Raw genomic sequence first — 72,089 nt, 5'->3', positions numbered from 1 at the left:
CGCTACGCCCCTGCCTCTACTGGACATCATGTTAGGTACCTTGCCCCCGGCAACTGGGTGGATTTGGATTACACCCAAGTTTTACTTCATAGTAAATGGCTTCAGTTTTAATTATTGGAGTTGGTAGCAACATTGACACACTTGAAATCACATTAATTAGTATATAATTTACCATTACTAACAATAGGCCCTACTTAATTGTTTAATGTTGCTGGATATTAAGCCTGGTAGGTATTTATGTTTATTAATTTGTACAGAAACAAAAAAAGGATTCCCAAACAAAGTTTTATTTTTCAGAAATAAAGAAAATGATACAAATCAATAAAGAACAGTTTTCAAAATAATTTGTATAAAAGTAATTATTATAAAATAAGAATATAGCATTGCATAGATAAAAATAAAATACTTGACACAAACAATATGAGGGATATTTTTTATCAGAGAAGAGAAAAATATATGATGTAGTTTGAAAATAATAATGTACAGAATGTAGCTTTTTCAGATTAAAATGAAAATTCTCATGCCTATATAATTTATTGAGTAAATGAAGCAAGACCCAAAACAATAGGCTAAATAATATGCATGGGACAGGCATTGAAAACTACAAATTGCATATAGTGAAGGTTACCCTATTTATTGGCTATATCCACAGTAAAGATTTATGGCTTTATTACCTGCTTGTAAAATTGTTAAGGAAAAAGTAAAGTATTGTTAACTTTTTATGGCAGACCAACTACGGGCTTTGTTCTGGGAACATGTAATCTGTAAGGGGCATTGTTCTCGGCACATGTTGTCATTTTTTGTGTTCTCGGCACATGTTGCCATTTTGTGTGTTCTGGGAACATGTTGCCATTTTGTGTGTTCTGGGCACATAATGACATTTTGTGTGTTCTGGGAACATGTTGCCTGTTTGTGAGCTATGGAACATGTTGACATTATTTGGCTGTGTTCTGGGAACATGTTGCCATTTTGTGTGTTCTGGGAACATGTTGCTATTTGGTGAGTTCATGGAACATGTTGACATTATTTGGCTGTGTTCTGGGAACATGTTGTCATTTTGTGTGTTCTGGGAACATGTTGCCATTTTGTGTGTTCTGGGAACATGTTGACATTATGTGGCTGTGTTCTGGGAACATGTTGACATTATGTGGCTGTGTTCTGGGAACATGTTGACATTATGTGGCTGTGTTCTGGGAACATGTTGACATTATGTGGCTGTGTTCTGGGAACATGTTTGTTTCATTTTTAAATATTATAATAAAACATTTTTAGAAATTCTATATTAGGAATTGTGTATATATATAAATTTATATATTTAATAAGACAATTGGATGAATTATAATAAACAGCATAAATGATTCAAATAAGTTTAGAAGTATTTGGCTTGCTGTCCTAACAGTGAACTGTATTGCGAGCTTGTTTCCCTAGTGATAACCCATGTTTTTTGTGCGACCCTTCCAATCAAGTATCCAGCTTTTTCTTGGCCTGTATCAAAATGCTGGTCAGACTTGCTTGACTTGTGTATCACAATATGATTTTGAATGTTTTTCTGTAAATGAAATAAAGGCAAAATATTTTGATACTTTCTTTTGTGGAACTTGCAAGAAAAATAAATTACAAATTTATATTACTATCTCTAATATTTCTTTACTATAACTAATTACTTTGAAAAGATAAAGTACTGAACATGATGAATAACAAGAAACAAACATTATCAGCAAAGATTATAGATTTAAAATTGTGTTCATTCATATTGAAGATTAATGAAGTAGACTATCAATATTTACCCTCTTGATGGCTGATACTTTGATTTGATGTCTTTACTTTAAGCTTACACATCAGTCTCTGTGTGGTAAAATATGAAATAATATGCTTCAATAAAACTGTTTCAGTATATTAATTATATTAGATAAGTACATAGTATTGAGCTCTATAACAATATGTGTTTCAATTATCATTCAAATATAATACCCTCTATGTTGTACACTCACTGATTTATTAGAATTTAAAAAAAGACAATAATTAATAAAATATTTTGGATTAAAATCCATTATATTTATTATAACATACAATGCTATCTCTTGCTATAATAATTACTTTAAAAAATGGGTTATGCCTATAGTACAGTTACCTGAGGATGAAACTAGGCACAGTGTATAGTCCACGGAGACTGATTAATATCCCTTGTAATTGAAATCAGTTGTAGTTATGAAATCTGGATGGCCAAACACACACTCATAGTCCTGAAAAGCAATTTACACATAGATTAGCAAGAATATCTCACAAATTATTAAATTAAAGCTAACCCCTATTTAGTGCAATCCATCAAAGTAGTAGCATTTTTCGTTAAGTTGTAGACACAATACAAAGTAATGTTTGGTCTGTGATTTACATACTTTTATAAAATAGCAATCAAATTATATATATATATATATATATATATATATATATATATATATATATATATATATATATATATATATTCATTGTAAATTTTAGCTATGTCTTGCTATTAAATTTATTTACTCGACTGATCTAAACTCACTTTATTTAAACATAATATAGTGGATAAGTATAGTGATTTTATTATTCAGCAATAAATAGCAGCCCTAAAAAAATTTAAATAGTAACGTTTGCGAATGAACACATTAAATTCTATGTATTTCCATTTCTATGTCTTTCCCAACTTGATGCATATTACTAACCAAGCATTAAACTATAGTCCTAAACCTGACTCTAATTACCATTTATTGGACAACCTGAACCTTTGCGATACCATGTTATAATATATTATTTTAAAAAAGAGCTTACCACTAATTAGTAAAATCAATTTTTTTTAGTATTAACTGAGCCGCATACTATCTGCTGCTATTGTCATCACCAGAAATCCAGTATGTTGGCAAAGATTAGTCTCTAAGTTCCCTGCAACCTCTTTCCTCTCGAGTGCGGAAAACACTGAAATCATTAATCATTATTTCATTATGCCTAATAGTTTAAAGGTACTATTAAAGAAGTACTAAATAGTACGAGTCTAAGTTACTATAGGTCTAATGATAATTATTATTGTGTATGCTTACATGCTTTAAGTTTTATGCACAATATTGGTATATAATATATAGTCTATAGTATATAGCCTAAGCTATAGAGTATATAGGCCTATGAGCCTAAATATAACAGCAGCTTGAATAATGCTCATTAGCATGCATTCACTATAAACTATAAAGATAATCAAATATTTCAATTTAATTAAATTATAACTAATAGGCCTAATAGTAAATAGGCTTTTTTCTTGTGGCAACAAATTTAAAGTATAGGGCAGTACAGTTATAGTATAAGTATAGGCCTACTAGATTCTATATTTAAGTATGTGGGCTTTTCATTCCAATGCACCACAATAGATACCACACATGATCAAGCTGGAGCTCTGATCTAAAGATTTAATAATTGGGCCTAACAAACAGTGAAACTACAATAAAAATCATGTAAATTACTAATTTAACCTTCTTACCTCCGCTTCTCTATATTCCTATTCTATTTCCTTCAAACTTTCTTTTTATGCAGCCGTATGATTAGATTCTAGACTATATTCTAATAAACATGAAATAACTACTAACCAGAACACTAGATCTAAATTTCTATATTCTATGCAATATGTATTAAACCTATAGGCCTAATATTTATTTTAAATTCCTATGCGATGTGTCGTGAACTGTAGGTTTCATGTTATTTTTTTAATGGCGGAAATCAGTTTAAAATTTCGTTTCCTTCCTTTTGTTATTCTATTTATAGATTCAAACTGCTTAGAGACGGAGCAATTATCATTGAGTAAGTCGGCTGATCCACACAGGAAGTGCGGGTATATCTATTAGTTACTCAGTGATCTGATCATTGACAAAAACAGAGATAGCCATTCGCATGGGGTGCTCTCTCTCTCTCTCTCTCTCTCTCTCTCTCTCTCTCTTATGCACTTGTATGTAAATGTTGTTGTTGTAAAATTCTAAAATGTTACTACCGTCTTATGCTCTCACACACATGTTGATGATCTTTTGTTTAGTTGTATAAAAAAAATTAAAAGAAAAGAAACTTAAAAGAAAAAGTAAAGAACTAAAGAAAACAATCTTGAATAAAGTGGTTCCAAAAAAAAAAAAACAATGAAAAAGTTTCCTAGGATTGAGAGCGAAATAAATTCATAGTTTAATTACTTAAGGATCAAAGCCCAATCAATGTGTATAGTTAATGCATTTAAATAAAGCCGATCTCAGAAAAGTGTATTTTCCCTTTGTAAAAATGCCCTTTAATTTAAAAAAAAATTGTTTCACAGTGTTAAAAAGCAGACAAAAATGTTTAAAAAATTCCTGTATTAAGATGACATTTAAATCACGTTTGGATTTTTTGAATTAAAAAAAAAAACATTTTTAATGCGAATAGTTTCCAATTATTTCCTTGTTTTCTGTTCCTATTTAAGGAAAGGCTATTACAGCTAATCAAATGTTGTTCCTATTTGTTATCGAATTTAAAGCTAGAAATAAACTAGAAAAAAAAAACAATGGACGGAATTCTACAGTGGCTGCTAAAGAACAATTTTTTCCTTGCATTGACATTTTTTTCTCGCTTTAAAGTTTTGCTATTTAGAAAAAAATATTTTTTTTAAGTTCTCAAAAGAGGCCGACCAAGGAAGACCTGGAGACGTGACCTGGAAGAAGACACCAAGGGCAGATACACCTGGGGACTGTTGTAGAGACTAGCCCAGGACAGATGCTAGATACACCTGGGGACAGTTGTAGAGACTAGCCCAAGACAGAGATTCTAGATACACCTGGGGACTGTTGTAGAGACTAGCCGAGGTGTGAGAGGCTAGATACACCTGGGGAATGTTGTAGAGACTAGCCCAGGACAGATGCTAGATACACCTGGGGACAGTTGTAGAGACTAGCCCAAGACAGATGCTAGATACACCTGGGGACAGTTGTAGAGACTAGCCCAGGTGTGAGAGGCTAGATACACCTGGGGACTGTTGTAGAGACTAGCCCAGGACAGATGCTAGATACACCTGGGGACAGTTGTAGAGACTAGCCGAGGTCTGAGAGGCTAGATACACCTGGGGACTGTTGTAGAGACTAGCCCAGGACAGATGCTAGATACACCTGGGGACAGTTGTAGAGACTAGCCCAAGACAGATGCTAGATACACCTGGGGACAGTTGTAGAGACTAGCCCAAGACAGATGCTAGATACACCTGGGGACAGTTGTAGAGACTAGCCCAGGTGTGAGAGGCTAGATACACCTGGGGACTGTTGTAGAGACTAGCCGAGGTGTGAGAGGCTAGATACACCTGGGGACTGTTGTAGAGACTAGCCCAGGACAGATGCTAGATACACCTGGGGACAGTTGTAGAGACTAGCCGAGGTCTGAGAGGCTAGATACTAAATGGAGGAGAAGTGCATATTGATGTGGCTTTAACATTGGATGCAACAAAGTAAAGGTACAACAAACAAATATCTAAAAGGAGTTCATTCCAGCTTCACATAAAAACTATTGTCTAGTCTTGCTCTACAGGGGACACTGTCTATCCAAACTCTACGAGAAACAATGTCTAGACCAACTCTACAAGGAACATTGTCAAGACCCTCCCTACAAGGAACAATGTCTAGACCATCTCTACAAGGAACAATGTCTAGACCAACTCTACAAGGAACAATGTCTAGACCAACTCTACAAGGAACAATGTCTAGACCAACTCTACAAGGAACAATGTCTAGACCAACTCTACAAGGAACAATGTCTAGACCAACTCTACAAGGAACAATGTCTAGACCAACTCTACAAGGAACAATGTCTAGACCAACTCTACAAGGAACAATGTCTAGACCAACTCTACAAGGAACAATGTCTAACCCTTTTGTCCGGAGTCATAAATTTGGTGCCAAAAAGAATCATTTCGGTCGTTCAATGCTTGATCCAGCAGTCACTCTGTACACATTGAAGTTAAAAATTTTAAGATATCTCCAAATGTAGCCTGACATTATCCTACGCTAACTGTTTGTCTTAGGGTAAATCTTCACAAGAAGAATGTAGCTAAACATCTAAGAGTAGATTGTTTTCTTTAGCGGGTTTAAAAAATAAACATCAGTGAAAAGCCCCGCAAGCCAAAAATCATATATCACATTTTAAATTCTCAAATTAATCATGAATGCTATAAAAGTTCAGACATGAATGATATAAAAGTTAAGACATGCATGATATGAAAGTTCAGATACGAATGCGAGAAAAGTTCAGAAACAAATGAATGAAAAATTCTGCCACTTGCATCTGTGCAAGATCTGAAATCTGCTGATCCAACTGAAGTTTAATTTTTGCCATGTGGAAACTGGGCTCAGTTCTCATCAAGCTAATGGCAACTTGGATTTTTTTTTAAACTTTTCTTCTAAATTCCACTTCTTTTGTGCAGGCGTTTCTTTTTAGCTTTCCCTTTTTAAAAAGGAAAAATTAAACTCGGGAAATTATTATAATAATCAAACAATTTTTTTTAAAGAATAATCTATATTGTTTTCTGCATCACCCAGAAGCAAAAGCTGCCTTATATAACTAAACACAAACTCTATCGTCATTACTTTTTAATAAATGTTGATCCGGTAAATTAGTAACCTCACAATATTGAAATGGTAAAATGACAGCATATCAATAATCTCAGCCATCAAATCTGCGAACTGTTACATAACACAGCTCAAAATTATACTACGTACAACATTTATTACATTTTCTACACATAACACCGAAATAAATCATGTTCCATACGCTACAATACCTGAACAGAAAACACGTAATTTTGACATGGTAATTTCTTTTTAAAACTGCATAATTATAGGTACATACAGTTTGCTAATATGAAGATATAAGCTATTCTTACCTCTAACTAGATATGGCCACTCAAACGAGTAAAGTTTTTAAATCAAATAATTAATGTCATCCCCTGTATACAGTCCATGGTCAGTTATTTGACGGTTCTACTGTAAATATCCTGGGCTAGTAAACGATTACATTTACATTACATTTACATTACATTACAGTTAAACTCAGCCTCAAGTCACGTGCACTAAGTGGATTCATATATCTCACGTGACGTGGTTCTCTTTAATTAGCCGTGTCACTACAAAAAAGCGAACAGGGCATGTAGACATTGTGGCAGAACAACAGGGCAAGAATAGCGAGGTACCTGCTGAGCTCTAGGTCACGTGGGCAATAGGTGCAGAACACTGTTTGTGGGGGTTTGTGTGTGGGTGTGTGGGTGTTGTTGTAGAACAATACAGCTTTCATGGCAGTCCTAGTTAAGATTGTTGAGCAAGCTAATTACGTGTATATAAAACACATTAGGGTCTTGGTGTAACAAGTTCAGTGGTTGGTTCAAATCGATGAGGGTAAGGTTCATGTGGGGCAAATTAATTTAATTAAACATAGACTAAGGATCGTTAGGGCCACATCAATTTAAAAAGACACAGACTAAGGGTCACGTGTGACAAATTAATTTAATTAAACATAGATTTATAGTGACGTAGTACAAATTAATTTAATTAAACATAGACAAAGGCTGACGTGTGAGAAATTAATTTAATTAAACATAGGCTAAGGGTAACGTGGGGCAAATTAATTTAAACATGAGAAGGGTGCTTTCAGCCCCGGAACTCGTCTTCCGCCCTCTCCGCAGATGAAATAGAAATGTATATAGTTTATATAGTATTATATATACTTTAACCAAAGTCCCAATCCCCCTTTCCCCCCCCCCCCTTACCCCTGAAGGTTCTAATGCCATCCCTCACGGACGTTTCAAGTGCCCCCCCCCCCTCGAAAATGTTCAAGGTTATGACTGAATATATTGCTGAATTGAGTGGGTAAATAATTATTTAAACACCCCCTCCCCACCCCCGCCCCCCAATCAGCTCCTCGCCACAGAATAAATACATTCGTTTTCTAATTGATTTACTTTACATTTTTTACTGCGGTCTAGCAGGCGAATCGCCCGTGATTGGAACGAAAAAGGCGGAGCCTGATTTCAGCTGGTTGAACAATGATTTGAGGTTGAAGAAACCTCACATCTACATTCTACAATCGCTCTGCTCAACTGGAAAACTAGGTAGTCAGAAACATAGGCTGATGTTTGTGACAGAGCGTTAGTACAGTTAGGTTAGCTGGTCACAAGTGTGATGGGTTACCTTGATTTATGTGTGTGATGGGTTACCTTGATTTTGTGTGTGATGGGTGACCTTGATTTATGTGTGTGATGGGTTACCTTGATTTTGTGTGTGATGGGTTACCTTGATTTTGTGTGTGATGGGTGACCTTGACTTATGTGTGATGAGTTACCCTGATTCTGTGTGTGATGGGTGACCATGATTTGTGTGATAGGTTACCTTCACTTCTGTGTGATGGGTTACCTTGACCTATGCGTGATTATTTACTTTGACTTATGTGTGATGGGTTACTTTGACATGTGTGATGGGGTACCATAACTTATGTGTGATGGGTTACCATGACTTATTTTTGATGGGTTATCTTGATTTATGTGTGATGCGGCACACACTTGTGAAAATACAACACCATTTGAATTGTTTTTATCACCAGCTAGGTCTACTACTGACCCCGCTATCACGTCACATGCCTGAGAAACATGTCAACTCAATTTGCTTCATGTCAACTCAATTTGCTTCATGTCAACTCAATTTGCTTCATGTCAACTCAATTTGCTTCATGTCAACTCTATTTGCTTCAACTATATTTGCTTCATGTCAACTCAATTTGCTTCATGTCAACTCAATTTGCTTCATGTCAACTCTATTTGCTTCATGTCAACTCTATTTGCTTCATGTCAACTCTATTTGCTTCATGTCAACTTTATTTGTTTCATGTCAACTCAATTTGCTTCATGTCAACTCTATTTGCTTCATGTCAACTCAATTTGCTTCATGTCAACTCTATTTGCTTCATGTCAACTCAATTTGCTTCATGTCAACTCAATTTGCTTCATGTCAACTCAATTTGCTTCATGTCAACTCAATTTGCTTCATGTCAACTTTATTTGCTTCATGTCAACTCTATTTGCTTCATGTCAACTCAATTTGCTTCATGTCAACTCAATTTGCTTCATGTCAACTCTATTTGCTTCAACTATATTTGCTTCATGTCAACTCTATTTGCTTCATGTCAACTCTATTTGCTTCTTGTCAACTCTATTTGCTTCATGTCAACTCTATTTGCTTCATGTCAACTCTATTTGCTTCATGTCAACTCTATTTGCTTCATGTCAACTCTATTTGCTTCATGTCAACTCTATTTGCTTCATGTCAACTCTATTTGCTTCATGTCAACTCTATTTGCTTCATGTCAACTCTATTTGCTTCATGTCAACTCTGTTTGCTTCATGTCAACTCTGTTTGCTTCATGTCAACTCTGTTTGCTTCATGTCAACTCTATTTGCTTCATGTCAACTCTATTTGCTTCATGTCAACTCTATTTGCTTCATGTCAACTCTATTTGCTTCATGTCAACTCTGTTTGCTTCATGTCAACTCTGTTTGCTTCATGTCAACTCTGTTTGCTTCATGTCAACTCTATTTGCTTCATGGCAACTCTATTTGCTTCATGTCAACTCTATTTGCTTCATGTCAACTCTGTTTGCTTCATGTCAACTCTGTTTGCTTCATGTTGTAACGTCCCCTATCTATCAGCCAAATAGACGGTGAACGTCCCCGGATTCTTTTTTCGGGATCATATGCAAATGCCTTACGGCCTAAGTGGATGAACACTAACACAACGGCACACTAGGGCTCGAATTCTATGTCTAGGGTAAACTAGTGATACTATTGTAATTAACACTCATCCAATCTACATACAACTTTAATCAGCGAACACAGTTGTGGCAAAACACAAGGTTGAACTAGTTAAAATATTTAATGTATAAAATATCAAAACACAACTTACAAAATGTAGGAAAAACACTATCACAGATTTCTACACTGTCTAAATAACTACAGGCCACACAACACTGCTATAGCTTCTGGAATAACTCAGCGACGAGTAATATTATACTAGAAGCCTAAATCAACTTAAGAAAGCAAGGCACACACAGGACTTAATTTCTCTCACGTTCAAATGGTCAGAGTCTATAGCCGGACAATATGGACGGCCTGGTCTGATCAAGGTAAAATCGCCCTGTAGACTGCCTCGTGTTGCGAGTGTGCGGGGCAATTAAAGACTTCTGCAACAGGGGAGATTATCCTCAACCCATGTAGCCATTGGTTGGGATAGTCATCTGACCAGAATCATTCAATCAGATCTTAATGGAAAATTTCTATGTCTTAGACCCCTTAATAAGTCAGTGGAAATTTTCCGGTTGTTGCACAATCACTCCATATAAGGAATTATACAATGTTAAAATAAAAATAGAACCTGACTCGACCTAAGTAGGTCACATCCCCTCCCTTTTTGGAAGTGACAGATAGGTTCCACAAAAACATACATAAGGAACCAATCTGGCAATGAAATAAAAAAAATGTTTTACAAATGTAGGCAATCAAAATCATAATACCAGATGAAAATATCCCTGAACATAAAAGGGAAGTAACTCCAACTTTTACAATTGGTAAAAGGGAAGTAACCCTTCAAAAAGTAATTATACATAAAAATCCCTCAAAAAAGGGTATTACAATTTTTCCATGAGGATATTAAAAGTGGTAAACCCGCCAGGGTAAGACCTTTATTTCAATGACTAGCTACAATATCAATTGAGTCATAAGAGACCTATTATTATAAAAGATTACATAGAATCAAAAACCACCTTTAATTAAGGTTCACCTGGAAATAAACAAAATATTCAATAGAATTGGGATTTTGTAAAAAATCAAAAATCATACCACTCATTTCCATGTTAAAACACAACACTTGTGTGTGGTCTTAATGAACCACAAAACATGTCACATGATTAATGCGTGCAACAAGATTTTACATCCTTGACAAACAATCAGCCACAACATTATCACTACCCTTAATGTGTGAAATTTCCAGATTAAAATTTTGGAAATATAAGCACCACCTCAATATTCTTTGATTTGTCTGTCCTAACTTAGAGGTAAATTTCAGGGGATCATGGTCAGAAAACACTCTGACTGGATTGGTTGAAGAAGAGACATAGACTTCAAAATGTTGTAATGACAAAACCAAAGCTAAAGCCTCTTTTTCAATAGTAGAATAATTCTTTTGGTTTTCATTTAACTTCCTGGAAAAAAAGGCAATGGGATGGTCAATTCCCATGTTGTCTTCTTGAAATAGGACTGAGCCAATGGCTAAGTTGCTAGCATCAATGGCAAGTTTAAAGGGCTTGCTGAAATTTGGTGCAGCCATAACAGGAGCATTAGATAGGAATGACTTAATGGTAAAAAAAGCTTCTTGACATTTATCTGACCATTCAAACTCAACACCCTTTTTCAATAATGCAGTAAGAGGTTCAGCAATAGCTGAAAAGTTTTGACAGAACCGTCTATAGTAACCAGCCATCCCAAGGAACTTTTTGATTTCTTTACAATTTTTGGGAGGTGGTAACCTTACAATAGCATCTACTTTAGCTTCAATGGGCCGAACTTGGTTCGTTCCCACTTGGTAACCCAAATAGGTAATTGAAGCTTTACAGAAATCACTTTTATGTAAGTTTACAGTAAAATTCACTTCAGACAATTTTCTAAAAAGGTTAGTCAACTGAACAATATGTTCTTCAAAAGTATTAGAAAATACAACTATATCATCTATGTAGGCCTCACATTGGTCTATGTCAGCAATGACAGAGTTAATGACCCTCTGGAAAGTTTGACCAGCATTTCGCATACCAAAAGGCATACGTTTGTATCTATAAAAACCATTAGGGGTTACAAAAGCAGATATTTCTTTTGCACGGTCAGATAAGGGGATTTGCCAGTATCCTGAAAGTAAATCAATTTTGGAAATTATCTTAGCCTGACCAACTTTATCAATAACGTCCTCTATCCGAGGTAATGGATAGGAATCAGCTTTGGTGAGCGCATTCACCTTCCTAAAGTCGGTCACAAACCTGAAAGATCCACCGTTTTTCGGGACTAGGAGACATGGGGAACTCCAGTTGCTGAAACTGGGCTCAATGATATCATTCTTGAGCATATAATCAATTTCATCCTTTATCAAAGCAGCTTTTTCCGGGTTAACTCTATAGGGGTGTTGTTTAATGGGTTTTGCGTCACCTACGTCTACATCATGAGGTGGAACCTTCGCTTCTTTGGGGACATCCCCAAAAATAGAGGGAAATGTCTCAAATAACTGAGACAATCTCTGGTTTTTCTCTGTGGACAAGTGCATAAGGTGGACATTCAAATTATCTAAAAAGGAAGAATTTACCAATTTTGGGGGTTTCAATTTATCATGTATCACATCATCAGAAACATTTGAACATACAGGTAAAGTAATTTTAGCTGTGGAATGAAAATTGTTACAATTATCATAATACTTTTTCAGTGAGTTAACATGATACACTGTCTGTTTCTTTCTTCTGTCGGGCGTATTGACAACATAGTTCAAATCACTTAATTTTGAATGCACAGTAAAGGGTCCACAATATCTCAAGGATAACGCATTGTTCAGATTAGGCACTAGCACAAGAACTTTGTCGCCTGGATTGAATGTTCGTTTACAAGAACTCTTATCATACAGTCCTTTCATTCTCACTTGGGCCTTTCTTAAGCTCTTGTGAGCCATTTCGCACACGGCTTTCAGTCGAACGTGAAAATCGTCAAAGTTTTCCACTGGATGATCACTGGTACCTGTCCACCGTTCGTGTATCAGCTTCAGGGGACCACGGACAGAATGTCCAAACACAAGTTGAAAAGGCGAGTAACCTAAAGAGTCCTGGACACAGTCCCTCGCGGCGAAAATAATCCAAGGAACCGTCTCATCCCATTGGGTGTTACTGTTAGCGAACGTTCTTAGCATGGTTTTGAGGGTTTGGTGGAACCTCTCAAGTACGCCTTGAGACTGAGGGTGGTAGGCTGAGCTGGTGATGTGGGTAACGCCTAGCTTGGCTAGTGCTTCCTGAAAATGGTGACTGGTGAAGTTGCTGCCTTGATCTGTTTGCACGATTCTAGGTAATCCAAAGGTAGTGAAGAACCGGGTCATAGCTCTGACTACAGTCTTTGCCTTAATGTTCCGTAAGGGAATCGCCTCGGGAAAACGGGTACTTGAACACATAAAGGTAAGTAGGTACTCGTTGCCCGCCTTGGTTTTAGGCAAGGGACCTACACAGTCCATGACGATTTTTGAAAAGGGTTCTTCTAATACAGGAATCGGACTCAAAGGGGCCCTAGGAATTGTCTGGTTTGGCTTTCCGGCCAACTGACAGTTCGAGCAACTTCTGCAGTAACGCGACACATCTTTTCTCATTCTGGGCCAAAAGAACAGTTCTTTGATCTTCGCCGTCGTTTTAGTGACTCCTGGGTGCGCTGACATTGGATGGTCATGTGCCAGCTTAAGTATTTCATGCCGATAAGGTGGAGGGACCCACAGCTGGTTTCTACCCAACCATGGTTCGGCTGGTGAGGCAATCACTGGTATAGCGCGACGAAAGAAGAGGCCGTTCTCGGAGAAATATTCTCCATCGTCAGATGATAGAGATTTTTCGACCGTTGCTTTGAGTTCTGCGTCGACTTGTTGAGCTTTAATGATGTCTTCCTGAGATATCCTCAGGGGTAAGCCCAGACTTGTGTTTTCTGGAAGCATAGACTCCAATTTGGGAGTCGAATTTCTTGACGATGATGGCGGGTGTGGTTCAGACGTTATGTCAGCCAATTGTTTGGTTTGGCTTCTTGTCACCGCGCATGCAGGATACAGTTCATTATCATTATCTGGAACTGTTGACAAAGGGTCTGAAACCGTACAGGGGTATACTTTGCTTCCCGCAAGGTCATTCCCTAGAAGTAGGTGTACTCCTGGGACAGGAATACTATCTATCACACCTAAAATGACCTCACCTTCGACGAGATGATGTTTCAGGGCAAACTTGTGTAGAGGGACTACAGTAGATTTTGTCCCCACTCCCTGGATAATGGAAATCCTTCCGGTGTTCGTCTCAGGTGTAATGTCCATTGAACTTTTCAAAAGGAGTGATTGTGACGCTCCTGTGTCTCTTAGGACGGTGATATTCCGCTGAGACAACGGATCACCTGGTTTGCTAATGATGGCTTCGGCAATAAAAGATGAAAAGTCAACTTTTCTCGATCCCTCGAGATCGGTAGACTCGGAAGAAACTGGATGGTGGCGAGAACAGTCAAAATGTGACTGCACATAATGTGTGGAGACTTGACTACCTTCTTGAGGACACTTAGGGTTAGAGTCCTTTAGAATTCTAGAGTTCATAGTTGAACTGGCTGCTTGAGGGGATAGAGCATAGTGCGCGGAAGTACGCACCACCTCTCTGTTATATTGACGACGTTTGTAACAGTCCTTGACAAGATGACCAGGTCTTTTGCAGAACTGGCATACTGCTCGACGATTGAGAGTTGATCTTGGTTTCTCTCTGGACTGTAATGCCTTCACGTGTTGGCCAACAGGAGGATTGCTGCCAAAAAGGGGAAGCACAGGGTTGAGGCGGTTTCCTGACACTGGTGGTTTCTTATGCACCAACATATATGTGTCAGCCGACTCAGCAGCCTTCTGGATGTCAGTTATCTTGTTATCCAGTATGTGTAGTCGTATCTCTTCAGGCAGGGACGATAGGAATTCTTCCCTTAGGATAAGTGACCTGAGTTTCTCAAACTCAGAAACTTCCTCAGAGTGTAGCCACCTTGAGAATATTTTCTCCTTTTCAAAGAGAAATTCCACATATGATTGAGTGGGTGACTTGCGGAGTGTTCGGAATTTTGTCCGATAGGCCTCGGGCGTCAGTGCGTAGGCCTTCAAAATGGCAGTCTTGACCAAACTATAGTTATTTTGAACGTCGTGAGAGAGTGCCTGGTATGTTTTTGCAGCTTTCCGAGTAAGGACCGAACTCAATAAAGCAGTAATGGAAGTTTCGGGCCATTCACATGTCTTCGCTAAACTCTCAAATGAGTTAAAGAAAACGACCAAATCTGTTTCATCAAATTTAGGAACTAATTTCCCAAATTTGGCAATCACTTGCCCTACCGACAACTTTTTTGGATCTACCGGAGAAGTGACATCACTAACTTGACCAAACTCTAATTCCAACCTCCTCTTATCTAAAGCAATTTTAGCCTCTAACTCCTTTTCTTTTAATAAAAGCTCTCTCTCTTCTAGAGATTTCTCCTCGCGGAGTAATACATCCGCCAACAAACTTTCATCAAATACACCTTCATTAATGAAATGAACAACAATTTTATCTCTCAACACCTCTGACTTCTGCGTAACAGAATAATCCAATTTCAATTCCTTAACAACACTAACCAAAACTTTTCTACTCAACTTCTCTACATCTTCAACCGTGGGATTAGCCAAAAAAGATTCCATGACGCTAACTTTCAAAATCAAAACAAGCCTAGAGTCTCTAAATTAACACGGAGCGTTGGGCCGTGTACTTGACCTCCTATCGTGACACGTCTGGCTGTTGACCTAGATAACTCTATGCTTGCGCGCGCGTTGTAAGAACACTGCGCTACTGGATATAAAAACAACTAAATCCAACTAACCTTAGTATTTAACTGATATGACCAACAACTGGAACGACAGATTAAATCCCGGACGGGCCCCCACTTTGTAACGTCCCCTATCTATCAGCCAAATAGACGGTGAACGTCCCCGGATTCTTTTTTCGGGATCATATGCAAATGCCTTACGGCCTAAGTGGATGAACACTAACACAACGGCACACTAGGGCTCGAATTCTATGTCTAGGGTAAACTAGTGATACTATTGTAATTAACACTCATCCAATCTACATACAACTTTAATCAGCGAACACAGTTGTGGCAAAACACAAGGTTGAACTAGTTAAAATATTTAATGTATAAAATATCAAAACACAACTTACAAAATGTAGGAAAAACACTATCACAGATTTCTACACTGTCTAAATAACTACAGGCCACACAACACTGCTATAGCTTCTGGAATAACTCAGCGACGAGTAATATTATACTAGAAGCCTAAATCAACTTAAGAAAGCAAGGCACACACAGGACTTAATTTCTCTCACGTTCAAATGGTCAGAGTCTATAGCCGGACAATATGGACGGCCTGGTCTGATCAAGGTAAAATCGCCCTGTAGACTGCCTCGTGTTGCGAGTGTGCGGGGCAATTAAAGACTTCTGCAACAGGGGAGATTATCCTCAACCCATGTAGCCATTGGTTGGGATAGTCATCTGACCAGAATCATTCAATCAGATCTTAATGGAAAATTTCTATGTCTTAGACCCCTTAATAAGTCAGTGGAAATTTTCCGGTTGTTGCACAATCACTCCATATAAGGAATTATACAATGTTAAAATAAAAATAGAACCTGACTCGACCTAAGTAGGTCACAATGTCAACTCTGTTTGCTTCATGTCAACTCTATTTGCTTCATGTCAACTCTGTTTGCTTCATGTTAACTCTATTTGCTTCATGTCAACTCTGTTTGCTTCATGTCAACTCTATTTGCTTCATGTCAACTCTGTTTGCTTCATGTCAACTCTGTTTGCTTCATGTCAACTCTGTTTGCTTCATGTCAACTCTATTTGCTTCATGTCAACTCTGTTTGCTTCATGTCAACTCTGTTTGCTTCATGTCAACTCTGTTTGCTTCATGTCAACTCTATTTGCTTCATGTCAACTCTGTTTGCTTCATGTCAACTCTGTTTGCTTCATGTCAACTCTATTTGCTTCATGTCAACTCTATTTGCTTCATGTCAACTCTATTTGCTTCATGTCAACTCTGTTTGCTTCATGTCAACTCTGTTTGCTTCATGTCAACTCTATTTGCTTCATGTCAACTCTATTTGCTTCATGTCAACTCTGTTTGCTTCATGTTAACTCTGTTTGCTTTGGGTCTACAACAAATACACGAAAGACACTTGCCCGAATGCCGTTTGCCCGAAGGCTGATTGCCCGAATGGACAGTTGCCTAAATGGGAAAAATGCCTGAATGGACAAATGACCAAATGCAGTGGCGTCGCTAGGTCGGGTGTGGTCCGGTGAGGCACTTCTTAGTGTCACCCCCTCCCAAATAAACAAAGTAGGGCCTATATATATATATATATATATATATATATATATATATATATATATATATATATATATATATATATATATATATATATATATATATAACTTATAGGTGTGTGAGTGTATGTGTCGGCCTAAATAGGGCTTAATTTAAATATATGCCGCATACGCGTACATGTATGTGTATAAGCTTTAATCACTGCAAACTTAATAGTAACGATTGTATCTATAATCTGCCAACAATACAGTTTGATTTTGTACATTTTGCAATCTCTTGCCTTGGTGTCAACCCCCCCCCCCCTAAATGGTGTCACCCGGTACGGTCCGCACCCCCCGCCCTCGCTACGCCTCTGCACGAATAGACATATTTTGTTCAGCTGCGTGCATGTCTGGTTACTCATTAAATTTTAATTTTACTGTATACTTGTGTATTTTTTTTCAAGTCGGTCGTTAGCCTAGACTGGCTTGTGTAAGGAATAATACTACACGAAGAGTTTTTCCCATGTATGTTCATAAAAAGTGTCAATTTTTTTTTTCAAGAGATGGATTACGAATGTTATACCTCGCGATTGATTTATTGATTGATTGATTTTGTGATATAATAAATTATCAGGTCATCGAACTCACAGTTGGGCAGCCTGTTCGATATACATTTAAAAACAATCAAAACCAATTTCTATAAAATTATACGACAAAGGCCGATAATTTGAATACACTGTGAAGGGTTATGGGACGCGGAGAATTGGATAGGATTATTTAAATGCTCTTAGTGCTTAGTTTCTTCAGGGGTTTTCTCGATGTAGCAGGAAAATGTAAGACACAATGTGGGCGTTGGATCGTTTTGGTAGCGCTAGAAAAAAATTGTTTAAAAAACCAAGTAAATCTTGTCTTATATAAGAGTGTGGTAGATTCAGTTAGATTAACCATGGCTATTACATTGAAGACGTCTCGCAATAAATTGTAAGCAAAAGTAAGTGATATAAATGAAATTGATTTTGATAAAATAGAATACAGAAATAAGGATACAGTACAATTTTTATGAATTCAGGTTAAATGTTTAAACTGTCTGCTCACCACTGTGTTCCTGTATGTCAGTAGCACACTTGAATGAAAAGTTCCTGGTGATTGGTTAGGTCGGCGCCCTGAGACTAAAAGTCCCCTTAATGGTCTCTTGATGAATCAGCTGTAAAGTTAAATATCAAAATGTTTAAGTGTGTTTTTAAATGGTAGGGTAGAGTAGGGTAGGGTAGAGTGGGGTAGGGTAGGGTATGGCAGGGTGGGGTGGGGTGGGGTGGGGTGAGGTAGGGTAGGGTAGGGTAGGGTAGGGTAGGGTAGGGTAGGGTAGGGTAGGGTAGGGTGGGGTAGGGTAGGGTAGGATAGGGTAGGGTAGGCTAGGGTAGGCTAGGGTAGGGTAGGGTAGGGTAGGGTAGGGTAGGGTAGGGTAGGGTAGGGTGGGGTGGGGTAGGGTGGGGTTGGGTAGGGTTGGGTCCTACCAAGACCCTAGCACCATCCCCTCACTATACAAGCACACCTTCCTAACCCCGGCCTTAAAGCTACAGCACTACGAGGCATCACATTAAACTTTGCAGGCTGTACGTAAAGAACCTATGCTGATGTGGAAATTAAAAGGTAAAAAAAAAATGAATCGATCAGCGAAACGGTGCCAGGAAAAAGCAATTTAATATTTGTCCACACGGCCTACAAGCATGTGTCACGACTCGGTGTGTGTGTGTGTGTCAAGACTCAGTGTGCAAGTGTCAAGACTCGGTGTATGTGTGTGTCAAGATTCGGTGTGTTTGTGTGTGTCAAGTCTCGGTGTGTGTGTGTCAAGACTCGGTCTGCTACGTTAAGATAGGATTGAAACAAGTCGACATTATCTTTGGTAGGTTTTTATTTTATGCCGGCTGGTGCAGAGTCTGGTGATTTGAAGTGTATAGATTGGACAGGTCAATATATAGGATTGGGGGGGGGGGGGGGCTGGGTGGGTGGTGGTTGGCGGGGGCTGGGGGGGGTGGTTGGTGGGGGCTGTGTGAGTGATGTTTGCCTGGGGCTGTATTTATGATGTAATCTGTGATAACATAAGTCATCAAGTATATAATGGGGAAATAATACCATCGTATTTCTTTATCGTTCGTACCGCCGATCAATGCCGCAGAAGAAAAAAATGGTCGTCCTTGTAATCTGGTCTGTCCGTCAAAAAATGGTCGTTCTTGTAGCCTGGTCTGTTGGTCAAAAAATGGTCGTCCTTGTAGTCTGGTCTAACTGTCGGCCAGTCTAAAGTACACAGATGTTAATTCTTTCTATCTCAACCAGACTTGGCCAATTACATAGTATGGTATAAAAACTCGGTGTTGTATTCAGTAATGTTGCTCTCCAAGAACACAAAGTTAAGCAATGAACCTAGTAGATGCATCGATAGCAAAATATGACGCATATCATTACATTTAGAGAGAATTACTTGTAATATGTCTATTAATATAAAAATAAAATTAGAATGTATACGTTTAATTTTTTATTTTATTTTAATGACATCTTATGATAATCTGAATAAGATTTGATGAACCTATAAAAAAGGACTTTGATTAGAATAAATGTAAAATGTTGAGTAAACATACATGCTTTCTAGATTAATCTGATATATAAAGTAAGGTCTAATAATAAACTTTAATTAAATGTGTAAATTATTCTCCGACCGATAATCAAATTATTTCTAATAAAATTGCGAACCACTCTTTTTAATAGCATAAAAAATGTGTTACCCAAAATAGAATTAATGAAGCCTGATTATGATCAATAGCTAATATCAACGTAAGAAGGTCCTCGTTGTTTTGTTTCATGAACAACTTGTTACAGATTCTAAACAAACAGGACGGTGAGCTTATGACAATTTTAAAAAATTATTTTGACATTAATTTTTTGCTGTTTTTTTTCTATCGTTAATAGATATCAGAAATTGGGTTTGCGAATCTAGAACTTACTAAGACACGTGGCATTGTGGCTCAGTAAATCAGTGGCCCTATGGCTCAAGACATAACTGGCTCAATAGTCAAGACATATGTGGCCCTTTGACTCAATAGTCAAGACATATGTGGCCCTATGGCTCAATAGTCAAGACATATGTGGACCCATGGCTCAATAGTCAAGACATATGTGGCCCTATGGCTCAATAGTCAAGACATATGTGGTCCTATGGCTCAATAGTCAAGACATATGTAGCCCTATGGCTCAATAGTCAAGACATATGTGGTCCTATGGCTCAAGACATATGTGGCCCTATGGCTCAATAGTCAAGACATATGTGGCCCTATGGCTCAATAGTCAAGACATATGTGGCCCTATGGCTCAATAGTCAAGACATATGTGGTCCTATGGCTCAATAGTCAAGACATATGTAGCCCTATGGCTCAATAGTCAAGACATATGTGGTCCTATGGCTCAAGACATATGTGGCCCTATGGCTCAATAGTCAAGACATATGTGGCCCTATGGCTCAATAGTCAAGACATATGTGGTCCTATGGCTCAAGACATATGTGGCCCTATGGCTCAATAGTCAAGACATATGTGGTCCTATGGCTCAATAGTCAAGACATGACTCATGAAATTAGTGGCCCTATGGCTCAAGAAGTTTGCCCATGGCCAAGAAATCAGTGGTCCTATGGCCCAAGAAATTAGTAGCCCTATGGCCCAAGAAATTAGTAGCCCTATGGCCCAAGAAATTAGTAGCCCTATGGCCCAAGAAATCAGTGGCCCTATGGCCCAAGAAATCAGTAACCCTATGGCCCAAGAAATCAGTGGTCCTATGGCTCAAGAAATCAGAGGCTCTATGGCTCAAGAAATTTGCCCTATGGCCCAAGAAATTAGTAGCCCTATGGCCCAAGAAATCAGTGGCCCTATGGCTCAAGAAATTAGTGGCCCTATGGCTTAAGAAATTAGTGGCCCTATGGATCAAGAAATTTGCCCTATGGCCCAAGAAATCCGTGGCCATATGGCCCAAGAAGTTAGTGGCCCTGTGGCTCAAGAAATCCGTGGCCATATGGCCCAAGAAGTGGCCCCGTTGGTAAAACAGAGTTGATCTCAGGCCGGTATTTAGAGAACGAAAAATATCTGATCGATCACTCGTATGGGGGGGGGGGGGATGAGTGGAGAGGGGTAAAGTCCAACACACAGCTGTAAAAGACCGAGGGGTCAGTAACCTTGACATTGATCGATTGGCCGTGATCTTTAACGCCATAAACATAGCTAGAAAAAATTACACGGCTTGTTTTTTATGAGTATCTAAGCTGCTATTTTGGCAAAGAGTGGGGTAGATTATGTCCCTTGTTTGCCTTTTTTTTTCAAGGTTGTCTTTAAGTGAGCATTTTGTTCTGTAGTCAAACGCACTTTTGATTCCTTATTTTAGAGATATAATTTTACATTTAAAAAAAAAGCACGGGGACGCTTAAAATAGCAGGCTAGAGCGATGCTTAAAAGTTCCAGTGTAGGAACTACATTAGCATGCAAGCATGATGTGTTTGTAGGTTTGTATAAAGAGTTTGTTTGTGGGATTTTTTTTTTTAAACTCAAGATACTCAAAACCTTGCTTGTCTGTATTTTATGACGGGAAATCAACTCTGATTTTAAAACGAAAATACCATCGATGTTGCTGAAATAACAAAACAATGTTCAGCTAAATATTTTGCTCCAGAATACGAATCAGACGCTGAACATAAAACAACCTCGCCTTGGTATTGATTGCACAGCGAGTTTGATTGTTTCCCCTGTTAGCGCGGTTATTTCCCTTAGGTTCCTCCACTGCTATTAAATAGGCCTTCGCTTAGATTTCGGTGGTAATTACCAGATGTCCCCCGGCATAGTACATTGTCTGTAGCCGGATCCGGTTCCTGCGGTATCCGGCATGAAACCGGTCTATGTGTGAGAGCTTTATTGGTCGCACAGTACCAGTATGTAGTTTTAAGACTAAAATCACAGTGTAGCGAAGGATCAATTCTATTAAAAATCACCACTTCTCAATTAATTAAAGGCTCGAAGCGAATGTTTATAGCATATCTTATGAGATAATGTGAACCAGTTGACCCATGGTCATTTGTGTGCCATGGTCATTTGTGGTGACACATGGTAATTTGTGGTGACCCATGGTGATTTGTGGTGACCCATAGTCGTTTGTGGTGACCCATGGTAATTTGTGGTGACCCATGGTAATTTGTGGTGACCCATGGTGATTTGTGGTGACCCATAGTCGTTTGTGGTGACCCATGGTCTTTCGCAACCCATGGTCTCTAGTGAACTATGGTCGTTTGTGATCCATAGTCTTTAGTGACTCATGGTTATGTGTGAGCCATGATCTTTGAGACCCATAGTCATTTTTGGTGACTCATAGTCTTTAGCGACCCACAGTTACGCGTGGAACCGATGTGTGATAGGAATACTACGTACATCTCCCTTGTAGAAATGAGTTCACCTCGGGCCTGATTGGGTCATACAAGAGTCTTGATGTCTAGCTTAGATTCACTATCTGAGAGACAGACATAAATTGTTCCCTGAATCATACAGCAGATTGTAGTGGTGCCTACCTCCACCTAAAGTTATAGAAAAAACATTTGCAACAATTTAAAAAGTGTACTCGGAAAACCATTTTTTCTCCGTCATATTAACACAATAGTTGTTTTTTTTTTTGTTATATATATCTCAGAGAAGTTTAGAAAGTTTTTTTTTTGTTATCTATCTCTCATAGAAGTTTTGAAAGTGTTTTTGTTATCTATCTCTCATAGAAGTTTTGAAAGTGTTTTTGTTATCTATCTCTCAGAGAAGTTTTGTTTACCCAAAATAAAATAAAAAGACAAACCCTCACTGTTTTTGTTTCGTTGCCGATAATTTCCTTTTTAAAAAACTCCCACAGTCAACCCTACGTGAGGTTTTGTTATTGGCTATTTTAGTCCCTGGAGTGGTCACTGTTTACCTCTACAGCTGACACTAATTCACAGAGGAGATCTCACCACCGATGTCTGGACTGTTAGACCTTCGTGAGCAGTGTTTCTTCCAGACTTTTTTCTCCGGGGGCGGGGGGGCACTTGAAATTTTTCGGGGGGGGGGGGGGGCGTTAGACTTTCTTCGGGGGGGGGGGGGGCGGACACTGTTAAAAGTATATATTTTCTATATAAATTATATAAATTTCATTTCGTTCGGGGAGGCGGTTGAATTTTTTCTCGGGGGGGGGGGGGGGGGGGGGGGGGTGGGGGGCTAAGCCCACGCCCCCCCCCCCCCCCCCCCCCCCCCCCCCCCCCCCCCCGAAGTGATGCCTGGAAGACACTCTGTTCGGGAGTTACTCGAACTAACTCACAGACCGTGTGGTGTAATACCACAGTCACGTTTTAAACACAAGAATCTCGTCATTTAGAGAAAAAATGTTTAATTTAATTTAATACGTTAGTGTTCTAGACTTCTTGTATTAGGTTTGTAAAGCATTAAATAGAAACACCGTCTTAACGAGAAATCTTCAAAAGAGCTGTGTTTCGTTGATGTAATTAAAAATATAAAAACACATACTCGTCAGCAGTAAATACGTTGATGTACTTTAAAATTTTATTACCAACCTTTGTAATTTAATACTTGTGTTTTCTGTGATATAATCAGTGTAACTTGTCTCTTATACAATTTTGATAACTTCTGACAGGGTTAAGATGTATTTTCGGCAAGTTGTGGGAAGCTCCCGTGGGAAACTTTCAATTGAATGTTTAACTGAGTTCATTATATTATTCAGTCAAATCTTAATTCAAGAATTAGTTCATATTCAAGTCATCTTCCAACTATTATATAAATATAAGGGAGACTATCCGATTAGTTAAACCAGAGTATCTCATAATTCACGAGATAAAGGCTAAATCAAATGTTTTGCACCCAATTTGGACAACAAACGTAATGCTTTAAGTATTCGCAAACACATTATTTGTACCAAGCTTGGTCAACATATTTATTCATGATGTTTTTGTCTGTTCCTTTGAATTTAAAAAAAACCTAGTACACAATGTAATTTATAATACCAGTCTAGTTATTTATGTTATAATTCCTCCATACTTGTCTGATTTTGAGAAAGATGTTTCAGCAACAATTCAATATCTATCGAATAAAAAAAGTCGAAATAATTCAATTCAATAATAAAACAATGTCAATAACTCAAACTTCAAGAGCAAAGCTCTCGCGGTGTTTAAAGGAATAATATTGCCTCACATAACACAGTCATCATGCTGTTATTCAGAAAGTGTAAACACAAAATTAGGAGCAAGGAAAAGAAAAACACCTGCTGGAAAATTTGATGATAAACTTGAATTAAAATCTGAAGTGCAAGAACCTCAAACCCAAGGAGAGAAAGAACCCTTAGAATGATTTCCAGACAATATTAACCCAATTACTGGCAAAGTGGGAGGACCAAGAGGCCCTAACCCTACTAGATTCGGTGATTGGGAATGAAAGGGACGAGTTACAGACTTCTAATGATCTGTGTATGTATACTCAATCATATTATTTACTGATTGTATGTAGACTAATAAAATTTATACTTATTTAAAAAAAAAATATCGAATAAAAAAAGTCTATCAAATAACTTTTTATTGGACCATAACAAGACGCGTGTAATCAACAAAGTCAAGACTTAGTCACGAACTTAACACAGCTTTCTGGACACTGTGACGTCAGAACAGACTTGCCACCATGACCTAGACTAATCTAATTTTTAAAATACGGTTTCCAATGTTTTTAGCGCCAATTTTTGGAACAGATGTAGCAACTGTAGTATCGACCATTGCTAAGAATTGTATTGTGTTTCAGTGTTTCAATGAGCAGGGAGAAAAATTTTATAGTTTATCCTTTGAACCTTTTACCTAAACACTGGAGGTAAATCAGCCGCTTTTACAAGGAAAAATTACGGGCAGAGATTAATTTTATTATTAATTAATAAGACAATTCTTTTTAGAAATCTAATAAATTTTAAACTTTGGAGAAAAACATGTAACCCTAAGCAAATATGCTTTACTCAAATTAAATATTGTGTAAAAATACGTATAAATTTGGATTTTTTATTTCGATTAAGGGATGTTCTGCTGTTGGCATTATCGTAACAATGATTACGGCAGGCTAATGTTGGATACATACAACATCTACAGCTTGTGATGTTAATGTTAAATCAATACATCATCTACATCTTGTGATGTTTATGTTAAATCAATACATCATCTACAACTTGTGATATTAATGTTAAATCAATATATCATCTACATCTTGTGATAGTAATGTTAGATCAATACATCATCTACAGCGTGTGATGTTAATGTTAGATCAATACATCATCTACAGCTTGTGATGTTGATGTTAAATCAATACATCATCTACAGCTTGTGATGTTTGTAGCTGGTGTTAAATCGATACATCATCTACAGCTTGTGATGTTGATGTTAAATCAATACATCATCTACAGCTTGTGATGTTGATACTGGGGTCGGATCAATACATCATCTACAGCTTGTGATGTTAATGTTAAATCAATACATCATCTACAGCTTGTGATGTTAATGTTAAATCAATACATCATCTACAGCTTGTGATGTTGATGTTAAATCAATACATCATCTACAGCTTGTGATGTTGATACTGGGGTCGGATCAATACATCATCTACAGCTTGTGATGTTAATGTTAAATCAATACATCATCTACAGCTTGTGATGTTAATGTTAAATCAATACATCATCTACAGCTTGTGATGTTGATACTGGGGTCGGATCAATACATCATCTACAGCTTGTGATGTTGATGTTAAATCAATACATCATCTACAGCTTGTGATGTTGATGTTACTGTTAAATCAATACATCATCTACACCTTGTGATGTTGATGTTAAATCAATACATCATCTACAGCTTGTGATGTTTGTAGCTGGTGTTAAATCGATACATCATCTACAGCTTGTGATGTTGATTTTAAATCAATACATCATCTACAGCTTGTGATGTTGATACTGGTGTCGGATCAATACATCATCTACAGCGTGTGATGTTAATGTTAGATCAATACATCATCTACAGCTTGTGATGTTAATGTTAAATCAATACATCATCTACAGCTTGTGATGTTGATGCTAGTGTTGGATCAATACATCATCTACAGCTTGTGAGGCTACTTATCTTGTTGTCATCAATTATTTAGCATTTATCTCGTGTATCACGTGTATCAGGTGTTGTGTTTTAGGATTTAGTTCGGGTGAGCTAGGGATTAACGATTATACTTTTTCTTTCGTTTCGATGCAAGTATGATATGAGAATATGACGTCATCTTTTTCAAAGTTTGTGTAAATATATTTGGATAACTTAGTACGATATTCAAGTAACTAGAATCGAAGTCTATGCGAGCCAAGTTATTTTTGTTTTGTATACTAAAATTGAAATATTAGCAAATCATATATATCAATACATTTTATATAAAAAATTAATTTAAAAAATGAAATAGAAATTCAAGTTGAAGATGATCTCTGTTTAATTTAAAATTAGAAGTCGTCGTCCTTTTAAATCCTACCTTAATGCACCCTAGATGTTATGACGTGTATGTATTTTGAGACGTTCTTCTCGGCACATATTGAAAGCAACGCAACACGATGTTGTAGACAAGGGTGGTCTAGCTGTGAAGATGCAAGATGGTTGCTTGGCGATAGATAAATATACGATGGTGCATGCTAAGTGTTAGATGGATACTGTATTAATGCTGCGTGCGGGATAATTAACACTTGATGCTAAATATTGGAAGTTAACTGCTAATTGCTAGAAACTACAAGCTTGCAGCTGGAAAATACTTGATGATCGATAAGGGTTGCTGGATGCTGGATGCTAGACGTTCGTTGTCAGATGGCTGATAATTTCGAAAAAGTTTCGATTTCCAACCCTCTGGCAGATGAGGCTCGATCCCTTCCAACACTAAAAAGCTAGATGATAGAATTTGTTGCTGGATGATATAATTTGTTGCTGGATGATAGAATTTGTTGCTGGATGCTGAATGCTAGATGCTGATTGCTAGATGCTGGATTGTGCAGAACGGCATACCCTCCACATACCCACCAAGTGCCCTTGCTGTAATATGCCCAGCCTCAAGATGTCATCAGGACGAGATGCCCAGCCTCTACATGTCGTAAGGACGAGACACCGAGCGAGATTGTTTCATATCTCCAATACGTGAGCACTTAATACGTCGTTTGCTCAGTTTTTACTCCGCACAAACCGCTTCCACGCTGGGCACGAGAAAATTGGATTCTACGTACCCGACAAATCTGCCAGCCTGCAAAATAGGAAACGGCAGAAAGATAATAAACAATAGGAGCAAACGGTATCCGGATCATGGCGGTTGCCAAGATGTAAGCAGGCGGGGTCTCAGGTTATTCTAAAATTTAATGTTGATAAAAAAACAAAAACATAACAAAGCGATGTGTTAGCTCTCTCAGGATAGGCTTATGAGGGGAGTTATACGAGGTCCACAGAATTGTTGACGAGATTTTAATGGAGGGGAAGGGGTGGAGGTGGTCATGGGAGGGGGGGGTGGCAGATATTGATTGGGAAATACTTGGAATAGTTAATTAAAATTATTAGTCTGTGTCATGACTGTGACAGTTACATCTAATCAGTAACCTCAATTGCCATATTGCTTTGCTTGTATAACATAAACCCCTTTCAACAAACAAAACCAAAGACCTAGTTAAGTTTAATCATATTCATTTACATAACTCAAAGCGTGAATGATCAGCATTACAGCTAATCCAGTAGAATGTAACCTATTTAAATTGAACGTGATGTATTTGAGTTATCTGTAGCCACTTCTAAGTATAAAGTAAAATGTAGCTTAAATTGAGCTTAGAAAATAATCATGTAGTTAGTAAAGTTTACACCAGTAATTTGTGGTGTTGTATAGCTCGCTTAGCTTGGGAAATAAACACCATACTCCAATTCAAAACTCTTGAATTACTAGGAAAGATTCCTGTTTAAAAATAAATAAATGTATTCGATCGCGTATTTGGGGAAGGAGTACACTTTCTTTCTTTGAAATATGAAGCAAAGCATCGTAGAATATCTGCCACCTTCCTTTCTGTGTAAATATGGGCGGTGAAATATGGCATGACTCCCCCTGAAGGTAAAGCATTGTGTTTAGGTTCGGCTAATTTCTGATTCCGTACTTGACCTGTGGTGTAGAGCGTCACCGCTGGGGAGGGGGGGTGGTGTCTAATGGGGGGTGGGTTAAAGAGAGAATAACTCAGCCCCAGGTCAAGATCACCGAGTGTCTTGTGTTTTCTTGATCAGCCAGCCAGCCATTCGACAGCTAGTGCCCGGCGCTTTCGTTAAGCGGATTAAACCATTTGAGGGGTGGGGTGGGGTGGAGGGGGGGGGGGGGGTGATAAAAGCCTGGTATGTCACATGACTGGATGTCTGGTGAGGAAACTGATGACAACAAAAAGATAATGTTTTCGAGTTTGTTGATTCGTCTCATTTTTTTTTCTTGTTTACTATTTTTGTTTGTTCAGTTCTTCCGTTCCATGTCTAATAGGAACTAAGTCTGGAAGCTTAACGACCGACGTCACTTTAAACATATCGTGGTCATTTACCTAACAACTGGTGGTTCGTCAAAAATTAACCACCGGCCGTTCAACCACCAACCAGTGGCCCTTCAACCACCAACCAGTGGCCCTTCAACCACCAACCAGTCCCCCATCAACCACCAACCAGTCCCCCATCAACCACCAACCAGTCCCGCATCAACCACCAACCAGTCCCCCATAAACCACCAAGCAGTCACCCTTGAACAACCAACCATTCCCCCTTTAACCACCAACCAGTCCCCCTTCAACCACCAACCAGTCCCCCATCAACCACCAACCAGTCCCCCTTCAACCACCAACCAGTCCCCCTTCAACCATCAACCAGTCCCCCATCAACATCCTATCATATAAGTAATAAACACTCAGTCAGTACATATAAGTTACCAACGCAGTGTCAGTAGGTAATTCATTGAAAAACTGTCAAGCGTAAGCCTCAAAATTTCAATTTATTTTTTTAAACAAAATTAGATTATTAAAAAAAAAACTTCTTTTCATTTACGGAGAAAATAAACCATCAACGTCTGACTTTTTCTATGGCCAAGATTTGTCATACATCATGTGAAATTTTTATAGACGAAAGCTATCGTATACTTCAGACTTTCTAGATCCGATATAGATTTTATATTAGACTTTGTAGACACTAGAAACGCATTAAGTCGGGCTTTTTCTTGAACTACAAAAGTTTTAAATCGACTTGTTCTATACCCTAAACCAGAGTTTCTTCCAGGCATCTCTTCGAAAAAAATTTACCGCCCCCCCCCCCCCCCCGAACGAAATGAAATTTATATAATTTATATAGAAAATATATACTTTTAACAGTGTCCGCCCCCCGAAGAAAGTCTACCGCCCCCCCCCCCCCCCCGAAAATTTCAAGTCCCCCCCCCCCCCCCGGAGAAAAAAGTCTGGAAGAAACACTGCCCTAAACATACACTGTTATGTTCAGCAAGTTTATATGTTGCACCATCCCACAATCTTACTACTAGTTTTGACATTGCAGGTCTAGCCTTATTATGCAATCACAAGTTGTGACATTTGAGTACTATAAAAAGATGTGACATTTAAGTACTACAAAAAGCCGTGACAAAACGCACTACTACACATTGTGACATTACAGTACAACTACAAATTGTTACAATACAGTACTACCAGCAAGCGTGACATTACAGTACTATCACTAATTGTGACATTACACTTCTAACACAAATTGTGACGTTACAGTACTATCACAAATTGTGACATTACACTTCTAACACAAATTGTGACATTACAGTACTATCACAAATTATGACATTACAGCACTACCACAAATTGTGACATTACAGTTCTGCCACAAATTACAGTACGACCACAAATTATGACATTACAGTACTACCACAAATTGTGATACATAATTGTTTGCGACAACACATTATAACATTATCTAGCTATTACCACATTGTTTAAATTTTTACTCTCTTGTGTTATGTGCACGCATTATTTAAAAAAAAAATCTTCTAAACCACAGTCCCATTTTATGAATTACAAAAAAAAATATTCTAAAATAAAAACGAAACTATTTGAATACATATTTTAACGTGACTACAGTAAGGCCTAAGACACTCATGAAAGTTCTTGTATGAGAGACAGTCGTTTGACGTCATAGTTGAGAGGATCAGATTTTTTTTTCTTCTTTCTGACAACCAGTGACAGGCAAGATAAAAAGGCTGGTCAATATTTGTGTGAACAAAATGTGTCCATTTTTGTGGTTGTTAGGTTTTAAAACAAGCCGGATGTGAGACTGAAGAGCCTGGTCAGCTGCGTTCGTGTAGTGACCACTCATGCATACGTGCAACTGGACCGGTCAGTTATAGTCCGAAGAGTGGATGATCCTGGGCTGTCATGGAGAGGATTTAGAAATGGTCGTGGTTCCAACAGTACAGAGGGGAAAGGAGAGACAACTCTGGTAATAATGTATAGAATGTATCAAGGGCGGATAATAATGTCATAACATGTGAAAAGGTGAAGGTTACGTGGTCACAGTTTAGAAGGTGAAGGCCAGATAATCAGGTCATAAGATTTTAAATAGGGTTAAGGCCAGACAATCAGGTTGTAAAATTTGCGAAGCTGAATGGGAGATAACACTAATACATTTGAGAAGAACAAGGGCAGGCAAACACGCCATAACATTTTAGAAACTAAGGCCAGACAAACGTGATCAAAAATAATAAATCCTAAGTTTACAATCTGAAAAAAAAGGAAACCATAAATTCACATCACTTATGGGTGGAAAAGGCAGACTCACTGGCCATAAGGCAGACAAACCAATCATAAGGCAGACAATCCAGTCACAAAGCAGACAAACCTTTCATATCGTTACGGAAAACCAGAAAGCAGACAATTTTGTCCCAGCTCTACAAGGCACAAGACTTCTGAGCAACATTTTTAACATGTCCAAAATCAAGCTTTGTTAAGACATTCCTTTCGATATTCACGACACATCAGAATATAAAAACATCCCTTTCAAAAATGACGACACATCAGAATATAAAAACATCCCTTTCAAAAATGACCAGACATAAGATGTTCCCTGCTCAAAATTTTTTAACGAACAAAATATATGGAATAATTAATTAGTGTGGCTAATTGTTGGCTGTGAGGTGCTGATTAATGCGTGTGGGGGATGTAGAGATTGGAGAGGCGTCGGTATTATTCAGTAGTACCATTTAAAACCTGGTGGCCCAAAAGGCAGGTAAAGTAGATTTTACCTGTTTTTCTGTCCTTGATCTAAGAAGGTATAGTGTGGTCAGAGAAATTTTCAGTGGAAACGAATGCATCTTGGGAGAAGTGAACAATGTATTTTAGAAAAAAATTAAGCATGCAACTGTTAATGAAATTGAAGGATGTAACTGAGAGAAACATGTGAATATAACTGAGAGAGAAACATGTGAAGAATATAACTGAGATAGAAATGTGAAGAATATAACTAAGGGAGAAATGTGAAGAATATAACTGAGAGAGAAATGTGGTGAAGAATATAACTGAGAGAGAAATGTGGTGAAGAATATAACTGAGAGAGAAATGTGAAGAATATAAGTGAGAAATAAGGAACCCATAAGGGAGGAAACTGGTGAACTTTTTGATGAGTACTCACGTGTACTGGGGAACAGGGCATTACCCCCCCCCCCCCCCCCCCACCCCCATCCATCAATTACCCCCCCCCCCCCCGGACATTCCTTCCACCCCCGTTGTAATTACCCACTGTCAATTACCCCCGCCCAGTAGGACTTTACCCTTCCCCCCCTCCGGTCATAGCTTGTTTAAGGTTCAGCTAGCTTTAGATCTAGGGCTAGGGCTAGGGCTAGGGCTAGGGCTAGGGCTAGGGCTAGGGCTAGGGCTAGGGCTAGGGCTAGGGCTAGGGCTAGGGCTAGGGCTAGGGCTAGCGCTCGGGCTAGGGCTAGGGCTAGGGCTAGGGCTAGGGCTAGGGCTAGGGCTAGGGCTAGGGCTAAGGCGTTAGGGCGTTAGGGCGTTAGGGCGTTAGGGCGTTAGGGCGTTAGGGCGTTAGGGCGTTAGGGCGTTAGGGCGTTAGGGCGTTAGGGTTAGGGTTAGGGCGTTAGGGCGTTAGGGCGTTAGGGCGTTCGGGCGTTAGGGCGTTAGGGCTTTAGGGCGTTAGGGCGTTAGGGCGTTAGGGTTAGGGTTAGGGTTAGGGTTAGGGTTAGGGTTAGGGTTAGGGTTAGGGTTAGGGTTAGGCTTAAATCAATGTCTGCAGTTGGGTTTAGTTTTCGGGTTAATTTTAAGGTGAGGTGAATTCTTAGGTTTTTCGTCTTTGTCTAAAGGTTAGGATTAAGGTATAGAGTGAGTTAGAATAAGGATTCTATGTTGGTTGATGGGGGGGGGGTAATTCCCCAGGGGGGTAATTGACAGGGGGTAACTGACAGGGGAAAATTGACATGGGGTAATTGCTCCAGGGGGGAAATATGGGGGAAATATCCGGGGTGATGTTCCTCAGGGGTGAAGGGGATAATGTCCTTTAGCCCGTGTACTGGTACCTAGCTGGCTAAGTCTCAATGTTCTAGACACTACTTGAGTCACGTGTACTGATATCCACACCACCAAGGGTAAATTGTTGGAAAACAAATAAAGTTTTGTACCTTTTTCATTTCGAATATTTATTTATATATTCTAGGTACTTAAAAAAGTAGTTTTATGGCTAAATCGTTGATAGTTAAAGCAGACATTTATAGAACAAAATACATAGCTTTTTTTTTACACGTTACCTCTATGCTTTAGAGGGCCTACTCATGTTTCTCTCAAAATATAAAACTCTTTAATTAAAAAAAAGTTACCTTTTTTTATATTTCGATAATTGTACCTAAACTGCTGTAATATTTGAAGCTTTGGTTGGCAGTCCAAAATAGAATCTATAGAAAAAGTTAAACCTTCTGACACGAAAACACATCAATAAATTCTAATTTTACCGTATTTATCCTCATTAATGCCACTACAGTTTAGCAGAATATAAATGTCAAGATGTACTCGAAGTGAAATAAAACTAAATCCTAAACGCCTATGGAAAAAAGATTAAAGTACATCTGTCATTTATGTTGTCTTTTTACAACCATACAGCGAGAAAACAAAATCCTACACAAACATCCGATGTTTACAGTCATGATTTTATACGTACACAAAAACTTCTGGCACGTGATAACAATTTTTTTAAAATATCTACAAAAATTTGAAATATTGTATATAGAATCTGTTAATGTAAATAAAAATTTGATTACATTGCATCATGTCGACATATGTTGTACATGTAAAATATTTTAATTATGCTATGTCCGTGCATAGTACAGTTGGATAGTGTTTAAACCATAAAGTATTTGTGCTGATCAAATATTCAATTGATTCGTTTTTAAACTGTTCATGTTTAGCTTGAAAAGGTAGTGTCACTATTTATTACAGTTTAAAAACTTCAGTTTATATGTTCTAGCCCCGAACGATCATGTACGTTAAAACTATTAAAAAATTCTAGCTATTAACAGTTTAGCTGTGACGGTTTGCAATGTTTTAACTTTGATTCTGTACTGCTGTTAAAATTTTAATTGTGACAAGTTCCTTTTATGAAAGCTCCAGCTTCTAGCTATGTAATAGTCTAGCCAGAAAGCGCTCCAGCCAAAAGTACTTCTAGCTATAACATGTTTGAGCTAAAAAGAGCTACAGCTAAAACAAAACCAAATGTGAAATGCTCTTGTTATGCGTGTGAAATGTTATAACCATAAAAAGTTCTAGTTGGGAAAAATGCCTGTGTGAAATATTTTAGCCTTAAATCTTTCTAAATATAACATTTAGCTGTAAAAAGCCCTAGCTCTCAAATATTGTAAATTTAAAAAAACTCTAGCGGTAAAAATGTCTAGCTGTAAAACTCTAGCTGTAAAAACGTCTAGCTGCAAAATGGTATTAAGCCAACTATAACATGCTTGTTTTGCAAAGATACAGAGAAAAAAATATGGTTCAAGTTTTGTCGATCGTTAAACACATTTCAACCTCAAATAACATAATTAATGTATTTTTATATTAACATTTTAAACAAAAAAAACATTCAACATTAATGGCGGCCGTTTGTTTCTGTGCCGTGTGCAAAGATAAACGGCCCACAATTCATGCTGAAAAAGACGCTGATTTTTTTTTCAAGTTTGGGCGGGAAGGCGTGTTTTGGTGGGGAGGGAGGGGGGGGGGAGGGGGTGTCCAAATAGAAATAAATTTCAGGAGGAAATTGCAACGAAAACATAAAAACTTAAAACGAGGAAGAATAATATTGCATGTTTCGAATTACATTCTTCCCAAGCAGCATGAAATGTCCACAAGTGACTGGTTTTTATCTGTATGTAAATCGTGTTGTGTGTGATCAAGAAATTGTGAATAGAATAATTGCGAGTTTTTGTGTCTTCAGCTGTATCAACAAACAATGTTGTATGTTACTATAAAAGATGTATCACAGATTCTCAAGAAGAAATAGTTTAGTGTAAAGTTTTAGTTTAGTTAAATATTAAAGATCACTTTAAAATCTCGGTTTTTCCAACTTAAGGAAACACGGAAGAGCCCCAAGTTATGCCAGGTATCTGTTTCAGCTGGTTAGAATAAGCCCTGGGGTGTAGGTGAGAACGTCTTGATAAGACCAGAATAGTAAACCATTTCACAATATTCTAATTGAAAGCCAATCGTCATTGGATTGTGATGGGAAAGAAAGAAAAATAAATGATTGGATAATATTGTTTTAAAGGGAAAAACGTGATCGATTCGGTAAAGCTTATGGTTGCTAAACCGAGAAGTGTAGTTCGAACCCTTGGCAGATTAGGGTCGATAGGTGGGAACAGCAACTCTTCTAGGAGAGATAACTCCAAAATCAAACAGCTGCTTCCTTGTAGTTTGATATTGGTTGGAAAGAAGGCTATGGAAGCAAATCAGAAAGAAAAGCAGGCTGAAATCAGAGTCAACGGCCTAAGTAATGCACAACAAGTTGACACGTAATATTTTCTTGTGTTTGAGGGAATCCCTTCCAACACTAGAATCAAGAACGAAGACGAAGAAAGAAGAAGAAAGGGGAAACGTATGTTAATATGATGATCAAAATACATAAAATCAAAGAAAATGTATACATTAGAGTAGAAATGTTTAAATCGATTTAAATTAATAACAAACGTTCAGGTAATTTGAGCTTGTAGTCACAGTGGCAACAGTTACCTGCCTGATGTACTAGCATGACGTAATAACTAGAACAACTCAGCTGTCCTGTAGCGTGTACTCACTTGGCCCTAAGGTAAGCTGATCATACCTAGACTGACCACTTCGTTTTCTGTTTTAAAGAAAGACAATGTCAAACACGTCTTATATATCTGAATATGAAAATGAGAATTTTATGTAACGTTGATTGTGAGGATTTCAAAATAGCAGCAATTGTGAACACCTAAAGCTTTACATGTAAGATAATTAGAAATGAATATATATATATATATATATATATATATATATATATATATATATATATATATATATATATATATATATATATATATATATATATATATATATATATATATATATATATATATATATATATATATATATATATATATATATATATATATATATATATATATATATATATATATATATATATATATATATATATATATATATATATATGTATTTGCTGATGGAAAATAGAATGTATTTTTGCCAAAAAAGTTGAGTAGATAACCATGATATGTGAATCTCTAGTTTTGTATTTAGTTAGTTATTCACGTTGTTTCTTCCAGGCTGAGCTCACCTCCACCCCCCCCCCCCCCAACAAAGACTAACACCCGCCCCCCCTGAACGAGCTGGAATTTATATAGAATATATACCTTTTACCAGTGTTCACCCCCCCCCCCCCCCGCCCTGAAAATATCCAGTGCACCCCCGGAGAAAAAAGTCTGGGAGAAACACTGGTTATAGAACATCGAGAAAACGAGTTATTTTGTAAGGTGGACAGGTTGTAAATAGTTGGAACCAGGGGCGTAGCGAGGGGGGGGGGGCGGGGGGTGCGGACCGCACCGGGTGACACCATTTAGGGGGGTGACACCAAGGCAAAAAATAGCAAAATATATAGAGAAAAACTCGAGGGGGGGTGCAAATCGAAAGTTTGAGGGGGGGTGCAAATCGAAAATTTGAAAGTTTGTCCCTGGGAAGGGTCTCTATGCCTCTGGGGGGGGGGGGGGTGACACCATTAGGTGCCGCACCGGGTGACACCCGACCTCGCTACGCCACTGGTTGGAACTGACACTATACCAACACGGCTAATGTAATTATCCTGGGGCTTAGATACTCGGTTTCTATCACAAGGCCAATTTAGATCCAATATCAAATTATTATTTTAAAAAGTATTAATTTAATTTTTTGTCTCTAAGATTAATTTACATTTTTTAAAGTAAACATTTCAATGAAAAAACCTTTGATAAACAGTGTCTAATTCCGCTAGAACGAAACTTTAAAATAAAAAATTCAGCTTACGCTGTTTAAAAATAAAAATTCGTATTTGAGGATAAATTAGGTTTTTCTTTGCTAATTGTCTATTTCTACTCCCTGTAGAGACGAATGGGCTAATTTCGTTAATCTCGAAGAAATGATTTTTATGTTGTCTTAAGAGACGAACAGCAAACGGCATCTTTTATTTGATACATTTAAGTGCTCTTCACTAGATAGCACGCATTTTCTTTTTTTTTATCAACCTTGTTATTTTGTTATCGATAATGTTTATTCACGAAGCCCAGATAGACCATCTGCCCTTCTTGATCGATACATGAGGCGAGGTATTGGAACCAGAAGTCTTTTGTTGTGTAGATAGAATTATGGCTTGGTTTGATGGTGGGTCATTACAGAGTTGTTACTGTGTTGGTTAGTGGCTGAGATAGTGGATAGCTTCTGGAGGGGTCAGTGTATGGCTTATGTAGGGGTCAGTGTATGGCTCCTGTAGGGGTCAGTGTATGGCTCCTGTAGGGTTCAGTGTATGGCTCCTGTAGGGTTCAGTGTATGGCTCCTGTAGGGGTCAGTGTATGGCTCCTGTAGGGGTCAGTGTATGGCTCCTGTAGGGTTCAGTGTATGGCTCCTGTAGGGTTCAGTGTATGGCTCCTGTAGGGTTCAGTGTATGGCTCCTGTAGGGTTCAGTGTATGGATCCTGTAGGGGTCAGTGTATGGCTCCTGTAGGGGTCAGTGTATAGCTCCTGTTGGGGTCAGTGTATGGCTCCTGTAGGGGTCAGTGTATGGCTCCTGTAGGGTTCAGTGTATGGCTCCTGTAGGGTTCAGTGTATGGCTCCTGTAGGGTTCAGTGTATGGATCCTGTAGGGGTCAGTGTATGGCTCCTGTAGGGGTCAGTGTATAGCTCCTGTTGGGGTCAGTGTATGGCTCCTGTAGGGGTCAGTGTATGGCTCCTGTATGGGTCAGTGTATGGCTCCTGTAGGGGTCAGTGTATGGCTCCTGTAGGGGTCAGTGTATGGCTCCTGTAGGGTTCAGTGTATGGCTCCTGTAGGGTTCAGTGTATGGCTCCTGTAGGGTTCAGTGTATGGATCCTGTAGGGGTCAGTGTATGGCTCCTGTAGGGGTCAGTGTATGGCTCCTGTAGGGTTCAGTGTATGGCTCCTGTAGGGTTCAGTGTATGGCTCCTGTAGGGTTCAGTGTATGGCTCCTGTAGGGTTCAGTGTATGGATCCTGTAGGGGTCAGTGTATGGCTCCTGTAGGGGTCAGTGTATAGCTCCTGTTGGGGTCAGTGTATGGCTCCTGTAGGGGTCAGTGTATGGCTCCTGTAGGGTTCAGTGTATGGCTCCTGTAGGGTTCAGTGTATGGCTCCTGTAGGGTTCAGTGTATGGATCCTGTAGGGGTCAGTGTATGGCTCCTGTAGGGGTCAGTGTATAGCTCCTGTTGGGGTCAGTGTATGGCTCCTGTAGGGTTCAGTGTATGGCTCCTGTAGGGTTCAGTGTATGGCTCCTGTAGGGTTCAGTGTATGGCTCCTGTAGGGTTCAGTGTATGGATCCTGTAGGGGTCAGTGTATGGCTCCTGTAGGGGTCAGTGTATAGCTCCTGTTGGGGTCAGTGTATGGCTCCTGTAGGGGTCAGTGTATGGCTCCTGTAGGGTTCAGTGTATGGCTCCTGTAGGGTTCAGTGTATGGCTCCTGTAGGGGTCAGTGTATGGCTCCTGTAGGGGTCAGTGTATAGCTCCTGTAGGGGTCAGTGTATGGCTCCTGTAGGGGTCAGTGTATAGCTCCTGTATGGGTCAGTGTATGGCTCCTGTAGGGGTCAGTGTATGGCTCCTGTAGGGGTCAGTGTATGGCTCCTGTAGGGGTCAGTGTATGGCTCCTGTAGGGGTCAGTGTATGGCTCTTGTAGGGGTCAGTGTATGGCTCCTATAGGGGTCAGTGTACGGCTCATTTAGGGGTCAATGTGTAACTCCTGTTCTGGTCATTATGTTGCAATCATATTCTGAAATATAACCCCCTGCCCCACCCGCGACCCTCTATAATTATCCCATTACAGCTACACCCATTTGTTAGCCAGTCCTTTCCCCCTTGATCTCTAGCCTATGACGTCATTTCCGCAATGTTATACTGTAAATAAAGCCCATCATCTTGTTTTAGAGTACACAATCACCCAATCAGATATGAATAAAGATGTCAATAAAATAAACTCAAGTTGATGTCATATTATGCTTTTCTTTTACTAGCTGAACAAACCTAAAAAAACAAGTCTGGTCTGCTTATAAACAAGTCTGCTTATAAACAAGCTTGCTTATAAATGTAGTATTTTGTATATATTAATCAAAATAGCATTTTTAGGAATGCTTAATAATTAGTTTAACTTAAAAAAACAACAAATACATACAGATTTCAAAAATGTGGATGGGTGCAATTTTTCAATTTTAATCCAAAAGATTTCTATCATAAAACATCGAATTTAAAACCCCACAATGGCTAGGTGGAATGGTAGGTGGGGCTAGTACAATGCTCAAACTCAACCAAACGCAAAAGCTATTTGCAAAGACGACCACTGTAAATATGTATATCATCAAGGATATGTTTCGATCAAAAAAAAATGTCCTTAACGCTTTGTTAAGTAATGGCTTTGTTTCGCCCAAAAAATCTCCATCAAGTCTGAAAGCCGTAAACAAACTGAAATGATGGGTAGACGGGGACGAAATTGAAACAGATACGAGGTAAACAGATGTGGCTTAAAGTACAGTGTGGTGATACTTGATGTCTGGTATAGGCGGATAAATATAGGGTGAGTGGTGAAATAATTAATGAGCATGTGTTGGGTTTGATTTAAGTGGTTTATTAATGGTTATAAATATCCTATAAACACGCACACACACACACACACAAACACACACACACGTCAATAACTGTTGCCGTTGATGATGTTTACAAAATGAAGTTGTTGTTTTTTTGTTCATTCTCGGTAAAACTTTGTTGTATCAGAAGGGAGAATAGTTGTATCAGAAGGGAGAATTGTTGTATCAGTAGGGAGAATCGTATCACAAGGGAGAATTGTTGTATCAGTAGGGAGAATCGTTGTATCAGAAGCGAGAATTGTTGTATCAGAAGGGAGAATTGTTGTATCAGAAGGGAGAATTGTTGTATCAGTAGGGAGAATCGTATCACAAGGGAGAATTGTTGTATCAGTAGGGAGAATCGTTGTATCAGAAGCGAGAATTGTTGTATCAGTAGGGAGAATTGTTGTATCTGAAGGGAGAATTGTTGTATCAGAAGGGAGAATTGTATCAGAAGGGAGAATCGTTGTATCAGTAGGGAGAATTGTTGTATCTGAAGGGAGAATTGTTGTATCAGAAGGGAGAATAGTTGTATCAGAAGGGAGAATAGTTGTATCAGAAGGGAGAATAGTTGTATCAGAAGGGAGAATTGTTGTATCAGTAGGGAGAATCGTATCACAAGGGAGAATTGTTGTATCAGTAGGGAGAATCGTTGTATCAGAAGCGAGAATTGTTGTATCAGAAGGGAGAATTGTTGTATCAGAAGGTAGAAGTGTTGAATCAGAAGGGAGAATTGTTGTATCAGTAAGGAGAATTGTTTTATCAGTAGGGAGAATTGTTGTATCTGAAGGGAGAATTGTTGTATCAGAAGGGAGAATTGTTGTATCAGTAGGGAGAATTGTTGTATCCGTAGGGAGAATTGTTGCATCAGAAGGGAGAATCGTTGTATCAGAAGGGAGAATTGTTGTATCAGTAGGGAGAATTGTTGTATCAGTAGGGAGAATCGTATCACAAGGGAGAATTGTTGTATCAGTAGGGAGAATCGTTGTATCAGAAGCGAGAATTGTTGTATCAGTAGGGAGAATTGTTGTATCTGAAGGGAGAATTGTTGTATCAGAAGGGAGAATTGTATCAGAAGGGAGAATCGTTGTATCAGTAGGGAGAATTGTTGTATCTGAAGGGAGAATTGTTGTATCAGAAGGGAGAATAGTTGTATCAGAAGGGAGAATAGTTGTATCAGAAGGGAGAATAGTTGTATCAGAAGGGAGAATTGTTGTATCAGTAGGGAGAATCGTATCACAAGGGAGAATTGTTGTATCAGTAGGGAGAATCGTTGTATCAGAAGCGAGAATTGTTGTATCAGAAGGGAGAATTGTTGTATCAGAAGGTAGAAGTGTTGAATCAGAAGGGAGAATTGTTGTATCAGTAAGGAGAATTGTTTTATCAGTAGGGAGAATTGTTGTATCTGAAGGGAGAATTGTTGTATCAGAAGGGATAATTGTTGTATCAGTAGGGAGAATTGTTGTATCCGTAGGGAGAATTGTTGCATCAGAAGGGAGAATCGTTGTATCAGAAGGGAGAATTGTTGTATCAGTAGGGAGAATTGTTGTATCAGAAGGGAGAATCGTTGTATCAGAAGGGAGAATCGTTGTATCAGAAAGGAGAATTGTTGTATCAGAAGGGAGAATTGTTGTACCAGAAGGGAGAATTGTTATATCAGTAGGGATAAAAAAGAAAACTACTGAACCGTTTAGTACCAATGGTGTCATAATCTTTAGACCAGCAGTCTTAAGTACCAATGGTGTCATAATCTTTAGACCAGCAGTCTTAAGTACCAATGGTGTCACAATCTTTAGACCAGCAGTCTTAAGTACCAATGGTGTCATAATCTTTAGACCAGCAGTCTTAAGTACCAATGGTGTCATAATCTTTAGACCAGCAGTCTTAAGTACCAATGGTGTCATAATCTTTAGACCAGCAGTCTTAAGTACCAATGGTGTCATAATCTTTAGACCAGCAGTCCTAAGTACCAATGGTGTCATAATCTTTAGACCAGCAGTCTTAAGTACCAATGGTGTCATAATCTTTAGACCAGCAGTCTTAAGTACCAATGGTGTCATAATCTTTAGACCAGCAGTCTTAAGTACCAATGGTGTCATAATCTTTAGACCAGCAGTCTTAAGTACCAATGGTGTCATAATCTTTAGACCAGCAGTCTTAAGTACCAATGGTGTCATAATCTTTAGACCAGCAGTCTTAAGTACCAATGGTGTCATAATCTTTAGACCAGCAGTCTTAAGTACCAATGGTGTCATAATCTTTAGACCAGCAGTCTTAAGTACCAATGGTGTCATAATCTTTAGACCAGCAGTCTTAAGTACCAATGGTGTCATAATCTTTAGACCAGCAGTCTTAAGTACCAATGGTGTCATAATCTTTAGACCAGCAGTCTTAAGTACCAATGGTGTCACAATCTTTAGACCAGCAGTCTTAAGTACCAATGGTGTCATAATCTTTAGACCAGCAGTCTTAAGTACCAATGGTGTCACAATCTTTAGAACAACAGTCTTAAGTACCAATGGTGTCACAATCTTTAGAACAGCAGTCTTAAGTACCAATGGTGCCACAATCTTTAGACCAGCAGTCTTAAGTACCAATGGTGTCATAATCTTTAGACCAGCAGTCTTAAGTACCAATGGTGTCACAATCTTTAGAACAACAGTCTTAAGTACTAGTGGTGTCACAATCTATAGACCAGCAGTCTTAAGTACCAATGTTGTCACAATCAATAGACCAGCAGTCTTAAGTACCAATGGTGTCACAATCAATAGACCAGCAGTCTTAAGTACCAATGGTGTCACAATTTACAGACGACCAGTCTTTGAAACCAGCCACTTCCGAGTGTATCGGCTCCAAGTCAGCAGACACCAACTCGTTTATTTTTCCCGCCAGTCTTCTAGACTCCCCGTAAATTTGCTATTAATAGCAGCCGGATCGGTCTCGTTGGGACGCGAGAATACCGTCTAACCGAATTACGTCAAAAAAAAAAGTTCATATCAAGAGATACAGTGGATATAATGGCGTCTGAGTGCTTGATAGACCATTGTGGGGTTCTGTCCAGGTCTTTCTAACCTGGAGCAGTGGTTCTAGAATTAGGACGACAGGCTCAAGTTTTTAATTCAGAAATGTTGTCATAGATAGAAGAAATAGCTTTGAAAATGTCCTGCATTTTCTGTATCAAGGAATTATCTAATAGGCCAATAAGAAAGGGTGGGTGCACAAAGAGAACACACTTATACTGAGATAAAATACATATTTTATTAATACAAGATATAGTTAAAACAAAAACAAAAAACACTCTCTTTGATATTTTAACTTAATCAGCAAAAAAAAAATAATTTAAAAATATCATTGTTATATATAACCTCTATGAACCATAACAATCCTTTATTCTAATGTAGCCCAGATCAAATCTTAACCCTAACCCATCAACGTTAAGTACTCACTCACAAAACCCTAACCTCAAAATTAACACCAGCCAAAAACCTAAACAAAATAAAATCTAAATCTGTATCAATACGACTCTTGAGTTTCCACATTCTTGATGCCTAGCCTTTACCCACGAACACAGTAATCAAAGAGTCTATTCCACAGTTTAATTACTGTAACTATCACACGAACAAAATCCTAAACCAACTAGTTTACCCAGGTCTCTCACAGGTTCAAGTTTAGGCCGACGTGTTTGATCGAGCTAAGAGCTATTTTATCTCCGACCTTACAGTCAGCCGGGTGTCTATCCCGCTTATGGCCGTGTCAACATGAGCTGGGGGTGGGGTGAAGGGGGAGGGGGTACGATGTTGAACTGGATATCTAAAATAGATTTGGCTCGTGTTCAACATCTGCTCATATCTGCTCGTACACCACCTTAGACGTGAAGATAACGTTGTCAACCTTTCACACAGCTAAATGATGAGGATCTTCCCTCACCCCTCTCCCCACATCATTGATGATCACATCACACTTAAGATGTGGATTTGGTTCCTACCCCCCTCACCCCACATCAATGATGATCATATCACGCTGTAAGATGTGAAAGATCTCCCCCCTCACCCCACATCAATGATGTGGATGATCTTCCTCCCCCTCCCCCACACATCAATGATGATCACAACACACTTTAAGATGTGGAACTTCCATACCTCCCCCCCCCCACATCAATGATGATCACAACACACTTTAAGATGTGGATCTTCCATATTCCCCCCCCCCCCCCACATCAATGATGATCACATCACACTTTTAGATGTCGAAGATCTTCCCTTCCCTCCCCCCTCCCCTCACCCCCACATCAATGATGATCACAACACACTTTAAGATGTGGATGATCTTCCATACCTACCCCCTCACCCCCACATCAATGATGATCACATCACGATGTTGAGGAGAGTTTGCGACCATCAGTTCGACCAAGGCACCACATGAGATAAGAATAGTTTCAATCACATTGACTTAACCTTGAACTTGCCCACTTGACCTTCCTGGTTTAGGTTCAATACAACTCGTTGTAACAATTCACAGAAACCTAATTTGACAGTCAGGGCCTTTAAAAATTTGAAGAAAAAAAATTACTAATTTTTTAGGATGTAAATAATGAGATGGACGATTTAATCAGCGGTCAGCACTTTGCTGCTTAAAATAAAACAGAACCCGGCATTTTATTATTTAAAAACAAGAAACAGTGGGGGCTCTGTAGAATCCAAGAATCATTCGTCTGTCTCGTGTTATTCCAATATGGGAAAATAAATTCCTTTTTTTTTACAGAAATGGGAAACAACTGAGACTTGAATTCACAAAAAGTGTAAAGAGAAGAGTTGCTTTCGCTTGTTATTTGCTTCATGAAAAAAAATGGAAGTTTTAATACACGAGTTGAATCAGATTAGAAATTGAAGATCGGCTGAATATTCACGTGCAATAAATAGTTTTAGCTATAAATGAAAAGATAAGAAGCAGTTTTAGATGTTTAGATGTTGATCACATTAACGTGGAGTATCTCTAGCCTGGTTTTTAAACTTAATGTTTGAAACACTGTACTTTTCTATTTTCTTTTTTAACAGAAAATTGAATCAATACACATTTGCATTTTTAGGTTTAAAAATAAAATTGTAATGAGACGTTTTGTATTAGATATATGTATAAGTAAACCATCTTAAATGAATGAAAGTAGGCTTCATGTAAGAAAGAAGTATTCCTATTGAAAATCTGTATCAGTCCTCACAAGCCGATAATGAAAACTGTAATACTAAAGCGAACATTGCAAGGCAAACTGACGCTGTAAATTACATGTCAGAGACGAAAAAAAACATGTCACTAAACAGTGCGAAATGTTGTAGTGTTGTTATATGTCACTTAATAGTGTAAATTATTTTGTATGAGCATGTGAAGCATTTAGTATCACGCGTTCGAACCTGAAGTCAGTTTATTTATGCTTCAATCACTTCGCCACTTGACCAGTTGACCACTCGATCACAAACCACTTGACCACTTGACCACTCAATCGCAAACCACTTGACCAGTTGAACACTCGATCATTAACGACTTGACCAATTGACCACTCGATCACAAACTATTTGACCAGTTGACCACTCAATCACTAACCACTTGACCTGTTGACCACTCGATCATTAACCACTCTTCCAATTGACCGTTAAGGGACCCGGCAACTAAAAACCAAACGACAACAAAACATTTAAATAGAGTTTACAAATACAAGTGCCTATTGACTGTTACAGCAGAAAGTTTCTTTATACGTTTGTCATCAAGCAAACTAAGGGAAGCAACTAAATATTCGGTAGCTTTAGAAAGGAAAAGTAATTGTCTACCTTTCCACTATCGTTTTATTTTTCTCATAGATTTGTAGATTTTAGAATATTAATAAAGTTAGCAAAATGCGGGCATGCACGATTGTTGACATATAAAAGTATTATCTATTTTTATAAGGTATTATAACCACAAATATATGTTATAAATATGGCTGAGAGGATGTTTTATCTAAAGTGTAGGCTACTCAAATCAGTGAATTGACATTGAAAGTTTACATAAATACATAATATATATTATACGAGCCGGCCCGCGGCATAACATACGCCGCTATTTAGTTGTTTCTAATTTTCAATAATTCATAATTTGTGAATTCGACAGTACCAACGCTGACACTGAAAATATTTCTTTAAAACACTATAAGTAGCTCGTTAAGGACCATAACCCCCCCCTTTCCTTCCCTCCCCCCCCCCCCCCCCCCCTACGTTTAAAATCGTTGGCTCTGCTTGTAAACATTTAGAGTGAACACAGCTCACTAAAACCATGTAGGGGTGGGGAGGTAGGGAGAGCGTTTGCAGCTTGTTTTCTAACGGCTCGAAGAAGAGAATTATATATATAGAAGATATATAAATATATATGCATATGTATATATATAAATATTTAATAGACATATACATATGAATATATATACATATATATATGATATATATATATATATATATATATATATATATATATATATATATATATATATATATATATATATATATATATATATATATATATATATATATTCTTTAATAGGTATACCAAGAAACGTCTAACTATTATTGAAGAGTTTACATGCATGCATATGTATATATATATATATATATATATATGTGTGTGTGTGTGTGTGTGTGTGTGTGTGTGTGTGTGTGTGTGTGTATAGGAGTATTAGATATTAATTAGTATACGCGAAATGAAGAATATTAAGGGACAAAATAAATAACATTTTTAAATGTTTTTTTTTTAATATTTGCATTTTGAAAAAAAAGTGTAGACGTTCCTTTTGTGAACAAAAAAAAACCCCATCAAATTTTCAAAGGCTCGAAAAAACTATTTCTGAAAACTGAGCCTCAGGGAGTTTTCATTTCCCAGAATTATTTTTTATTTTGAAAAGAATAAAAATATCTAATCATTGAATTGCTATTGTATTGCCTAACTACAGGAGGAGGGTGGGATGGTTAGCTTTAATGAGTGTAGGATGAAAATATCACACTGAGTGCCTAAATTTCCAAACGTTGTGAGGTGGTGTAATCTTGAATTATTATTTTTTTAATTTGAGAACAAAATGATATATTGCAACAGTGTGGCTATTCCAAATACAGAAGGATAATTGGTTGTTGTTTGTTCTTTTTTTTTAGCAGATAGTGATTGGTTTTTTTGCAAAATTTTAAAAAATATGAATGCGTAGCGTTTTATATCGTGTTTTCTTTTCTAAAGTTAACTTTGTTAAAGTATATGTGATTTCCACAATCGCTTTATGATCACACAGTTTTGTGTTTGCTCATCTATATTTGGATAATTCAACATTGAGTTATTTGGATGTCTTATCCATTTTGATATGTTTGATGAATCTCATATTATTTATGACTCTTTTCTTAGATTACACCAATATATCATATTTCCTGTGGATCTTTTTACAAGCTTTTATTTAACTCACTTCCTCTGTCGACAGTCTGTCGATAGTCTGTCGACAGTCTGTCGTCAGTCTAGATCGAAACGCAGGAGTGAAAATTCGGACAGTTCTACTTGACCGATACGATTCACAGTTGGCACGTGGGTCAAGACATGAAGACAATGCAATCTGAAACTAAATTTGACTTAATTGGATGCCTAATTAATTTTTTATGAATTAATTTAAATTTGGACCGAATTAGTAGGCATGTCTATCCAACCACACCACACGCGTCATCACGTTCAATAGCTGCGCCATCAGGTTTAATAGCTGCGCTATCACGTTCAATAGACGCGCAATGGTTTTTAGTCATGTAACACTATTGTAAATAAAACATGTAAAGTACTGAAAAAAAATTCATAAAAAACGTTTTAATAACAAGCTTTTATGTAATGATGTACTATAAAGTAGAAAATAAATTATACACTACTATTTAAATTACTATAAAGAAAAGCGTGGGTCTTTTCTCAAATATTAGTAAAGGTATCCAATAGGTACTAAAGTACTAAAGTGACCCACGCTTTTCTTTATAGTAATTTAAATAGTAGTGTATAATTTATTTTCTACTTTTTAGTGCATCATTACATAAAAGGTTGTTATTAAAACGTTTTTTATGATTTTTTTTTATCAACTAAAGTTTGAGCAAAGAGTAAAAATTCATTTCAAGTGGTTTTATTATCTTTGCCTAACCTCAGTAGTATGGTTCATTTTTTAAATTCTTTTTGACCAACATCGGCAGTATGGGAGACGTGCTCGTTGTTTTATTCTATTTTAACTAACCTCGGAAGTATGGGATACGTGCTGGTTGTTTTATTCTATTTTAACCAAAGTCGGAAGTATGGGATACATACTCGCTGTTTTATTCTATGTGACCAACCTCGGTAGTAATGATCATTTGCCGTTCTTTCATCTATCATGAGACAGCCTGTCAGCATAGCCATCAACCAAGTTTGTACTGAGTTGGATTCGAACCCAATATCCCTCAGCCAGCATAGCCATCAATCCCGATTTTCCTGAGAATAATTTGAACCCTCTACCCTCTTAAACAGAAGTGTATTGCTTTAAATTGTTATCGTTCAATACACATGAAAAATGACACCAATTTCCTCCATTTCCTGCCACTTAAAATTTATTTTATTCCCTCCTGTTTTTGTTCGGTGCAAGAAATCTTCCAGAGCTCTGTTTTAGACTGGGTGTTCCAACTCCCACGCCCAATCGGGGCTATTCAGTGTGCCCGCGCATCCAGATTTTTCTTCTCTCTACAGCATCGCATGCATTCATAGAAGGTCCGAATATAGAAAAGTGTGGTTGAGGTTTAACAAGTCTCTCTTTCAGAGTAATCTTGTTTTCAACAGTTTGATAATAAGGACATTTTTAATTCTTTCATTGTTTGTTTCTAATCAATTATTTTGATTGTTGTCGACAAATTATTAGTTCTTATTTTAATAAAATTTATTTAGGGAGTCATTAAAAAAGTGATCTATGTTCTAGAGTAGGCCAATTTAGATTTGTTTTAATTTGTATCATTTTGTGGATTTAATTTTTTTTTTTTTTTTTTTTTTTTTTTTTTTTTTTTTGCAGTCCATACAAAATTAAGAAAAAATGTCGCGCTATGTGAGATGTATGTGTGGCACCATGCTGCTACTTGTCCTGTTACATTTCGGTAAGTAGAAAATTTTAATAGTCACTAAAGTAAAGCTATTTTTTACTCTTGTCTTACAAAGATGTGTATGTAATAGTGTGACAACTTCAAGGGCGTAGTGCATAGGAGATGGGGGAGGGGTGGGATTGTTGTCTTTTTGACAAGGACGTGACATTTTTTTCTGACAAACTGGATGGTAAAGGCTTGAATAGTAAATATTACGTGACGTCATCTAATAACTTAATTAAATTTGACAAACACGTCTCATATTATAACCTAGAAAAGATTTGTTGTGCACGCTATAAATCAGTTCGGTGAAGTCATTGTTTACTTAATTAACTCTAAGTCCTTGTTACTTAAGTAACTCTTAAGTGAAGTAAGTAGTTAGTGAAGTTATTATTTAGTGAATTCATTATTAATTAAAATCATTGTTTCGTTGAATCAGTAGTTAGTGTAGTCAGTAGTTAGTTTAGTCAGTGGTTAGAGTGGTCAGTGGTTAGTGTGGTCAGTGGTTAGTGTGGTCAGTGGTTAGTGTGGTCAGTGGCTAGTGTGGTCAGTGGTTAGTGTGGTCAATGGTTAGTGTGGTCAGTGGTTAGTGTAGTCAGTGGTTAGTGTAGTCAGTGGTTAGCGTGGTCAGTGGTTAGTGCAGACTGTGGTCAGTGGTTAGTGTGGTCAGTGGTTAGTGTGGTCAGTGGTTAGTGGGGTCAATAGTTAGTGTGATCAGTGGTTAGTGCAGACAGTGGTCAGTGGTTAGTGTGGTGAGTGGTTACTGTAGTCAGTGGTTAGTGTGGTCAGTGGTTAGTGGGGTCAATTGTTAGTGTGATCAGTGGTTAGTGCAGACAGTGGTCAGTGGTTAGTGTGGTGAGTGGTTACTGTAGTCAGTGGTTAGTGTGGTCAGTGCCTACGCCACTGCAAATAAGTATTCGCATAGATTTAGAGTAGCGTCCCTTTTGTTTACATGTTTTCATTACCCTTCAAACAAAAGTCTATTTTAGTTATATTGAGATTAAAGAATGTAAATAAATAGTACACACAATTCTGTAGAATAGGAACGAGGTGGGTAGGTGGGTAGATAGGTAAGTGTGTAGGTGGGTAGGTGGGTAGGTTGGTAGTAGGTAGGTAGGTAGGTGCGTCATGATGTGAAAAAATATTAAATACATAATTGTTATTTTGGTGCGAATGAATGTTGTTACGAGAGATATGACGAAAGCATGTTTGATGACGCGGATGAAAGAGAGTGAAGTTTTGCCATAGGAATGGGTTGTTATGGTATGCAAGCTAGGTAGTTCGGACTAGGGAGAATGTGAAAGATACTTCGTGTAATGTCGATAGTTTTATGTTTATTTATACGAGAATAGTAGTTGAATAATTATTGACCAAGAAAATAATAGGCATTGTGTAAAGCGATTATCGCCTGTATCATTGTGATGGAAATGCACATGGTAGTGGTACGCTTTAAATGGTAGTAGATCACGTGATCAAACACGACACTCTCACAGCAGCCCTAACAGTCATGTATAAATGTGCCATCTAGTCCATATAGGTCTTTGTGCTAAATTTCTCTTTTGCACATTTTTCGTTGTGTTTTTTCTGGTTGCGCATTTTTCTGTTTGCGCTTTTTCTGTTTGCGCTTTTTACCGTTTGCACTTTTTTCCGTTTGCGCTTTTTTCCGTTTGCGCTTTTTTCTGTTTGCGCTTTTTTCCGTTTGCGCTTTTTTCTCTTTGAGCTTTTTTCCGTTTGCGCTTTTTTCTGTTTGCACTTTTTTCTGTGTGCGTTTCTTTCTGTTTGCGTTTTTTTCTGTTTGCGCTTTTTTCTCTTTGCGCTTCTTTCTGTGTGCGCTTTTTTCTCTTTGCGCTTTTTTCCGTGTGCGCTTTTTTCCGTTGCGCTTTTTTCCGTTGTGGTTCTTTCCGGCCACCGAAGTAGCCTATAGAGAAAATCTTGTTATCGTGCAAAAAAAATCGAGATTTTTACAAATCTCGACGTTTTACACCTCACTGATACGGAAAAACATAATTTTGCAATCTTGTCCGTATGTCTGTGTGTCTGTGTGTGTATAAACACGATAACTTGAGTACCGTTACAGCTAGGTTGATGAAATTTCATATATAAGTATTTTATCAAAATCGTAGATCCGTATCAACTTTTGAGCGATTTCCAAAACCGGAAGTGGTACTTTTTCTACTTTGAATTTTTCAAAAGTCTATAACTTGAGTACTATTTTAGATAGATAAATGAAATTTCACATGTAAGTAAAAGATCTAATTCTCTACCTTCTGTCAAATTTTGAGTAATTTCCGTTGACTGGAAGTACTAATTTACGCTATTTTTGATTTCTCAAAAAACGCATGTAAATTTATAAAGTACTAATAATATTGCGCACTATTATGCACGTTTCATTTGGCGTTCACCTGGTGTGCAATTCTTTTTTCTACGAGATATTATTCTATTTTAAAATCTTTAAGTATTTAAAATGGAGTTCCCATCCCCTGTTGTTTTATATAAGAATATTCGAGAAAGTTTAGAGGAGATCACTCCCGGTTTATTTATTTTTTAAATAAGTGTTGAGTATCACATTTATTTTCATGAAAACACAACACGTCGTCTTATTTTTAACACTAAAACGTGTGTTGGTGGAATTCAGTCACCTGATGTTTGAAAAGAATATTCCAATCAAGGGACGACAACTCACATTTGTGTGATGACAGAAAAAAAATATTTCTAAATTTTAACTGTTCCCTTCCTGTGCAAATTTATATATACCTAACAATAACTTCACATAAAATAATTTCACGCAAAAAAAATTTACACAAAATAACTTCACGCAATATAACTTGACGCAAAATAAATTCACGAAAATTAATTTTGCATAAAATAACTGCACACAAAATAATTTCATACAAAATAAACCTCAGACATAAAAGAACATCCAGGAAATAAAAGTATCCACCAATACTTTCCTTACAAATATATTTTTTGAATATATGTGCAGATATTTTAACGACGTTTTCCTTTTGTTCACATCAGTGGCGTAGGCAGGGGGGGGTTAGGGGGGGTCATAACCCCCCCCATAGACCCCTCGGTATATATAAAAAGTATGAGGGGGGGTGCAAATCGAAAGTTTGAGGGGGGGGTGCAAATCGAAAGTTTGAGGGGGGGGGTGCAAATCGAAAGTTTGAGGGGGGGGGTGCAAATCGAAAGTTTGAGGGGGGGGGTGCAAATCGAAAGTTTGAGGGGGGGGTGCAAATCGAAAGTTTGTCCCCGGGTAAAAATTGGAACCCCCCCCTTGAGACGATCCTGGCTACGCCACTGGTTCACATAATTCAATTTTAATGCCTTTTTAAAAAAAAAAATGGCTAGGGCTAAAGCTCATGTTTATTTTATTTTTAGCTGCCACTATGCATCTAAAACCAATATGATTTATCCTAATTTTAACCAAGGCCAAATCTCGTAATGTATATTTCAGCTGTCACCATGCACCCAGTTCTCAGGTTATTTATCCTAATTTTATCGACCAAATCTCGTATATTTCAGCTGCCGCCATGCACCCAGTTCTCAGGTTATTTATCCTAATTTTACCCATGACCAAATCTCGTATATTTCAGCTGCCGCCATGCACCCAGTTCTCAGGTTATTTATCCTAATTTTGCCGACCAAATCTCGTATATTTCAGCTGCCGCCATGCACCCAGTTCTCCTCAGAACTCACAAGCTCCCGTCAACCTTCACCTTCCAGCCCAGCCACAAGTTCGGCACGACCCTCAGGAAACAACAGAACCAGCGGGGTCAGTACGACAGCCGCTACATCCTCCCCTCAATCGACCTCAGGTACTACAGCCGTAGCAGCCGACAGGATCCTGTGCTCGGCCTCCCCAGCCGACATGACCCCGGGCTTGACCTCCTCACTCGACATGACCCCGGGCTTGACCTCCTCACTCGACATGACCCTGATTTCAGTCTTACCAGCCTGGATCGAAGTCTCGGTGCCATCTTGGCGAAAAGGTCGTCTTAAGAAAACATAGTGTGGACTTTCACTTCGCTACAGTCTTTGTTCGCTTGAGTCTCCACGATGATAAAGGGACATAATCCGACAACCTCATTGAATTTAAATATATTAGTATTATTAGATCGTCCTGACTGCTAGTAAACATGGTTAGGGAAACGAAGTGATTCACACAACAGCTTAGAGCTGCAGTTATAATTGTATTATAGGGTAAAATCTGTGTCAACACACACAAGCACATACATGTACAGAAGCAATATCATTAGGGCCCCGACCTAGTTTCAGATGTGTCTAATTTGTTGTTTTTTTTCAGAAGACCCAGATAGGTAAAATAGAAACTAATGCTCCATGTTGAACACTTATGTACGTGGCAATAAAAGATCACTGACATCTCATTAAATAAAAATTGTGTTTTGTTTTCTTTGACACTTATTTTATTTCGTGCAGGTTTAGGGGATCACACGTAAATGATGTTACGCCCCTATCAGCCCATTTTACCCCACCCATCCGAGCCCAGTTTTCACTTGTCGTCACTAAAAGCGACCCCTACCCCTAAAATTGCTTCACTATATTTATCCCCCCCCCCCCCTCTCCTTATCTATCTTTCTCTACCAATTAAGCTTAATTTCGATAATTTCAATTAAGACTATAAATGTATATCGAACTTTCTGAATTCACTTTCCTATTTTCAGTTATCTAAACTTCATTTTTTCTCCGGTTGGGGGTGAGGGGGGGGGGAAGAACACTCTCGGTGGAAAATTTCAAGTGCCCCATCCCCCACTGAATAAAACAGGAATTAGATATCTGTTTTGTAGCCCAAGCTTATGAATACATTTTATTGACAGTGTGAGACGATGTATGCCTACTTATTTACTAAAGTAAACTTTGGACTACGACAATTACTGCAAGAAACACATTTTGAAAATACGAACGCTCAAACTGAAAAAAAAAAAAAATAGAAAAAATAGAATGAAAAGCTTATCTTTAGACGACTTTAGAATACGTTACGATTGTGATATAATACTTATATATGAAATTTCATCAACCTAGCTGTAACGGTACTCAAGTTATCGTGTTTATAGACACACACACACAGACACACACACATACACACACACAGATATATGGACAGGATTGCAAAACTATGTTTATCCGACTCAGGGAGCTGTAAAACGCCGAGATTTTTATTAGCACGATTACAAGACTTTCTCTATACTTCGTATATAGGCCTACCAACCCACCCTTGCATTACGGGGTCTGGGAGTTCCGCTCCTGACACAATGATTCGATTTACATCTCAACCAGAGGCGTAGCGAGGGGGGGGGGGGGGTCGGGGGTGCGGACCGCACCGCACCGGGTGACACCATTTAGAGGGGTGACACCAAGGCAAAAAATAGCAACATATATAGAGAAAAACTTGAGGGGGGTGGAAATCAAAAGTTTGAGGGGGGGGGGGGGGGGTGGTGCAAATCGAAAACTTGAGGGGGGTGCAAATCGAAAGTTAGAGGGGGGTGCAAATCGAAAATTTGTCACCGGGAAGGGTCGCTACGCCTCTGGGGGGTGACACCATTAAGTGCCGCACCGGGTGACACCCGACCTCGCTACGCCACTGACCTCAATATAATTATAATTGCGGGATTTATAGATAACAAAATAACAAAAGTAGTAAATAAGGAACTTATTTTAAGCATGTGAAACAGATTTTCTTTCGGGGAATTTGTATAGACCATACCATTTTACCAGTGTCCGCCCCCCCCCCCCCACCTCCCGGAAAAATAATTAATCCGCCCGCCCCCACTCCCGAAAATATCAAGTGCCCCCCCCCCCCCCCCCCCCACCCCCCGCCCCGGAGAAAGTCTATAAGAAACACTGATGTGAAACATTATTTATTAATCAAGTAGTATTCTATACTTTATTTAATAATGCGTGTGTATTGTTACCCTCACCAGAATAAAAAAAAGGCTGGCTAATCGTACCAAATATGTTACTGTGCATTACTATTATTAACTAGTCCTAACAGCCTAATGGTATGGAATCTATAAATATTTTCATAGAGTGACTTCCCCTACTCAGGAAAACAACAAAGTGGACCGGAAGTTTACATTTTTTTATTATCAACAAATCGATTACTAAGAGTTTATTTTGTCTGAGTAATCCTTTTTTAATTATTTTAATCCTACATCACATACAATTATTTAAAATGGGATTATTTGGAAAATCGCATCAACCAGATCCCAAGGAATTAGTAAGTTTACTATAAAAATTGTGGAATCTTATTTATTTTCCTTAGAACTTACTTAACTGCTCTCTTCAGTCAAGCGCAGCACCACTCAGACCTCATCCGACATCTCACATTATTTCACAATCAATCATGAATCACATCGTTCACCATTCTTCTTCACTCTTGCTTTTCTTGCTAAGAACTAGATTACTACTACTAGCAGCTTAATCATTATCCTGACCTCATTCTTTTTACGAAGTGACTACTCGGAAGATTTTTCTCCCCAACGTCTCCACTTAGTCGACTTAGTCGGCAAAAGATAGCTCTGCACATGCGCAGCGACCTATGGCTAGGGTTAAATTAGTGATAAGATTAGGGATAGGATTAGGGTTGGTGTTAGGGTTCTGCGGTTGTAAACACACGCATGCTCAGTACCATCGAAAACATTGCCGCGATGGAAAGTCGTAGTTTCTCTCCATTGCGAATGCGTATCTTTTTCTGGCTAGCATCAGCCTTCTAGTTATAATTTATATGCTTCTGAACTAGTCTAAGTTTCTACTCTCATTAAATTTTACGAAGTGACTACCCCTCTCGCAGAGCGTAGCCCCTAAAGAATAGACTATGTGTCTCGCAGGTTGGATTTGCCATCGTATAATTGAAAATGCTTACTTTTTTCTTTTCTATCACATCTGGTATGGTTGAGTCAACAGTTTGCCAGCTGTAGACAGTAGTTCATAGACCCGAGTTCCGGGTTCGAACCTGGGGTAGCACGACTGGTACTAGGATTTATTTTTACATTTTTTTTTTCATATTTAAAATATGACGTATGATTCTTTTTTTTTTTTAAATAAAATTTCCAAACACAGTCACTGGCTTGATTGCTTGCTTGCCTTACGTTTACTATCCCGTGAGTGGAAAATCCCACCACGGCCCACCAGGGCCCACGGTCGGCAAGGTCACTGTGAGTTCAGCAGGTCTAAAGCATACGTCATAGAATGAACACAAGTTCATGAGATCATCTGTCTTCACTTCTCTCTTCCTCCCAACCCCCCCCCCCTCCCCGCTCAAGCAAATTAAAATATTTTTTTTAAGTTCACATAGGATAAATAATATAGACTTAGATCTACTATCATGCATGCTAGAGATAGCTAGGACTAAACGGCCTAAAGGACAGTTTGATTTAGCTAGATTGCTGCTAGATCTAGGACTATCATCTGACCCACTTATTGACACTACACTGTACTGTTTTTTTTACAAGTACTAGACTCTTAGGCGTTGAAATAATATAAATACACTTAAACTCGATCTAGATCTATGTCAACATTAAATTGTTACCACTGGAAAAAAAAATCGGGCAGTCCTGATATCTGTTTTTATAGATCGCTTGCCACCTAAGGTAAAGATTAAGCATAACAACTAAGGTAAAGATTAAGCGTAACGCGGAGCGAACCGCGCAAATGCCTATACTATAGCCTAGGCCTAATTATTTGCTAATTATTAATTAGGCCTATAGGCCCTAATTTAGTAATTATCATAAAAATAGCCAATGGCTTGGCCTAACCAGCACATATAAAATACATTTATTTTATACAATCCACACCCACTATGACCAAGACAAGAAGTAGGCCTACTACTAAGATCAAGTTGTACCCAAATTAATAATAGCTAGGGGGCACAAGAAAAATAGAAACCTTAGGCTGTAGGCCGACTGACTAAACTGTAAGGGAACAGTAGATCTAGAATTTAGTAGACTTAGGTAAAAGTAATCTATATATATAAAAAGCAATGTATGTGTGTGTGTTTGTCTCAATTTTACAAGGGCGGCATCACGGAAGGGTGCGATTTTTCTCTATGTACGGTATATAAAAATAAAAGTCCGATTTTGGTTTGACACCGTTCATCCGATAGCCATAAGACTTTTTGGGAGATGATTAGAAAACAACCTGGAAGTGTTCTGCAAAAAAAAAATATTTAATTTTGCAAGGGCGGCGCCACGGGAGGGTGCGATTTTTCTCTACATGTGGTATATAAAAATAATTAAAGTAAATTACAGTGACACTGTTCACACGATCGCCATGAAACTTTGGGAAGTTGCTAAGAATATTTCTGGGGAGGTGACTGCGGTAAAAATAATTCAAATTCGCAGGGGTGGAGCCCCGGGAGGGCGCGATTTGTTTTTTCTCTATATACCGTTTATAAAAATAAAAGTCGATTGCGGTTTTACACCGTTCATGCGATCACCATCAAACTTTGGGGAGTTGATAAGAACACTCCAGGGAAGGGTTCAGTAAAAAATCATTTTTAATTTTGCAAGGTCAGTGCCACGGGAGGGTGCGATTTTTCTCTATACGGTATATTAAAAAAAAGATGATTGCAGTTCAACATAGTTTATCCGAGTGCCATAAAACTATAGGGAGTTGATGAATACTCCCGAGAAGGTTTCTGGGGTGGTGGGAGGGGGATTTAATTTTGCATGGGTGGCCTCTAGTATAAAACTAGATTCATTAGTTTGATTATCTCCATCTAACTGGTAGAAAAATGGACTCTTTCTGATTTTACTGTTCCTTAGACAAGTTTTTTTCTCAGTTAGGCCCATAATAGTGATTAGTGAGTCATTAACTTATTAATGAAGAATACTACTGTTATTTGGGATGGCGTAATCATAGTAGAGTCTGCTTCTGATATGATCACCCAGAAGTCCTGAGTTATTATCTCTTGACTTGGGTTGTAGAACATGCCTAAGTCCTCCCAGTTCTGTTGGGTATCTGACTCATACGAAGGCAAGTAAAGGCAGCTAGGCATAGTTCTGATTACACTATCCATTCATATGCCTGGTCACAGATACAGGTGAACTCTACTTTAATTCATCTACCCCATGAACCACAATGTTTGAAGTGTTAACTTTACTTTTTACTTAATACTATTAATACTAGGCCTTTTTTCATATATATATATTAATAGTAGACCTACTAATGCAGTGTTAGTTTGATTGCAACCTAATGTAATATTTTTTTGTAAACGCATTGATCAGTGTTAATCAGATTGTATTTTTTTCTGTAATCCTAGGCCTTTCATTATTAATTAACATTAGTGTACTTAAGACAAGACTTACTAAAACTAAAGTACTATTTATTAGTTTAAATTACTTTGTAGGCAATTTTATTTTTATTATGGATTACTAAATTTTCCAGTAGACCTAACTGAGGGTGACTGTTATTATAATATATATTATTATTTTATATTATATATTATTATATATATAATAACAAAGCTTTATATTTAACTTGATAATATTTAAGAATGCCTATTACCAGTTGATTGAGATTAGGCCTAGTACCTGTTTTGTTTATTTAAGATTTAAATGGATAAAATGTAAAAAATAGTCCTGCATAGTAGCTTATATGACAGTACTATTTTCAACTGCAACCGTTTAGCAAGCCAATTTAAAAAATAAATGTATACATGAGGCTCTATTTCTTCTACAATATTTCAACCTGCTCAGGCTACTGGCCTCTGAACTGACTTACTAGATGTATATAATTATAGATCTAGCTAAATTTAGTAGGGCCTACTCCTTTACTGCAGTTAGTCACGTTATTTATTACATAGGCCTACTTACACAAATATAGGCATGCAATCAGTTTTACATTATATTTTTAAAAAATTTTTTTATATAACCTAAATGCTTTCACTGACAAACTAACATCTATCCCTTGTTTGGTATCATCATCATTGTCATTCCTGTGGACCCCTTGTAGTGCATAAGGGCACAACCATAACTCTCTATCATAATCGGTTCTGGGCCATTCCTCCAAGTTGGGCCCATTTCATTCCAGCTGCTTCTGCTTCACTGACAGCGGAACTTTTCCATGTTTGTTTTGGCCTACCCACTTTCCTTGGGGATTCCATTGTAGTGACAATATAACATTGGTATATAACATTGATTTCCCTATTCCCATAATTAAACAACCAGTGGTTATTTCATCCACCACTTCCCTGACCTTCAGCTTTTAAATGTATATCATAAAACATCATTTTCAAAAGCTATTCTTGTTTAAACTTATTGTTATGTTTAATTCTAGGTAAATCAGTGGACCTCCAAGATAAGAAAAGAGGGATACAACATTGAGAGACAGGTCAAAGGTAACATTTACTGATTTTCATTATTTTGTGCCGTCACCTTGTCCCCTATTTTAATCTGCTTGAAGCATTTGTTTTTGTTTTTTGTATTCATGAATTATTTTGATCTATAGCAATTCAAAGAGAAGAAGAGAAAACCAAACGCATGATTAAGGAGGCTGCAAAGAAAGGTGATAGAGACTCATGTAGAATGCTTGCTAAAGAAATTGTGAAGGCTGACAAGCAGATCAATAAGCTGTATGCTTCAAAAGCTCATTTGAATTCAGTGCAAATGAGTATGAAACATCAGCTAGGTAAGAATTTGGCTATTAAATAATACTTGAAAATCTTGTTTTACACACTCAAACTTACAATTGCTGTTTTCTATGCAAGTTTTAATTTTATTGAATTGTTTGTGTTAAATTGTAAATTTTAGAATTAGTCATACCTACTGTTATTTTTTTTTTATTTTAGTGTTATTTAAATTTTTGAATAATTTTTATTTTTGCACGATTTGCTGTATAATGTAAGTAAAAATTATTCAATATATTGAATTGTTTATCCGCTTACAAAAATTACGAATAATTAACTTAACACACAGCTACCCTCAGAATGGCTGGTGCTTTAGCTAAAAGTACAGAGGTGATGAAAAGTATGCAGCAGCTGATTAAAGTACCTGAGATTCAAGCCACAATGAGAGAGTTATCAAAGGAAATGATGAAGGTGAGATAAACCTAAGGTAACTTATAAACTTGATAAGTGTTCTCAGTGCATATTTTTTACTAACAGGAAAAGTTGCTGAAATGTACATTGTGTTACTACTATAAATATCTAAAACAATATTCAATTAGTTTTTTTTATAAATTTGAATTAATCCAGTGCCTTCAATATGTAAGCCCTGCTAGGGGGGGATACCTAATATCTACCCTTCTAGGCTTATCTAACTAACTACTGTCCGGTCAGTGCAAGCCCGGATAAACCCAGACTGGTTAATAACCTAACCTTAGTCTAAAATAAAAAAAAACTACTAAAATAAAACAAAAAAACTTAAACAATATAATAAAATTTATTTAACAAAATAATAAATATGGAACCAAAAGTTATTATAAAAAAACCAGAATCTAGATCTAGACAAAATAAAACACTCAAGACATACAAAACAAACAGAACTCAACGAAACAAAACACCCAATTTCGGACCACTGTCGTTACCATACACCACATAAACGTGACACAGAAACTCTTCAACACACAGGCCTCGACATTCCAGCCGAATGTCCCTCCCTGTCGACACACCACATTCACGAACAAAGAAACCAATACTACGAACAAAGAAACCAATGCTACGCACAAGAAAATAGTCCCTAATACAATAATAAGTAACATGCAGGACATAAAGCAAAGTGGAGCAACAATCCAAAACAAAGTTTGCATAAATAATAACATTAAAATATAAACAAGACACAATAACCAGGCTACAAACCATTGTAAAATCAAAATCATATCAGCGCCATAATAGCGGACTACTTAACTAAAAACCACAACAATCCCCAAAGGAACATAAAAAGCGACATTCGCCTTCTTAGTTACAAATAATTATAATAACAGATAAACACACTCCAGCCGCTCACATACACGCTCCTTAAAGCTTGCGGTCACCGCAAGCTAAATAACTTGAAAAAAATCAGCCCACAGGGCACAATCATAATTTTACAAAAACAAAAACTTTGCAAAAAAAACCAGCCCACAGGGCACAATCACAATTTCTGCAAAACACAATTTTGCAAAAGAACTTGCAAAAAAATCAGCCCACAGGGCACAATCATAAATTTTACAAAAAACAAAATTTTGCAAAAAAATCAGACGATGTGGCTGTAGCAGCCGGCGGTACAACTTTGACCGGCCTTGGGGAGGGCGGTTGAGCCTTGGGAGGCACATATCTCCTAATCTGTGTGCTGGCCACCCGGCGGGTGCCAGAAGGGCCATCTTTCTTTTTAATGGCGTAACACCCGCCGGTGATCGGAGGTAATTCGACCACGACATAAACTGTCGGGCCGTCCAGGTCTGCCATTTTGCGTCTGCCTAGTGGGGGTTGTCTCAGAAGGACCAGGTCGCCTATGGCCAGTTCAGCTACAGGTGCCTTTTTGACCAGTTTGTCCTTCTTGCTTGACTCTGTCTGAGGGCATGCCCCAGAACCACCACCTGGTGCCTTAATTAAGGATGGGTTAGGTGGAACCATTGCCTCTAGTTCCTCAGATTGGTCCACCTTTACACTGGTTATGCTGGCGCGTAGGCAGGATGTTGGGCCTGATACCACTGACGGATCTGGGTGAAAAGGTTGGTCTAATGACCGGACAGTAGTTAGTTAGATAAGCCTAGAAGGGTAGATATTAGGTATCCCCCCCTAGCAGGGCTTACAAATTGGTAGCACGAGTGGGGTTCGAACCCACGCGGAAATAATTCCATTGGATCTTAAGTCCAACGCCTTAACCACTCGGCCATCGTGCTTCCTCGTGGTCTGGATAAAACAAACATTGAGACTCAACGAAACAAAACACCCAATTTCGGACCACTGTCGTTACCATACACCACATAAACGTGACACAGAAACTCTTCAACACACAGGCCTCGACATTCCAGCCGAATGTCCCTCCCTGTCGACACACCACATTCACGAACAAAGAAACCAATACTACGAACAAAGAAACCAATGCTACGCACAAGAAAATAGTCCCTAATACAATAATAAGTAACATGCAGGACATAAAGCAAAGTGGAGCAACAATCCAAAACAAAGTTTGCATAAATAATAACATTAAAATATAAACAAGACACAATAACCAGGCTACAAACCATTGTAAAATCAAAATCATATCAGCGCCATAATAGCGGACTACTTAACTAAAAACCACAACAATCCCCAAAGGAACATAAAAAGCGACATTCGCCTTCTTAGTTACAAATAATTATAATAACAGATAAACACACTCCAGCCGCTCACAAATAATACAAAGAAAATGTTACCATTGATCCAAAAAAGCCCAAATTTTAATAATTGATAGTACTGCTTTTATTATACTTTATCTTGATTTTTATTTCTAGACCGTGCCAAAAGCACCTTAAATAGTTATAACTGTAGATAAAGCACCTAATATTGCTATTTTTTAAATAAGTTTGAAACTATCCTGTACAACACTTTTCCTTAAAAATGATTTGAAAATGTACTATCTCTAAGGCTGGTATAATTGAAGAAATGATGGACGATACAATGGAGGCGCTTGATGATGAAGACCTCGATGAGGAGGCTGATGAGGAAGTTGACAGGGTATTATATGAAATAACTGCTGGTTAGTATTGTCTTGTTTTTTTTATTGCTTCATAATTGTTCTTTTATTTATCTGATGCACATAGTATTTTTTTTTAGCTGAGTTGAAAATAATATATATGAAGTATTTGGTTACGTAGATCTTAAACATGCTTTTGTGATAGAGTTTTAAAAATCTAAAACAATTGTTTGATTACCCATAACATTAGTGATAGTTAAAAACTTACCTAAAGTTGTTTGATTGCCATAATTGTAACCTTGTTAACTTTAATGGGGTAATATAAAATGAAAACAACTTAAAGGTAGTTAGATTGACCTAATCTTTAACTTGATAACATTTGTAGATGAGTTTTAAAAAAGCGTTACATTTTATTCATTTACCTGATTGTCATTGTGCTCATATTGTAGTTAAAAAAGAAAACTTAAAATTGATCGATATGTTCTTCTACTTGCAGGTGAGCTGGGTAAAGCCCCCGCTGCCGTTGAAGATTCGCTGCCAGAAACAGAAGGTGCTAGAGCTGCTCCGTCACGAGCTGGACCATCACGGGTTGCTGCTGCTGCTGTTGCGCTGGAAGAGGATGATGATGATGAAGACATGGATGATATGAAAGCCAGACTAGAGGCTCTTAGAAGCTGATGGTTGAAGAAGTTTGGAATGGTTAAAAAAACATCACACATCTTTTTAATATAAAAAGTAAAAAAAAAATGTAAACCACTGTTTATAGTTTGTCAGTTCTGATCACTACAGCATTACATTACCTTAAACTCATCATTACTAGAAAGAAATATAAGCACTTGAACACTTCAAATTTTAAAGTTTATTATTGGTTTAAACTAATGTTTTCTTAGTAATTACTGCCATACTTTAATCATTATATACATATCTTGTTATCATACCTAAAATAAACCTTGGTTGCAGAACATTTTCAATACATTTCTAACAATAATATATATAAATAGAAATTAAAATAAGAATCCTCAAATATTTTGTTTTGTTTAATGAATGATGTACTTAATATTTATTTTTGAAATTTATTCATTCCAATTAAATTTCAATACCACGTTTTCTTTTTTAAAATTAAATTGAAGAAATGAATTACGATAGACATATTGACTTTATTACAAATTCAGTATATCGATAAAAAAAAAGATTTATAAACTTTTAAAAGCAAAATAAATGACAGATGCTGACAAGATTTATTTTTAAACTATGTTTCATAAACATGTCATATTTGATATAATTACTCTAATGAATTGTAAATACAATTAATTTTGTTCTACAAAAATATGATTTTAGTGGAAAATAAAAAAAATTACTGGTATGTGTCATAAAATATTGATTTTTTTAAAAATTAATTATTACTTTCATTTTAATTTCATGCTTTTTGTGTAACTCATTCCTAAGAAATTAAGTAGTTATCCATTTTGTTATATCCATTTACCTTTATGTTGGGCTGTTATGGTCTCAAGTTGTATATTTCTATATATGTGGTGGAATCTACAATGAATTTTTAGTACATTCTACTGTCATTGCTTAATCCCAATAGTTTAAATGTCCGGCCATTACCTTTTGTGAGAGACATTATGTATCATCAGCTGTGGTCAGACATGATGTACACATCAGCTGTGGTCAGACATGATGTACACATCAGCTGTGGTCAGACATGATGTGCACATCAGCTGTGGTCAGACATGATGTACACATCAGCTGTGGTCAGACATGATGTGCACATCAGCTGTGGTCAGACATGTACACATCAGCTGTGGTCAGACATGATGTGCACATCAGCTGTGGTCAGACATGTACACATCAGCTGTGGTCAGACATGATGTACACATCAGCTGTGGTCAGACATGATGTGCACATCAGCTGTGGTCAGACACGTACACATCAGCTGTGGTCAGACATGATGTGCACATCAGCTGTGGTCAGACATGATGTACACATCAGCTGTGGTCAGACATGTACACATCAGCTGTGGTCAGACATGTACACATCAGCTGTGGTCAGACATGATGTACACTTTGGTGAAAAACGAGGTTTGGGCTGTAGACAAAATGAGTCTTGTTATTCAAGATGTTGTAGCCAACAATTTCTTGGCATGGTAGGTCTACACCGCTATTTATTTCCAGTTACTAAATTTACGGAATGGGTTCTTGATTAAAATTCTTCTGTAAATATTCAAGCAGAAAAAAAACAGTAGGGCTTGATTTGGTGACTGAATCTTCATATAAAAATGTGCCACTATTGAAAATGACACATTTTTGTTTATATTTCTTTACTGCTCACAAAATTAGTTTATTAGTTTTGTGAAATAATTTTTTTTTGTTTTAACATCAACTTACTTCATTTATCACTATCATTTTGTTCAACTACTATTGTTTTTTTTTTAAATTACAGTACCATTGAAATACTGTTGAGATAGTTAAAAGATAAGGGAGCTTAATCTGTCTGAACAAATCTTTGTTTTTCTGATTCAATTACACCAAATTTAAATTGTGCCTAGCAGTGTTGAAAAATATTGAAGTGCCATGAGAATTTCAATCACAAAATTTTATGTTGTATGAAAAACCAAATCAAATTTTTTTGAAGATTTGTGCCTAAACATATTGGGTTAAACAAACTGGCTTATGTTTTAAATACTATATCTTATTTATTAAAGACAAAAGTAGACAAACATTTGAACCATTGTATTTTATGCTTGAATTGTTTTATAAGTGTAAATTGAATTTAAATGTGGTTTTTTAATGGTAGTAAAAAAATTATATCATGTTGTTGCTGACATTGTGAAAAGTATTTGAATGATGATTTCTGAAATGGTGGAAATATATTTTTTTTCTAAAGTGTATTCATTTAATGATGGGGATAGAAAAAAAAAGAACAATTTATTTATATCATTGTAGTTGAGTATTTTGAGTTTAAAAAAGTGAATAAAAATGTTTTTAAAAATGTAATCAGATTTTTTTAAATCAATAAAGCAGAATCTTCTATCTATCTATCTATATATATAATTCTCTTCTGGGATCAGTTAGAAAACAAGCTGCAAGCGCCTCCTTGCAGTCCCCTCTCTTTCTCTCTATCACTATCACTACCACCCCCACCCCACCCCCACATGATCTGGTGAGCGGTGTTCACTCTGTTTACATTTTACAATCATAGAGACGGGTTTGGTGACGGCTATTAGGGGCAGATAATTTAGTTTGAAACGATTTTAAACTTAGAGGAGGTAACTAAGAGGAGGCTGCTTTCACGTGGGGGGGGGGGGGGTAGTGTTTTTAAGCAAATATTTTCAATGGCAGCATTGGTACTGTCGAATTCACAAATTATAAATTACTGAAAAGTAGAAAAAAAAAACAACTAAATAGCGGCGTATGATACGCAGCGGGTCGGCTGGTAATTTATATTACATAAGGTTCACATACTGTGACATAAGGTTCACATACTGTAACAAACCATAGTAGTTCTAACTTTAAATTACATAAGGTGAACACAGTAGCAACCTGCTGTATATGATATCACATAGGGTAATCGACCCTACCATGGGATCAAATAAGGTGATCAAGATGGTAATCATCCCCCAACATGAGGTCATGCAAGGTGACCAAGATGGTAATCTACCCTACCATGGGAACATATTAAGTGAGCACAGTAGCAGAAAAGACAAGTATAGAGGTCAGTAGTCCATCTGATAAATGGCACACCACAGAGCAGTCAACAAAGTGTTAGAAAAATGTAACACATCAAAGTTAGACTAGTTAGTAGGAAATGGGGGATTATTCAAGATTTATTTAAATAAACGACCTTCCTCAAACTTTGTTAAGCAGATAAATACATATTTCCCTATCCCAAAAAAACAAAACCTGATACAACTTTGTAGACCTAGAAAATCTTAACTTTAAGCAACAATAAATGTTAATCTACTAGATTCTCTAGAGATCTTATTTTCAGAGACTTTTTATTGCCCCAGGTTTTGTTGACATTAATATAAAAGAAAAAAGGAATATGTTAAAAGATTTAGTTGTTGCCAAGCAACCCCCCCCCCTCCCTTACCTTCCAGTTTAACCACTTGCCACTTAGCATGGCATTTAGTATTTAGGCCTAGAGTTGAGTTCCAAATTAAAATTAGATCTAATCTAGATTCTAGAACTATTAGTATTATTGCTGATTTAGATTTCTAACTCCATTCTTGATGGAATAGATTCAATTTTTGTTATAGATCTAGATCTAGAACAGGTAGAATTCTTCCAGCAGAATGCTAACATCTTAAGCAAACTGGAACCCTGAACTTATTATTTTAAAAAATCATGGATTGTAATAATTAGTTTTTAATTATGAAATATTTAACCGAATAAAAATAATAAACCTGAGTAGTAAAGCAGAGTTGTGCTCCTTGACAACACATAATCCTGCCTCGACCTTTTTGTGTTATTATATCACAGCTAGGAAGAAAGTAGGGCCAAAAACAGGACAGTCCTATCCAACAACAATGATGCTGGGGAGTCGACCAACTTTCTGCCGTACGGTATGTCACATTATTTTTATTCTACATTCCAGAAATGTTCAGAAAGAAAGGTTTTAACTTCATTTTAGATCTACTCACTGACCTAGGCTACCAAAAATAAATAAAATTTTAGCCAGGACCATAAAAAACAGTGCTTGTCAGTCGATCAACCGAGTGGGTATCAGAGTTCATAGTCCACTTCAGTTTTCACCAGTTATCTAGATTCTAGATCTAGATCATCTCTAAAATATTATTAATATAGATTTTAATAGGCCTAACGTCCACAAACATTTTTATCAGACTTCTCAGACAGATCTACTACAGTAGACTAGACAGTAGACTATACAGTGACAGCTTTTAATTGTTATTATCATTATGATGAGTATATTGAACTTGAACTATATTGATTGATATAACCTAGAATTTAACCTAAGCCATAATCCATACTAAATAAAGAAGTCACTACTCACAGTACACAGACTTAAAAAAGAAATATTTATAGCACATCTACGATGCCTAACTAAAGTTTTATGCTTGCCTAGCCTACTCTTATAAAATAATAATCTTACTGCTGTTAGTCTAAATCAAGGGTCTCCAAACTTTTCAGTCCGAGGGCTGCATTAACTATCAGATTTCAGTTCAGGGGCCAGTTTCTTCCAGGCATGTCTTTGATTTTTCTGGGCAAAGTTCATTAGCCATCACCAACAAACGATATTTCCGTGGACAAAAACATCTCCGCGGGCCGGATCAGATGACTTCGCGGGCCGCATCTGGCCCACGGGCCGTAGTTTGGAGACCCTGGTCTAAATGCCTATATCTTACGACGTGTATGTCTATTCCATTGATCTTTTACTTAGGGCCTATTTACTAGACATTAGAGTTGATTTGCGAATCTAAGATATTTTACTTAAATTGATGGGCTTATAGGCCTACTAATTAGACAACTTAATTCATAATTTTTCTATTGAATAATTAGTCTATTTTTTACTTTACGGCAAGGAGATAAAAGATCATGTTATGAAAATTTTACATGTATTCTGATTATGGTTATTCTATGTTCTATTTATTATGATAATTAAAAACACTAATCTTCATTCCCTGAATCTATGCTACAGTTATAAAGTACTATGAGTTCCACTTATTCATGTTTTTTTCTTATAGTTTGGAGTGTTAAAGAGGCTAAAAAGCACATTAGTTATTGTTGAACACAACAATGAGAAACTCGCACCGTGCACCTTAAATGCTGTGACAGCTGCGTCAAAAATTGGAGGCGACATCTCATGTCTTGTATTTGGAAAAAACTGTTCTAAGGTAGGCCTACACTACATTCTTTTTATTATTATTATATTATAAGCTAATTCTTTTTCAGTGATGCTATAATTTTATTTAGCTGATTTTTTTAAAATATAACTTTTTTTGTGTTAGGTTGCACAGGAAGCCAGCAAACTAAAGGGTGTTTCCAAAGTACTGTTAGCTGAAAGTGATGTCTTCAATGGATTTTTACCTGGTACTGTTTTTTAAAGTCCATCTAATTGTCTTTTTAAAAATTGTACTGTAATTAATGACTAATCTGAACGACATTTAAAACAAATTTAATTCAACTCACCCAACAAATAAAGATATACATTTTGTTGTAAAGATCCTGTTTGAACAAGGGGAGCATAGATTTGGCCAAATTATGTTGAAGCAATATTTAGGTCCTGTATTTTATGCGGTATAGCATACATAAAATATTTTTCCCTTTCTAAAATATGCTTTTGTAATATTGGGTGTATTGTGTCGACAATCTATTATTTGCTTCTTAAAATACTCTTAAAGTATATAAGAGTAACCCAACTTCCACCACTACGTACAGCCATACCATATTTTAGTGTTGCTGTTTTTAGTACCAGATAAGCATTAACACTCATAGTTAGAAAAAGAAACATGTATGTTGTACCTTTCTGTTTCTAACAGAGGCAGTAACACCATTTTTGGAAGCCACACAAAAGCAGTTTAAATTCACTCACATTCTAGCCCCAGCTACTGCCACTGGCAAGGTAATTTGCACCTTCAAGACATAAAAATTTTTAGACAAAAGTTACATAAAAAACCAAATGAGCTATTGTGGAACTATTTTGACACTCTCATTACTGACAAAGTAAATTTTTAAAGAAAAATTGTAAATTGCAAGAAAGGCTTATTATTTTCTTAAACTTTATATATATCATGATTTAATTTGGTATTTCAATATAAAGGCTTTAATAATTAGCATTTTTTCATTTATAACTTATCCTATCACTATTAAAATCATTATATTAGTTATTTTCTATATTATATTTGAATGGATAGTCTGTATTAATACCAATTTTTTATTGTGTACAGAATATTTTACCTAGATTAGCAGCCAAACTTGATGTTTCTCCAATTTCTGAAATAACTGGTATCCAAGATGAGAGCACATTTATACGAACAATTTATGCAGGTATGTCAAAAAAAATCCTATGAGCACGTACTAAAAGTTTAATATGACAAATGATTATTAAGTTCATTGTATAGTTGAATGAGACAAAGTAAGGTGAAAATTTGCCTTTTATATATTCTCTTAATAAGTTAATGACTGGCTGTCATTCTACTGTTCATGTTGAAAATATCTTGTAGGTAATGCTGTACAGACAATTAAATCTAGTGAACCAGTCAAGATTATAACTGTACGAGGTACATCGTTTGAAGCTGCAAAGCTAGACGGCAGTGCTGCGGTAGAGAAAGGTAAGTGCTTTAAGTGTGGGCTGGTTACATGTGTTGGTTGTGTTGGCCTACTTGATTGTTGTTACAATATGTATACAAAGTTTGCTAGTTTTTATCTGATGCAGAGTATAAAGTAATGAAATGTTTCTTCTAGTCCAATGTGAAGGCAGCAAGAGCTCTTCTTCTGAGTTTGTTGGTCAAGAGTTAAGCAAGAGTGACCGTCCTGAGCTGACCAGTGCCAAGGCTATTGTTGCAGGAGGTACTAGGCTTAGAAATAATTTCTCTTTAATTTGTCGGATATTTATGTTGTAGTTTGAAATGACGTATGATTATTAAATACATTATTTGGCACCCCCCCCCCCCCCACCCCTCTTAAAATTTCATTGCACTTTTGTAAACAGTTAAACATTGAAAATAAATACGTATTTTTAACCATGTAAAGAGTGGGGTTCTATGCACACTAAGAGACAATGTGAACAGCACTAGATTTTTTGCAGTTTATCATGAATCTATTTTTGTCTAGCTTTTAAGGAAATGCACCATAAAATGCCTTGTTAGATAATTAATTATCTTGTCACAACTGGATTAATCAGTTGTAGTGATCAGAGACTTAGATGAAGATGGCTGCGGGAAAGTAAAATACTTTTCCTTGAAGTGAGATAAGCGAAAGGGGTTTTTAGAGTTATTTCCCTTACATGTTCTTTTATGACTAGCTTTCTTTGAATTGAATTTAAATGTATCCCAACAAAAACTGCTTTTTTTGTTAGTAAATAACAAGTTATTTATCCAAGCCATTCTTGTAGAATCAATAAGTTGTTTAACTTAACAGGTAGAGGCATGAAGAGTGGAGACAATTTTAAACTGCTGTATGACCTGGCGGACAAGCTTAACGCTGCTGTTGGTGCCTCCCGTGCTGCTGTTGATGCTGGCTTTGTACCCAACGATATGCAAGTGGGGCAGACAGGGAAAATTGTTGCTCCTGTAAGTTTGACAACTACGATGTGGCTATTAAAACAAAGGGCAGTTGTTTAAACACAATGAATGCTTAGTTCAATTGTTATTAAAATAATTTGATGTTAAAGTTACATCATGCAGAACAAGCATACAAGAGCATTGTTTGATATTTCAGGAACTTTACATAGCAGTAGGCATCTCAGGAGCCATCCAGCATTTAGCTGGGATGAAAGACAGCAAAGTTATTGTGGCAATCAACAAGGATCCAGAGGCACCAATCTTTCAGGTCGCAGACTTTGGATTGGTGGAAGATTTGTTTAAGGTGAGATTCTTGTGCTGGCGTTAGTTGACCTGTGTACCCCAACCTGCCTCTGTGCCATGTAATGCAACAGCTGACATCTGAACCACGTAATGCATTAGCTAACATCTGTGCCCCGTAATGCATTAGCTAACATCTGTGCCACATAATGCAACCAAACAGTTAAATTTTAATTACATATTTTGGTTGCATCAATTTTATAATTAATTTTAATTACTTTCTTTTCAATAGGCTGTCCCAGCAATGACTCAATTACTCAGCAAGAAATAAGGGAAACAACTACAGCATGACCAAGTTGTTTTTTTATCACACAAGCCTATCCCTGTGATAGAAATATTCTATTTCTTTTTTTTTTATATTGAGGTTGCATTTAAACCAATTTTAATGGTTTTCTTAGACTGAAAAAAATGTTGTTTGATTATTTGCATTGCAAAGACTTTACTGCAATACCATATAATCAGTGTCACAATATTTGATCATAATTCTTGTGTTGAACATTATCATACTTTTGAAAGCCAGAATGTATGCTTGTATTTAAGTATTGACATATTGCAGTAATTAAGCTATGTAGTCATGTCTAAAATTGTTATGTTTAGGTGAATAAAGTAAAGATTAAATTTTTTGTTAGGATTGTTCAATCCAAGTAAAATGAAATAAACATTTTATATGAACCATGGAACTGTATTGTATCCTCTCTAAATTGTTGTGCTAAGTTTAACTTTAAGGGGCAAATAATAAGGCGCTAATACACAGGTGCTCTGCTGAAATCAGTCGACATTATGGTTGAGATCAGTTGCCAGCAGTAGTGTGTTAGGAGCTCATCGTCACTTGCTAGATAACCAGTGCCTTGCCAAAGTCCTGAGCTTGGCTAATCCGAAGCCTTTAGATAGGTTGCTAATTTTGGTTATTTATACTGAAGGACGATGCCTATTGCCATGCTAAACATCTGAGCTAGGCTGACAAAGGCTTGTGATCGGTTGTAAGCAGTGGTCAGCGGTTAAGATGCAGGCAGCTGATGTAAAACTAACTGTATTGTATCCTCTAGCGATGTTTTATAAAGCTAGCGTTGTTGGTGCTCCAGCGGAAAAAGATTTCTGCTAATATGGACTTCAAGCCTACAGACTTTTT

At 37.4% G+C, this 72,089-nt stretch overlaps 2 protein-coding genes, 1 long non-coding RNA gene and 1 other non-coding gene across 4 annotated transcripts; 2 read left to right on the top strand and 2 right to left on the bottom strand.

The window, feature by feature from the left end:
• Positions 1-1,064: 1,064 nt before the first annotated feature.
• LOC131951234 (uncharacterized) lies at positions 1,065-2,195 on the bottom strand. Its single transcript, XR_009388403.1, has 3 exons — positions 2,132-2,195; positions 1,788-1,845; positions 1,065-1,549 (listed from the first exon to the last, which is right to left on the bottom strand). It is a non-coding gene; the product is annotated as an uncharacterized LOC131951234 (long non-coding RNA).
• Positions 2,196-54,890: 52,695 nt separating this feature from the next.
• Positions 54,891-65,414, top strand: LOC131951250 (charged multivesicular body protein 3). The gene is made up of 6 exons (XM_059313605.1): positions 54,891-55,040; positions 59,099-59,159; positions 59,270-59,449; positions 59,737-59,858; positions 62,370-62,481; positions 62,915-65,414. The coding sequence occupies exons 1-6, from the start codon at positions 54,996-54,998 to the stop codon at positions 63,094-63,096; spliced, it is 702 nt and encodes a 233-aa protein (XP_059169588.1). The 5' UTR covers positions 54,891-54,995; the 3' UTR covers positions 63,097-65,414.
• Trnal-uaa (transfer RNA leucine (anticodon UAA)) lies at positions 61,560-61,642 on the bottom strand. The gene has a single exon. It is a non-coding gene; the product is annotated as a tRNA-Leu (tRNA).
• Positions 65,415-66,852: 1,438 nt separating the features above from the next.
• Positions 66,853-71,641, top strand: LOC131951272 (electron transfer flavoprotein subunit alpha, mitochondrial). The gene is made up of 10 exons (XM_059313628.1): positions 66,853-66,982; positions 68,123-68,272; positions 68,387-68,468; positions 68,918-69,000; positions 69,326-69,425; positions 69,602-69,709; positions 69,843-69,947; positions 70,518-70,669; positions 70,818-70,964; positions 71,193-71,641. Exons 1-10 carry the CDS (start codon positions 66,947-66,949, stop codon positions 71,229-71,231), a joined length of 1,002 nt encoding a protein of 333 aa, XP_059169611.1. The 5' UTR covers positions 66,853-66,946; the 3' UTR covers positions 71,232-71,641.
• The last annotated feature ends 448 nt before the right edge of the window (positions 71,642-72,089 follow it).

Source organism: Physella acuta, unplaced genomic scaffold, assembly GCF_028476545.2.
Source record: "Physella acuta isolate Inbredline_101_S28 unplaced genomic scaffold, ASM2847654v3 ptg000805l, whole genome shotgun sequence".
NCBI lineage: Eukaryota > Metazoa > Mollusca > Gastropoda > Physidae > Physella > Physella acuta.
This window is presented reverse-complemented; position numbering and strand designations above follow the sequence as displayed.

What these genes read in the sequence shown, in the direction of transcription:
- LOC131951272 (XM_059313628.1), top strand. Translation starts at nt 66,947, where the DNA reads ATGATGCTGGGGAGTCGACCAACTTTCTGCCGTACG. An exon ending in TTGGAAAAAACTGTTCTAAG is followed by an intron (nt 68,273 to 68,386) that starts GTAGGCCTACAC and finishes TTTTTGTGTTAG; the next exon opens with GTTGCACAGGAAGCCAGCAA. An exon ending in CAGGGAAAATTGTTGCTCCT is followed by an intron (nt 70,670 to 70,817) that starts GTAAGTTTGACA and finishes TTGATATTTCAG; the next exon opens with GAACTTTACATAGCAGTAGG.
- LOC131951250 (XM_059313605.1), top strand. Translation starts at nt 54,996, where the DNA reads ATGGGATTATTTGGAAAATCGCATCAACCAGATCCCAAGGAATTA. An exon ending in GAGTATGAAACATCAGCTAG is followed by an intron (nt 59,450 to 59,736) that starts GTAAGAATTTGG and finishes CTTAACACACAG; the next exon opens with CTACCCTCAGAATGGCTGGT. An exon ending in ATTATATGAAATAACTGCTG is followed by an intron (nt 62,482 to 62,914) that starts GTTAGTATTGTC and finishes TTCTACTTGCAG; the next exon opens with GTGAGCTGGGTAAAGCCCCC.